Below are 60,948 nucleotides of genomic sequence, written 5' to 3'. Positions count from 1 at the left end.
GCAAGCAGGGACTTTCTATACTAAGTAAAGTAAAGTAAGTCACTGAGGGAATGTATTCAAAATTTGACACATTTATCATTAATATACTAAATAGTGAATGAAATAAAAATAAAACAACACAATTTATTTTAATTCAGATTTATCAGCATACACATATTTGTGTATCATATGTGACAATGAATGCATGCTGGCTTTCTTATCATACAAACAGATGTTGTTGGACCTGATCTACCACAGCGCCACCTGGAATTAAGTGGGGATAATCTTCACCAATGTCTCTCATTCGGTAGCAGCATCGGAAGTAACAGTTTTGTTTGCAAAAGGGAATTAAGCTTTTCTGTAAGCACCATCATACAGTCGCAGTTACAAAATATTAAACTCGCTTTTATGCTGACAAAGGGTAAACAAACTAGGGATAGAATGAGATAAGATACATGTAAATGATTTTATCAATAGAGTAAGTATATATGATACAGGGGAATTGGAATGGATTATTGAAGTTAACATGTAGGCCCGTAATTTCAAATTATTCTGGAAATAGTTGGTGGTATTTTAGTTCCAGAATCTATAAATTTAGGGGTTAGGGTGTCCGATTCCGAAACCCCGAATATAAAGAAACGAAATTCTGTAGTCCCGAATAAGTAAAGACAAAATTCTGTGTTAAAGGTTCTACCATTTCTCAATGATATCAATTGGAATGTGGGATATTTATTTAATTTTTAAGTTTAAAATAATATGGATGAAAATTAATCCATGCATGTTTCATATTATTTATATTTTATTGATCTGTAAAGAGAAGGATTAAAGTTCATGAAATTAATACGGCAGACAGAACTGCCCACATGCGATGCCCAGTACTTGATTTGTCAAAAGTTGGTGAAACAGAGAAATGAATACGCAGACAGGACTGCTATTTTCCGAAAATCAGTACTTGATTTGTCAGTCTACTTATCGTTTTGAATCGTTCCAGTGAAGTTATATGCAGTACTCAGAATCTGTTAAAAAAATAGTTTACTAGAATTATTCCTTCTTTACCTTCAATGTCGCTTTTCCTTTTTCTGCATGAGCCTGTTTTAAACTAGAGATCCATGATGATTATCGTTACTAGGCTAATGATATCGAGAAACATCACCCGTTGAGATGCCGAGTTACATCCAAGAAGAAGAGTTTAAAAGGAATGATGACAAGTTATAGAAAATCAAATAAATGTTGAGACAACAACAATTGATTATTATATTTATATATATTATGCATAAAAAAATTATCAGTGTCGAAATTTTAGTGAGGCAATTGCCTCACTTGCCTCAAGGGTAGTTACGGCCTTGCTTTATTCTAACAAGCATTTAATCGAGGCTAGACTTTGATATCACTCTGCTATCTAATAGCTAGGTCCATTTCAGACACACTCATACTAAACTATACGTTAAACTACTGTTACACAGGTTAAAAATATCAATTGGATTTTTTTTGTCTAGTAGCAGTGACTACTCTCCCTTGGGAAAGTGATCTGGCAGTGTTACCTAACTTCTTAAAAGCTTTATATTTTGGAAGGTAGAAGACCTAATTCCTTCATACTTTGTATAGATGCCTTATATTATTAAGTGTCCGACTGTTGTGTGAATATGGTCATTCACCTAATTTTCATGGTTCAGGGACTATTTGAAAAATTAGTATTCTTATTTTCTCACTTATTATGAGTAATAGGATAACTATATTTGGTATGTGTGTACCTTGCAAGGTCATCATGTCTGTCACAGTTTTCACTTGACCTCAACCTCATTTTGTGGATCGGTCAATAAGGTTAAGTTTTCGTGATAAAGTCTGTATCTCTGATACTATAAGCAATAGGTCTAATATATGTGGTATATGGAATGATTGTAAGGTGTACATGTACAACTTGCAGGAGCTATGTGACCTTGGCCTCATTTTCATGGTTCAGTGGTTTAAGTTAAGATTTGTATTTAGGTCTGTTTTTCTAATGCTGTGCAATAGGTCAACTGTATTTGGTGTATGAAAATATCTTATGATTTACATGTCAGTCTGGCATGTTTCATTTGACCTTAACCTCATTTTTACAGTTTTTGCTTATGTTAAGTTCTTTGGTGAACAACTATTAATAAAACATGATTTACATTTAAAAAAAAAAAGTTCTTTGGTCCGATTATCTTATATTATAAGCAATGAGTCCGGCAATTGTCATCTGACCATGACATAATTTTCATTGTTCATTGGTCAATCTTTAGATGTCCTGGTTAAGTTTGTTTCATAGAAACTATATGCGATAGGTCAACTATATTTAAAGCATGTAAGATTATAAGGTGTGCATATCTGTCTCACAGGATTCATCTGACCTTATCCTTACTTTCATGGTCTAATGATCAATGATAACATTTTTTGTGTAAGTTTGTTTCTTAGATATCTTATGCAGTAGGTCAACTATATTTACAGCATGTTTGGTGTATGGAATGATTTTAAGGTGTACATGTTTTCCCAGTTTGGTCTATCTGACTTTGGCCTCTTTCCTTGGATCATATTAAGTTTGTGTGGTAGCAAAGCTTCATACTTAGATTCATCAATCTAAAACCCATGGTAAGTATAGAAGGCAAGACATATCAGTGTGTGCACTCTTGTTTGTCTTTAGCTGAATTTAATTAAAATGGCATTTAAATAAATAATGGAAAGTTGTTATTATGTGTTACTTCAGTTGTCTTGAGAAACGAATCCTTTTTTAATATAAATTTGCAAAAAGGGATGTTGAGCCTACAAAAGTAAGGAGCATTAGGTTAACCAGCCTGTACATCTGGGTCTGTCTGTCTGTTAGTTAATCATCCTGCCCATATCAGGTTAGATTTATGGTCACAGAAGATGACCATCAAGTTGTGGTCACAACTTGAAACATATTCATTGGGTAAACTTTCAAAATTAAATGCAAAATAAGGATTTTAACGCTGATTTCATAGTTCTTGGAACACAGAAATATTGTGTGAGCAGAGGGCTTACATAATTTGAATGGATCAGTTAAATAAACTGATTCATGTTGAAATAAATGGAAATATAACAAATTTAAGAAACAATAAAATATTTTGACAGTTTTAATGAAAACAATGCTTCTATCAAAACAATAATTTAGTCAGCAATAACAAACAAGATCTAATAGCTTTCTAATACTGAAAAAATATCACAGAAACTGCTATAAATAACATGAAATGTTCACCATACAGTAAATTATGAGAGACACATACTAAAGCAGACACTGCTATAAATGACATGAATGGTTCACCATACATTAAATAATGAGAGACACATACTAAAGCAGACACTTCTATAAATGACCTGAATGGTTCACCATACATTAAATCATGAGAGACACATACTAAAGCAGACACTGCTATAAATGACATGAATTGTTCACCATACATTAAATAATGAGAGACACATACTAAAGCAGACACTGCTATAAATGACATGAATGGTTCACCATACATTAACTTATGAGAGTCGCATACTTAAGCAGACAGTTATATAAATAACACAAATGGTTCTCCACACAATAAATAGCAAAAGACTCATACTAAAGCAGACAGCACTTTTAATGACACTCTTGATCTCGAAAATGAATATATTAAATTAACAAATAGAAAAGGAAAGAAAATGTTATCAATAATGTAAGACAACTCTTCAACCTTTTAAAAGAGGAAAGTTTTATAAGAGTTATTTACCTTTGGGAACAGTATAAACATATCTTTCAAAAAGAAAATCTGAGTAGTTTACTTTTTCAAAATCTTAAACAACTACTTTAAAATCTAGAAATTATGCGAAAAATGCGATTGGGTTATTATCGCAATAATTTCAACTCGCATTTTTGAAACTTTTTATAGTAATTAAAAAGGATTTTCTCAAAGTCACCAAAATTTCAATTGCATTTTAGTCTCAAATGACAAAATTGCACTAATTTCTGTATTTACAGTACTACTATAAATTCAGAAATTATTACAATGCGAAAAATTAAATTATTGCGTTGTTTTATTATTACTAAAATGCAACAGGGATCTATCGCAATAATTTAAATTCGCATTTTGATTTTTTTTATATGAATTGAACAAGATTTTTCTCAATATCACAAAAATTAAAATTGCAATTTAGACTAAAATGACAAAATTGCAATAATAAATGCATGCAATAGTTTCTGAATATACAGTAACTTAAAATTGGTCCCAATTTTTTGGAGACTGCACAAAACTTCTTAATACCGTTTTATTCAGTTCACAAATAGCACTTTTTCCAGTAATTACACATGACATATATATGTATACCTGTAACAGTTTCTCATGTGATAACAATTATATATAGAATATAACACCAACTACTTCTCATATATATCAAATTTACAGGCATAAATATAACATCAAATGCCTTCTATATATAAATATCTATATACAAAATGTACATAACGAGAGAGTTTAATAAATATCAACAATATTTAAAATTTGTACAAAGTGTAAATATTGAACATTAAAAATGAACACAAGAGTTTTATGACAAATAATATTAACTAAATATTTACACACTTAACTTTCGAGTTTCAGACAGTCATTGCTTTGGTTACAGCACAAAGTGGCTTTTAAACTTTGAAGGATTATTCATAGTCAACATATTTTTTGGAATGTCAAAAATAAATATCTGCAAAATCGATTTCATTTTATCAAGCCAATTATAATTTTATTTGAACTTATTAGATATATTGGTATGCAAATTATATGCATGTATAAAAGATTACCATTCATGCAGCAGAGGAAAAATTAATGTGGAAATCACAGCCTAGAAATGCATTCAATACTGACGATGATATTTTTACATTGTCAATTGATAACGAAATTCCAAACAGCATCGAGTACAAAGCTTGACTTTTTTTCCCTGATTTTTATAAAGGTGCAAATGGTAAAAAAAAACGTAGTTATAAAGTAAAAGAACCATAAACCAGAAGCAATTAATTACTACTTTAGAAATGAACTTTTTGCACATTTCTACTTCTTGCTACTTTTCAATACAATGTATATTTTAATACATAATATCAATATTTATATTGCAAAACATTTTATATAACAGGGATTTAATTCTATACAACAATTTTAAATTAAAAGTTACAACCTAAGATGTTAAACTTTATACTTCAATGTATAAAATAAATTTATTTAAAACGATTTGTAAACTTTAATTGTTTGCTTTAGGTTACTATCTGGTTATCAGTATTGAAACAGAAAAAAAACTTGATTTTATCCCCCCATTTAAAATACAAGAAGTGAGATGATAAACCTTGGTCTAATTATGTTATGTAATCCTGAGTTCTTCCAAAAAATTTCTTTGGAAAAGAACTTTGAACCAGCTTTCACAGAATTAACCTTTTCCCCATTAAAAATGAATAAAATCTTTTGAATTTATTTGAAAGTTTTCAAGTACATATTTTTTTACAAATTTCAATGACAACAAAAAACTTACTTTATCAACAGGTGTGAATTTAAAGTTGGCAAAATATTTAAAGAGTCGTTTTAACATTGAGTCAAATTTAAAGCCTGTAAAGTATAACTAATATTAAAGGTACCAGACTTAATGGTTTTTGTTTAGGGGCCAGCTAAAGGACGCCTACGGGTGCAGGAATTTCTCGCTACATTGAAGACCTCTTGGTAACCTTCTGCTGTTGTCTGTTCTATGGTCGGGTTAATGTCTTTTTGACACATTCCCCATTTCCATTCTCCATTTTATTATCTTTTACTTCTTTAGTAACAGAAAATTTGTACTTCATTCAATATCCAAATAAATATTTCTCTAATTCTAGGAAATCTAGAAAAATTAAAATGGAACAAAAGTTTATAAATTCAAGGTATTATATTTTCTTTCGTAGGAGACAAAATTCACAAAATTTTATAACTTAAACAGTTTATTACATCTGTACAATTTGTACAGAGGTCAAAGACTTTTTCGTGGTGTACAAACAGTGCTAACATTTTAGAATTCTTCCTAGATTTATGCCATTTTTTACTACCATTAAGGAGTTTTTTAAGCTTCAATATGTATGAAATAGGTACAACTTTTCAAAAACAATCCAGTACTGTTCATTCATTATAAGAAACCCAGGGCTGGGTTTTGGCATTTACAGGATAGTATTGAAGATTTTTCAAATTTATCAAACTTACAAAATTAACATAAATTCACTGGACATTGGTCTTGTACTAATTTCGAGGACTAAATGTTTCTATAAAAATTGTAAATAAAAATAATTGTTGTTGAAAAAGATCAGGATTCCTTCACAGAGTATACCAAAGCCACATTCCTGAGGGTTCTTGTAAAGTAACTTAACCACTGCAACAGCAAGGATCATTATAAATATACTGCATGGTAATAAACTACAATACAATTAATTTCACAGAACATATAAAAAACTTAAATCCTTTTATATTTCTCTACATTCTGATATGTATGACAATCTATTTAGTGCATAAATCTCTGTAAAATAGGTATTTAATAAGATTCTCACACTGGAAAATGTGAGAAACATCTAATATATTTGATTCATTTAATTTAATTACCAGAAAAACACTTTTATTTTACAGTGATTTTTTACATCTTTTAAAAGTTTCATGGGAAAATTGGATCTTTACAGCCTAGTTGACAAGATTAACATTTCCCTATGTCTTTTTTAAAGCATTCATCTGTATTGCTTTGCACAGTATTCAACCCCACACTACTTACTCAAGTACATCAATTCTATAATCAGAATTTATCATATATATATATTAACCCCCATCTTATGGAAACTATTCTAATTTGATAATCGTCCCTAAGCTCTGAAGTAGATTTTCAAAAAGCTCAACAAATATACAACTAATATAATATCAAACCATCTTATACCAGAGAAATTAGATGGAAAAATAACCATTGATACAAATGAAGAAAATTTAAGGAAATATGTAACAGTTTTGTTTAACACTTTTATAAAAACTGAAATAATCAAGGTAGCACTTTCAAGATATAACTCTCTGTATAACAGTAAATACAAGCACAAATAAGAAAATAAAATTTAGATAACATTATGTACAAATATTGTATGTCACATTATAGGAAAAGTACATTCATATATTTCATAATATGAATAAAACAAAATTTATATCAATTATATTTTGAATACATTTCTCATTCAATTTTCATTAATTTTATAAAACTTTATATTTAAGAATATTCATCATTTCCAAATAACTTTTTTTTTAACCTGGTATTTTTTAACGCAAACCATCTTGATTAATTTGTAAGAGCAGAAATTCAATTATTCTAAAAGTCACTTAAAGAAACTTAATATTTCTATTTGTTCAGTTGAAAATTTCATGTAGAACAGCACCATAGAGATACTTTATTGAAATTAAGTATTTCAACAAATTTTCTTCTCCCTAAAACCTGTCTAAATGGATCTACCTCTTATGCCTCGTTCACACGCACGTTAAATTCGAATTGAATTCTAATTGAATGCGAATCGAATTCGCTAATCACGTTCACCCATTCTTCTTTTTTTTATCCAATTCGCAATGATGTAAGACGTTAAACATTTTGAATTCAAATTAGTTAATGCAAATCAAATTCCAATTACGTGTGAACTCAGCATTAAGGACTTGTATATAAAAAAGGAGATGTGGTATGATTGCCAATAAGACAACTATCCACAAAAGACCAAAATGACATAGACATTAACAACAATAGGTCACCATACGGCCTTCAACAATGAGCAAAGCCTATACCGCATAGTCAGCTATAAATTGCCCTGATAAGACAATGTAAAACACTTCAAACGAGTTAACTAACGGCCTTATTTATATAAAAAAATATTGGCATATTTCGTTTGGTTTTAGTAGATTTTCTGTATCATCATGTTCACAATGCATACAATTTGATACTGGGCTTCAGATCATGTTTTGTTTAAACAGGTTTTCAGTTATTTCAAGATTTGGTTAAGACAGGTTTCACTATACAATGTATATAAAAAATAGTAATAACTGATACCAGATAAGGAAACTGTACAATTTTGTTACATAAATGTCATTGATAAAGCTATAGTACATCATGGCCCTATTGCAATTAAAGCTACATAAATATATAAATAAACAATGTATATACATATGATGACTCTACATGTTTATAGCTGATATTATATGAAAGACAAGCTAGTTTTGATAATGAAAATGCAAACAGCAGTGACACACACATCAATAGAATTTGTTTTCTGTCCATTTCAATCATATCCAATGAAATTCATTGTTTTAAACAAAAAATCTTTTTGAGGATCCTATGTCATCCAAATTCAATTATTTACCTATGTCATATGAATATTTGAAAAAAATATCTACAAAAAACACCTGTTTAACACTTTTGTACCGAAATAATTATCCTTTTGGGACCCTCCACCTCGAGTCGAAATTATCCTTTTGGCACCCTAGACCTCTAACCGAAATTATCCTTTTGGCACTACAGAGCTGAGGGCGAAAATATCCTTTAGGATACATAGATTTCTATTTTTAGACAGAATTTATAATTTGATTTTCATTATCACGCTTACATAAAAATCGGCAATCCCGCGTCATGCTTAGAATCCAATGAGACCCACTTTGTACAATGAGTTACTATAAAATAGTTACTGTGCGTGTTGTTCTGGGATTTATCAATATAAAACTAATCAGACTATAATCCCTACTTAATCTCAATACTGAGGCTGATTTGGTATGGGGATTTGTTAATTATTAAACAGTAAAACTTTAAATCGTCAATAATTTTTTGTATGATATACATAAACCAGAAAACATTCACAAATTTATACATTTATTTAAGCAGCATGACACATGGTGATATTAGAATATACTAAAAAGAAAATATTTCTCTTTCTTGTGACAATTGGATGTACTTTAAAACATTTAAATGACAGAGTATACCTTTGAACACCTGTATTGATTTATACCTATACCAAACATGAAACACCAACCTCCATAAAAATCCTTTATGCTCCACTCTTAAACATTTTTATTTAGCTGGCATTGTCACAATTTGTCAATAAACTGCTGACACTTAGCCATTTATGGCCATTTTTAGTAAATTACTCAAACAGCACTTGAATATTTTTTACAGTTCATCAAACTTTTAAAAAAGATTTTAAGAGCTTTTAAGATAAAATATATGAGTTTTCTATAGAAAAAATGAAAAACCCAAGGCTTTTAAGTCATAATACTTTTGAGAGGTATTTTAAAAAGAAAACAATATGGACTTTTTCACATAGTAAGCAAAATGTATCATCAAAACTGTTCTAAAAGAATGTTAAAATTAAGAAGTCAGGGTACTGATGACCAAGCTTATCCTCTGTAGTTTCCACCAAATTCATCTGCTGTGGGTGTGGTTATGGTCAGTGATTGGCCAATCAGGACAATGCCAACAACTCATGACTTATAATAACACATCTTGCAGCTGACTGAAACAATATTGCTTTCTTCTGTCACTTTTAATGACATTGTCATGGGTCATGTGTACCTAAGAATTGTCTGAAAAGAGAAAATATTATATTTACATGGCAGATTCTATATATATATTATGGTACATATTAAATTCCAAGTATCAGTAAAAATATCTTATCCCCGGCTTAGTATATTTCTAGGATTTTGGTTGGTTAACGCACGTTGTTACAAAACCCATAGCCCCTGAGTGTTTCTAACTGATATACCTGGACGTTGCTACCCATTAATGCATCGGGGAAATTCACATGCGTTTTCCTTAGTTCCAAGGTTGTTCCTTATTAAATATTGAATTCTGTAGATTATCCATGATCTCTGTATAATTAGATACTTAATCAACTAACAATTAGAAGCAGTGACAACTACTAGCTAGCTTATATAATATATTACTGATATTATGTACCTCACTAAAAAATAAGTTGGTTTACAGTAACTTCAGTCAGAGAAGATTTTGTTTGAATCACTGTTTGCCTGGCCTTTGTGTACTGAGTTATCATAGGTGGAAGTACATTTTTAAATTTCAACTGTAATTTTTAGATATAAACATGATTCAGTTGATACGTGAAAAGACATGTGTCTAATTTATGGTAATTCATGTATATATATCAAACATTGTGTGAACTTGTGCACCACTTAATCTTCAAAGACCCTCATCAAATTCTATTTAATCATCAAAAAATCATTTGCAAATAATAACTAATTCTTCAAAGTGATTTTTTCCGTACATTCTCATGTCACCATACCTGAAGTTCTATTTGAGGGAATAAATTAATGACAGTCAAATTTTAGCCATGTCATTTTAATTTGGTATGTAAGATTTTAATATCATATTTCATTTAAATGTATACTATTGGGAATATAATTTCCAGAATAAATTGCATCTAATGAAATATATAAATACAAATTACAGTTGCAACACAAAACTATAACTTCATATATATTTGAAATAGTTGGAGTACAAATTTCAAACTGTGAGCCTGCCAGAAAAATCTACAAGGCTATTACAATTCAAGGACAAACAATCAAAGGCGGCAGTTCTTATCTATAACTAAAATGGTAAAAAGCAAATCAGAATCTAGGTTTTGTAGAGAGGAGTGCCCATATTTGCCAGGGACACGATTTAGCAGTTTCATGATTTTGAGGTGTAAAAACTTCAAAGGATGGCTGAAATGGAAGAAATATGCCGGTAACTTATATTTTTAAAACAAATATAATATTTTTTAAAACTTGGACAAAATTTCGGCACTAACTGCAAAGGAACAAAAATCAGACAACAATTTTCAGCCACTGTCCAGAATGAAAAACTCAATTTCAAAGAAGTAAATCTTAGTAATTATTTGACTGAATGCCCTGAATTTCAGTTCTTTACAAATTTAAAATGTCTGCTATTCATCTATAATGAAATTGATTTGATAAACATTGTTTTAAGCTGCAGTTATTTGGTTTTAAATAATCTCTATAGAAATGAGATGTGCCAAAGCTTACCACCCCAAACCCCATCAACACTCACCTAATGTTTAAAATTTTGAAAAGTTCAGACAAGGTCCATGTTATCCCTATATAAGAAATAAACTCTCCAAATCATTTGACAAAGGAATAAAATAGGAAGTTCAAAAGTACGGAAAATGGACAGATAGACACATGGCCATATCAATAATATTGCAAGCTTTAGAAAGCATGAGGTAATCGTATGATAAAGATGCTCCAAAAATTTATCACAAGCCACCCCAAAAAAACAGGCAAAATTTTACTTTATACATATATGTAGAAATAAGAAGAGGTGGTATGAGAGCCAATGAGACAACTCTCCATCCAAGTCACAATTTGTTAAAAGAAACCTATTATAGGTCAAAGTACAGTCTTCAACATAGAGTCTTGGCTTACACATAACAGCAAGCTACAAAAGGCTGAAAATGACTAGCGTAAAACAATTCAAACAGGAAAGCCAACAGTCAAATCAATATAAAAAAACAAGAAACACTTATGAACAACATCAACAAACAACAACCACTGAACAACAGGTTCCTGACTAAGAACTGGTGCAAACAAATGCAGCAGGTTTAAATGTTTAAACAAGCACCAACCTTCACCCTTACTTGGAATAGTTATACTTCATAATGATTTGAAAATGTGCTCCAGACAGAAAATTTAATTTGTTACTCAAAAACAACATTGAAACTGTTTCTGCTATTGACAATGCATTCTAGAACTCAAAGACAAAATAGATTAACCTGTCAGTTTAATATTTAGAACATGTGGATTTTCTAACATTTTACATAACAATATTTCATGAACATAGAGTAATGCATTTACCACTCTGAAGTGATGTATTTAATTTAAGCTGATTAAATTTTTTAATAAGATTCTACTTTTTAATATCATGCTACTTGAACATTCAGTATTAAAGTTCGATCGCCTGAACAAACAGGTGATTATTATACTTCTATTACTTGTCCTAAAACTAGGACAGTAATACAAAAAGTAAACTTTTTAATAACTGGAACACAACACTTATATGAACAATACAATCAGCCTTATTATATTTATGATTAGTGTAAAGCCTTTTGTTTCTTTTGACAGACGATATTATGATATATTTAAAGTAGCCTATATATTAATTTTGTTAATGAAATGCCTATCATTTAACTTAATTGTTCAGCGAGATACACAAAGAGATACATCAAATTACTGTCGATTCTTTTTAAAGTTGACAGGATTTTTTTTATAGTGTTGGCAGAGATAGTATTTTATTTAAGACTGAGTATTTTGATGGAAAAAAATAGAAAAATTATCTTCAAATCTTTTTTTTTATAGTTTTCAGATTTTAACCAAAAAGGAAAAAAATAGGGCAAACGTTATGAAAACGCCTCACATACTTTATAATCTGCTTGCAAAATAAAGCAGTTTAATTGTAATATTAAAAAACTTTGGATATATCTAAATTGTTGCATTATTCTTTGTATTTCTGATTATTTCAGGAGTGTTATCAAAATGTTCAATGCCAACTACAACCTATACCGGTAGCTAGCTAGATCAGTTTTTTTTTGCAATATAACTCAAAAGTAAATAGTCAAGTTTAGCTCAGATAATCATTACCTCTGCCAATCCTAAGATATATTGACCAATGGAGATTGTTCTTTTCATGGAAGATGAATCAAATAATCGAACTGTCCATGGCCAGTTTTAAATAATGACAACTTCAAAATCACTGTCCAAAACATACCCAAAGTCTTAGGTATAAAGATAAATATATATATATATAGGGGTCAAAGATACATGGTTTTAACATAAGTTTTACAGAGCTTTCAGAAACTTCAAGTACTCTCAGATCTGTTTTTGTGTCTTTAGTGTTCATGTCAGTTTTTTATGTGTTATGTATCAATCTGATGAGTCAAGCACATTTCAGCTGATATTTTAAGTTTGTTCTTAATTTGTGATGTTTCATCGCTGTCCTAGGTTAGGGGAGGTTTTGGCTCCCTGACTAGCTGCAGAAACATAGCTCTTTGGTCATTTATATTTTTTTGGCAATTCAGGATCCACAAAAATCCAAAATATAAAAACCATTAGAGTTATAGTTCTGCAGCAAGGTGCCCACAAATGTGTTAAAGCCAATAACATTCTGTAATGCCAGGCCTGAGATAGGGCTCAGTAGTCTGCAATTATGTGGTTTTTGTTTGTTGCTGTATATCCATTACATTTTGAATTGTTTCCCCATTTGTCATTCCACAGCCTTTTGAAGCTTGCTACATGTATGTCATATGGATTTTGCTCATTGTGAAGGCTGTACCATGACCATAGGATGGCAAGTTGTCTCATTGGCAATCATAACACAGATTTTTATTTTTTTTATTTTGTTATTTAAATACAGATAAAAGAACAGTATTCCAATATATGACAGCCATGCACATACTGTAAATTCAGAAATGATTGTGAAGTTTTTATCATTGCGAAAAATGCGACAGGGTTATAATCGCAATAATTAAACTAGCATTTTGAAATTTTTTATTTGAATTTAACAGGATTTTTCTCAATTTCGCAAAAATTAAAATTGCATTGTAATCTAAAATAACAAAATCGCAATAATAATATAAATGCACACAATAATTTCTGAATTTACAGTATTCTATCTGTCCAAGTGCAATACCTTTAATGTATTTTTCAAGGTTCTTTTAAATTGTTTCATAAATACCAAAAACAAAAAAAATATTGCTTACAATGCAATTTTCCATATAATCATTCTTTCCAAGGGGTACATCTCTTGTAAAAATAGTTGATCAATACTGTTTTTAAACTTATCTAAGACCTACCTGATATAGCTTTGATATAATTTTCATATAAAATGTGGGCTTACAATTATGCAATTTTGTTTAATATTTCAAAGGGACATAATTCCTGTAAAAATAGCCAACAGCACTGATCTACAATGTAAGAACCTTTCCAAGAGTTAGACACCATGGATAATACTGTTAAGTGTTTAATATTCTTAAAATCTAACAAGAAAAAAGTAAACTACAATTTAATGCAATCTTTTTCATAATATTAAAATATTTCTAAGGGCAATTACTCCAATAAAAATAATTAAACAGGGCTGTTTTAAACTTTGATATAAACTTCCTAAAAGTTAAAGAATGTATATCAGCTTGAGAGAACTTAAAATGCAATTTTCAATTTAAATCATCTATCAAGGGGTATAACTCCTGAAAAATAATTGCAAAACAGCAAAGCGCTGATTTTTGAACTTGTCTGAGACTTGGCGGATATCAATAGCTGTCATTTTTCCATTAGTTGGCTGATTACAGGATTAAGAAGTATTAATGCAACTTCAAAATAATGACAACTTTATATTTACTTAAAAGTCAATATAGACATAAAATATTATCATTCATAATTTCAAACTTCAAACACATATTATCTGGATGCCAAACACAAAATATTCAAAAACTTAGATGTATCAAAAAGACAATAGGAGACCACATGGCTACAAACATGGTCTATTTAAATTCGTCCAAGTATGACAATAACTGTCAGATAGTTAATGACATGGTAGATTTATAATCAATGACATACTGAATTAAAACCCATGATCAGGTGATCTGTGAACTGTCTTTGAAATTACAAAACCCTAGAGGGTGCACAGACGCATGAGTTTATTAGTATTACATAAATGAACTGCACCTGTCCTTAGTCAGGAATCTGATGTACAGTAGTTGTCGTTTGTTTATGTAATTTATACGTGTTTCTCGTTTCTCGTTTTGTTTATATAGATTAGACCGTTGGTTTTCCCGTTTGAATGGTTTTACACTAGTAATTTTGGGGCCCTTTATAGCTTGTTGTTCGGTGTGAGCCAAGGCTCCGTGTTGAAGGCCGTACTTTAACCTATAATGGTTTAATTTTTAAATTGTTATTTGGATAGAGAGTTGTCTTATTGGCACTCACACCACATCTTCCTATATCTATGAAAATGAACCATTAAATTTTTGAACGTATGGCAAGTCTCATATTCTTAACTTGTTCTCAATCAAAGACTTTCAAGCTTTTATAGTATCCTATATTTCATGGTGTCCAGAGGTTGGTACCCCCCTTTTTTATAACATGTATGTGAATAATGGTGTCCAGAGGTTGGTACCCCCTTTTTTATTACATGTATGTGAATCATGGTGTCCAGAGGTTGGTACCCCCTTTTTTATTACATGTATGTGAATCATGGTGTCCAGAGGTTGGTACCCCCTTTTTTATTACATGGATATGAATCATGGTGTCCAGAGGTTGGTACCCCCCTTTTTTATTACATGTATGTGAATAATGGTGTCCAGAGGTTGGTACCCCCCTTTTTTATTACATGGATATGAATTATGGTGTCCAGAGGTTGGTACCCCCCTTTTTTATTACATGTATGTGAATAATGGTGTCCAGAGGTTGGTATCCCCCTTTTTTATTACATGTATGTGAATAATGGTGTCCAGAGGTTGGTATCCCCCTTTTTTATTACATGTATGTGAATCATGGTGTCCAGAGGTTGGTACCCCCTTTTTTATTACATGTATGTGAATAATGGTGTCCAGAGGTTGGTATCCCCCTTTTTTATTACATGTATGTGAATAATGGTGTCCAGAGGTTGGTATTCCCCTTTTTTATTACATGTATGTGAATCATAGTGTCCAGAGGTTGGTATCCCCCTTTTTTATTACATGTATGTGAATCATGGTGTCCAGAGGTTGGTATCCCCCCTTTTTTTATTACATGTATGTGAATAATGGTGTCCAGAGGTTGGTATCCCCCTTTTTTATTACATGTATGTGAATCATGGTGTCCAGAGGTTGGTACCCCCCTTTTTTATTACATGGATGTGAATCATGGTGTCCAGAGGTTGGTATCCCCCTTTTTTATTACATGTATGTGAATCATGGTGTCCAGAGGTTGGTACCCCCCTTTTTTATTACATGTATGTGAATCATGGTGTCCAGAGGTTGGTATCCCCCTTTTTTATTTAGTTGTATGTGAATCATGGTGTCCAGAGGTTGGTATCCCCCTTTTGTGAATCATGGTGTCCAGAGGTTGGTACCCCCCTTTTTTATTACATGTATGTGAATAATGGTGTCCAGAGGTTGGTACCCCCCTTTTTTTATTATGTGAATATTTCATGGTGTCCAGAAGTTGGTATCACCCCTCCCCTTTTACTTTTTAATTATGGGAATATTTCATGGTGTCCAGAGGTTGGTATCTCCCCTTTTATTTTATTAAGTGAACATTCCATGGTGTCAAGAGGTTGGTACCCCCCCCCTTTGTTTTAATTACGTTAACATTTCAGTGTATCCAAAAGTTTGAATACCCTTTTCAAAATGTTTGATCTGTGCCTGTAATTATTACATGAAGATGAATAACATAAGCTGGTTGCATTAGCCTTAGTTAATATTATTACCAAAATTAGGACTTAACCTTTAACATATATTGCTTAAAACTTATATACTTACGGATAATCATAAATATGTTGGATTAAAATGGAATTGAAAATTTTAGGTCAGACACACAGTTGGTTCATTCTGATCTACAGCTATTAACTGTGTTGTGGTTGGGGGGGGGGGGGGGGTGAAATCAATGCATGTGTCTCTGTTGAATATCTTCAGATGAAAACACACCAGTCCCAACCCAAACCCCCTTTTTGGATTTTAAATAGTTGTGTTGTTGGGTTTCTATTTCAATGTTCAATAAATATACCCTTAATCTTATTTTATTCATGTGTACATGAATCAGTGAATCAGAGCTAATGAGGAGAAGATCTTATTAAGATTAAATCAATAGTTACATAATATTTCTCTTTTGAATTATTTTATTTAAATGACATTTTTGTGTTTATATGATCGTGATGATAAAGTGAAATTTTAGTGATTATATCATACAGTTTGTAAAGAATTAGTTTAGTTATATATTCAAATTGATCATGTTGATCTTTAAGTTTAAAATATAAATTAAAAAGAAAAAAATAGGGGTGTTTAAAAGAATTTCTTAAGTGAACCCATTACATTGCTATAAAATCTTTTCTAAACCTATTTTTTAATCAAGTGTAAATGTGTTGAAAATACAAACCATTCTTTGATATGTCTATCATAAAATCTTAGACACTAAAGCCATTTTTAGCCTTTATCGTGATTCTTCACAATCAATATTCTTTATACTTTTTTTAATGTTGAGATTGACATGAACTGCACTGACAATTACAATATAATTTGTTTGTTCAGATAAAATATTGATGATTTAATGGTACTGAACATGAAACATATTATTTCTCTAACAAAATTATCTGCTTTGTACTGACTACAACCTGTCATATTAAAATTATATCTGCCAATTAGACTGATTGATCTTTAACATGCAACAGATAAATAAATTGGTTTATGAAATTGTTTCAAGGTTAAAGCAATACCCCAACACAGAGGCGGATTGAACAGCCATTTTAAAAGGAGGGGTTCCAACTATATGTCCCTACTCAATAATTCAAATGCTTTAATCGTCCCAAAAAAAGGGGGGGTATAGTGGTTGGATACCCCTGGATCCGCCACTGCAACAAATAAGAACTCCAGTTCACTCTAACAACTACTGTTAAGCACTTTTGACAAATTTGTGAAGTTTTAGAGAAAAAACTACCAACTACCAAGTCAATCTGATACTAAAGTAATACAATCAATATTATTTAAAAATTGTACACTTCAATTTTAATCTTGTTTTTTTCATAATGTAAGCTTCTAGTTTAACATTTGTCTGTTCTGGCATAAGTTTCTATGGTAAAATCAATCCATCTATCAACCTACATGTAGCTAGCTGAATAAAAAGTTACATAACAAAATATCAGTACTACACATGTACTAAATAAATTTAAACTTGACAAAAAATTTATTCCTGGAATTCCCCCAATTTTTTTTAAAATATTTTCAATCTGAATATATAAAATATACCAATTTCAAGAGGAATGATTTAAACAGTCCTTTGGTCTTCAAGTGGAATTTAAGATGGAACATGTACACTAATTATAAGAAAACTCATATACTCCAAACTGTATGTCATGATCTTAAATTTTAAAATATGTATACGTATAACTTTGATATTTTCATGACCTATGTTTATAATTAGATATATGTACAGAATTATCTCATAATATTGAGAGAAAAAAATGTGCACAACTGAAAACATCTAATAAAGCTAGCTATGAATCAATTATTGCTATCTTAACTACATGTATATAGAATTGTATATTGGTATTTTAATAAAGAGACATGAAAAAAAATCCCCTAAAATAAAGTGTAAACTTACCCCTTCGTCAACTGTTCTCTTCTTGAGGTTTGACTGGTCCCCAAAGTCTCCTTTCCCATTCAGAGGCACCATAAGGGAGATGTCCACCCACTTTAATATCACCTGATATTTTATCTACTTTTACTAATGCTTCCTTCAGAAGTCTTTGAGTCTCTTTTACTACAACATGAGCATCTAGTGTTGTGTTTGCTGCTTTTAATGAAATTTCACTAAAAGGAAATCCTAGAAAGAAGTCCCCAACTATAGGTGCTGGGCCCTTCATTCTTGGCCTGACAGGATGCTTACTGTGGAGTGAATCTCTCCTTATACTCAAACGAGAATTGTTGGTATTCCGTTGACCCAAGTCTCGACTGTTACTTTGTAGTGATGACCTAATTGTCTGTGATTGCGTTGGAGAATTAGACACAAACAATTGTGATCGTGTAAGATTAATGTTAGCTTGTGAAGAATTTCTTCCATTATTATTACCATAGTATTTTGCTACAGGATTTCTAGGAATATTTCGTGGAATACTACCATGTCGTGGTGTTATGGTCACTTTTGGAACAGGTGTAGTGGTCTGTAATTTCTTATAACCCACATTTGGTAGATAATTAGATACAGAAGAATTACTAATATTTGTTTGCATTCTGCTGCGACTTCTGTTTGAATTCAGCTGAGACGGTGCATTACTTACACCAAGAGCGGATATTTTACGAAAAGTTGATGAGTTTCCATTAGGTCGTAGTGACTTGATTTTCATGGTTTGACTAGATTCTGTTACAGATGAACTACTATTTGATGCTGAAACTTCTACTGCTGGGACAACATTCTGTCTCTGAGATAAAAGTCTTGGTGTAGCTTTCATCGATTCTACTGGCAACGATATCAAGTCGGAGTTTTCACTTGATCCAGAAAAACTGGAAATTGCACTGTCTGAAGTGGCTGAACTTTTTATTGAGCCTTTCTCATGTCTATGTGATATTTCAGACTTAGCAAAAGATGATGATGTAGTCTGACGATCAATTCTTGGGTATCTTGAACTAGATTCACGAGTGACAGCACTACGAGGAACCCTGATATTATTTACAGATGTACTTTTTGACACATTGTTATTATCGTCTATTCTCTTCTGACCTATATAGAACTTGACTTTTTCTCGAGACCCAACAGTTTCATCATAACTAATTCTTGTATCAGCACTTTTTGAACGTTTTATAGAATTTTTTATTGGTTTATGAACTTCCTCATGAACTTGTCTCAGATCGCTATGGGAACTAGAAATACCAGAACTACCGGAGTTTGGACGACTATCCTCTTTAGTGTTAACTAATGGAAGTCCTAGACATTCGTCTCCCTTTACTTTAATTTTAATTTCATCAGAATCCTGTTCAATGTATGATGCCAATTCTCTCTCTACAGTTGACTGTTTGCTCAGACTACTTATGTTTTTGTGAAACGATGATCCCCTCTGTATTGAACTATGGTGGCTTAATCGACTGCTAGAAGCATACCTATCTATTGTTTCATTACCTTTTATCCTAGTACTTTGCCGTTTTAATTTCTCTCCCCCTCTCAAAACATCAGATTCTTTGAAATTCATCAACTGTATAATGTCATGTAGGAGTGGTTTTTTGACGACCATGTCAACCTGGCAATCAGCACTAAGTGAAGGACTAAAATTAACCTCAAGTAACCATGGTTTCAGGTTCTCATCAATAAGAACATCAAATCCATAAAGTTCAAAACAGTTTGTACATTTTGGCACTTGTGGAGCTTGAATCAGTATGGTTAATATTATAATATTTAATATTCGTATCCATAAGATATTGTCATTGATATTGTTTTGATGAAAATAATGACGCAATTGTGTAAGTGTCCATTTACAACCGGGGCCAATGTACTCCTTGTCAGTAGTATAGGACGGACTATGCTTATTTATTGATGTGTTTGTCAGATGAGCAAATACATTAGTTAATGTATTAAGATCATATTTTTCTGTGCTAAATCTCACTATACCTTCTTCATAGATGTAAACGGACAATGGGTGAAATGATGGCACAGCTACATAAATGCGGAGGTCAAATTTATATCCACCAATCAGCATTGGTTTTGCTATATATCGTTGTACAACTGCATTACAATCATATTGAAGCTCAGATATGTCTCGGAACAGAAATATTCCCCTTCCTCTGGACATGTCTGCAGGTTTACATATCCACAGTAAGGACTTCCCATCATTTTGTTGTTGTTTCAACCTCCCATACTCTGCAACATAACGTGTATAATCATTTGGCAAGTTGAAAGCAATAGGACTAAAATTATAAACCCCTGTTCCATGTACTCCTTTCATTCTTTTTAAATTCCTCGCCAAACAATCTTTCTTTGTTATGCCAACAGACTTTGGGTAATGATTTAATCTTTGCCATGACTGCAGGAAATCGTAATCACAGTTACGGAAACGTGATGTCCTCCACCATATATTCCAATCTTCATCTTCTTGTTGTACTTCATCAAACTCTATCCATCCTCTTTCAAGGAACATCTGACGAATAATTTCTGGTCCCTGTCCATGATCGTTGAGTCTGAACACCAAGGCCTTAGATTTATCAGTCATACCTTTTATCTGATAGTATGCTAAGTATGTCAGAGATGATGATTCATGTCATTCTCAATCCTCTACCACTAAAGCAGGAATGCTTTACCTGAAAAGTTATCAACTGATATATTATTAAAGTCATTACAGTATTTAACAAACATCTTAAATACACTATATCTCTATTTTATTGTTGAATTTTTCAAACACGATCTGAAGGTATCTTTGATAACCACCACTGCCAGATAATTCATACATATTTTGTTATATTATAATACAACTTAGGATGAACAATCATTCTTTCATTTTTCAATGCATGGACTTATCAAGCAATTGCACCATTATGTACATGATATGTTAGACAACAGATATTTTCTTTTTTTATTCATTCATAACTATATATAAATTTATATACATTTGGTACTTTATATTCATCAAAATAAAGAATTGTATGGATGATGACCATGTTTTTATTTTACTTTAGGTACATGTCAGTCTCCACTCTCAAATTGATTGATGCATGAGACTTTAATCACTAAATCAGTTATCATTTCATTATAAAAGTTGTCAACATTAATTATATTCTTGCCAATTTCTAATTTGTTATGATGATGAGAATAATATAATGTATAGTCAATGGAATGTGTCAAAGAGACAACAACTCGACCATAGAAAAAAACAACAGCAGGAGGTCACCAACAGGTCTTCAATGTAGCGAGAAATTCCTGCATCCAGAGGCCTCCTTCAGCTGGCCTCTAAACAAATATATACTAGTTCAGTGATAATGAATGCCATACTAATTTCCAAATTGTACACAAGAAACTAAAATTAAAATAATACAAAACTAACAAAGGCCAGAAAGCTATTTAAAAATGCACTTCAGTGTAAATGGCTTCGAACTAAAATTAAAGCAATTTGACTGGACCAGGAGTTATCAATGTGTACATGTACCTATTCCAAGGATGATTTAGGCATTGTTTAGTTTTCCCTTTGGGTCTTTGATAGTCTTCTACTTTATATTCCAATTTTCAAATTCCAGGTGAAAATTCTGAATAAACATTTTTGTACATACATATATAAAAATATATTTCTGGCCTTAAAAATGTTAATCTTTATAACTTTTTTATTTGAGATTACCTGCTACTTGTTCTTATTTCTTCATTTGAAATCAAATTGGCTGCCCATGTTACAGTAAAGAAAATTGTGACAGTGATTGATCCCCAAAGGCCAAAGCAATCCTTAAATTCACCTTTAATATACATCATGAATGTAAATAATATCTCCATGCTAAAATTCATTGCTCTCAACTTAGTGTGATGCTTTAAGATAATATTTCATGGAACTCAAGACACTTCAGTATCTGGCAAATCGGCACCTTAAGTCATAGTGGCACCAGGTCAAACTATAATGAAGTTATGTCAGCATTTTAAGCAAAAGTTAATGTCAGAATTAATTTATTGTTTATTTTAAATTTCCTAATTTGTTCCTGTGAGTTATCAGCATAAATCAGTTTTTCCCCTTCAACTTTGTGTACCTATTTAAGGTTTTAGATATTTGCTATGCATAATCATGTTTTAAACAGTTGAGCATTATGAATGTTTTTAGATTTCATGCTGTGTAAACCTTCCTTCATTCAAACACTGTAGTCACTTCATGAATACTGGTAAATGTGCAATTAAATCAGTACAGTAGATAAGATATAAATATTCTTTTTAATGAAATGTACTCAACAAAACCCCCAATTTTTTAATATTTAAAATGCAAAATAAGGGGATAAAATATTTTTTGTTGCCTTTTGAACAGAAGCTAATTTGACTATTTCTATAGGGGCAAAAAAAACAGGTCCCAATTTAATGTGTACATTAATTGTTTCATGACAATTTAAATTATCACCACTGTACATTAATTGTTTCATGACAATTTAAATTATCACCAATGTACATTAATTGTTTCATGACAATTTAAATTGTCACCACTGTACATTAATTATTTCATGACAATTTAAATTATCACCACTGAGTTAGACAAAAAAAATAAAAAATAAAGGTTTTTGAAGAAAAAAAAGAAAAAGAATATACGTTGACAATTTATGAATATTCCTTTTAGAAATTGTTACACATTATTGTGTGAAATGCATCAAAAACATATTCTCAGTATATTTTCTTTTTCTACATACATGTATATGTTTTTGATGCATTTGACACAATATGTAACAATATCTAAAAGGGATTTATAAATTGTCAACTGTAACATTCTTATATATATATTAGTCATTACAAAATTAACTTTTTGTATCATGCTAGGTGATAATTACTTTCGCTTCAACTCATATATTATAAAATATTTAAATGCCCTTTAATTATAACTTGATTTAAATCAACGTTGTCAAGATTTATGACTATTTAATTTTTCAAAAGGCATTTGTTCTTGTGCATATTTTGTCCGATATCAACAAAATATTAAAATGTTGACATTTATAAAACAAGGCTTTATAAATTATCTCTTTATTGTCTTACCTCTGCATCAATGACATTAGGGAAGAACAGTCCTGACACATCTTAGTCCATTCATTCTAACTTTCTTCTCTTTCATGTGCACCTTTCCCACAATGTTGACATCACGTGACATAGCGACAACCAATCAGAATGAGCCTTTCATTCCACTTTAGTTCAAGAAGATCATGAGGCCCATTTAGGAAAACTTAAAGTTTCATCAATTTAAATTCTCACTGAACATTGTAATTTATTGAGATAAAATTGATTAAAAATAAATGATTTGTTTCCTTACAAAAACTCATGTCCACTTTTTTTTTTTTTTTTACAAAAGATGAATAGTCTGCTTATGAATAGAATAGAATAGAATAGAATATCTTTTATTTCCATAAGAGGTACCCACAAGCTTATGTTACAAGACGTTAAACCAACCTTTCTAGTATGCATTATTCAGAGAGAGAAAAAAACATGAATAAAGAAACCTAGAAACAAAAATGCGCAAAGTTCACCTCAAGGCTATCATTGGATTCAACATATTAACCATTAATTGAGTTTCTGAATAAGGGAGCTACCATATGATTTTTATGGGGGGGGGGGGGGGGGGGGGGGGGGGGAATAGGCAGGACAGGAGTTTGGGGTAAAAAAAAAAAGGCAGGATGAGACACTTGCAAAAAAAAGTCAGGATGACAATTTATGTAAAAAAAGTCAGGATAAAAAAAAAGAGGACCGGATAGAGTGAAAAATAAAAAGGCAGGACAGAGATTATAACTAAAAAAAATTCAGGACAAAATTTTTGATCCTAGCCCCCCATAAAAATCAAATGGTAGCTCCCTAAATATTGTAGTCAAGACAACTTCCAAAAAAAGTAAAATGTCAAGCAGTTGGGCCTCACTTAGAATGTAAGCAATACCAGAAGAACAGATTCACAAAATGTAAATGGTCCAGTGCAGATAGAGTACTATAAAGCTTAAATTTTTTTTGGGAAAAGTTGAAATTACCACCATTTGAACAACAGTGAAAAGTCACAAAATAACTGTTGTTCCAAAAAGTCTTTCATAACAACATAGCGATATTGTTACTAATTTAAAGCTATGTTAACAAGGCACACCTGATTATCGTCCCAATATGTTTCACAAGACTTGTTTCCACAGGAAATCAATACAACCATTGCTCTTTCACCAGAACATTCAGGGAATTGAAGACAATACCAAAGACAGAATAAATATTGATGACCTTCAGGCCACTAAGACCAGAATCACAGTGCACCCAATATCTGCCATGCTTTGACCTGCATCTGTTAGTATGGTTTTAATATGCATCACAACAAAAGTATATAACTTGAGTTATGAGTAAAAGACATAGATATAACATTTATATCCCTCCCTCTAAATGGGACCTATAAGTAACACTTTTTTTTCGACCCTATCTTTTAAAAAAAAACCATACACAAACAAATATTATATGCACAGGTATACATGCAATCCAAATAAAGTAGTACCTTAAGTCTATGAACATTTTGGCTATTGTTTCTGCTGTTAATAGAGAAAGGAGAACAAAATAGGAACAGAGAATTAACAATAAATTTGAGATCAGAAGAACAGCTATAAAAGCACTGTTCCTTTGTTTTTTGTGTATTTACTGATATTTTTTCATTAATGGAGACCCCATATCCTTTGTTCAAATTAATAAGATGACCATCTGTAATTGTTTACATCTTGCTTTTAAAACAGCAGATAAGATCTGCTAGTGAGATATATGCGAGACCTTAATTTTCTACTTTATTAATCTATATACATGTAGCTTGTCTCATTGCCAATCATAACATCTTTTATTTTAGCATTGTGTAGGTCATCTAGTATCATTGATTAATGTTAAGGTTGGTCATTCTCAAACGTTTTTAAAAAACAGTAGTTCCAGATAACATGATAAATAAGTGAACAGATAGACGAAGATAGGCAGCAAGCAAGAGATACCAAGAGATTGAAAAAGCTTGTTACAAAGTCCATAATCATCATTGAGCCAGAAATAAAACAAAGGGGAACACATGTATTAAGATTGAAGTCAGTCCTTTTTAAATTACATGTTTTATAAAACAAATCTCACTTATGAAATTTTTGTTTTTCCTGTTCTATAGATGAAAAGAGAACACAACACACCAATATGACAGCATCTTAGAACTATAATTTGCAAATAATAACCATCTTTTCTTGCTCCTGTTTTCAATGTACAGTTGTGTTCTACTTTTACTTCATATGGTCTAGATAGGAAAGGGGAAGGTTTTAGTGCACATAATACTTGGTTAACTCAACCACATTTTGCATCTGTACCAAGTGAGGCTATATGGACCATGTGGTAGTGTCCATTAATGTTGGTACATGTAAATCTATTCTCTTAAGAGTTGGTTGGTGTAGCCTGTTGTACTGTCTGAAATAGGTAATTTCAATTATTCATTTTAGGTTTTATTCTAGTATAACATTAGACAAGTAACTGTACAGCAATTTCTTAATCATCCACATTTTGTTCCTAAAGGACAGTATTTGTTAGTTTTCTTTGCTCTTTATAGTCTCTGTTTTTGTTAATGCCATCCTCCAACTGTGTGCTTCATAACACTGATATAGCAATGTCAAGGTCAGCTAAGAATTCTCCTTAACCAGTGCTAGTGATACCAGTGCAGTAAGGTTTAGGCTGTTTTTCTATGTTTTCACCACTCAGCCTTAGATACAAATACTGCATTAAAGTGCTGGGATCTTTTGTCATGATTAAAATGCATGTCTTATCTTTTTAATACTAGCCATCGCATAACCTATGTGAGCAGCTATGAAGTTTAATTTCCACGATTTTTTCTTTTCAAGTTAATATTTTGGTAATATATAAATTGACAATAGTACTAATGTAACCTGTGTTATACGACACACTGGTGGACCAGAAAAAAACATCTGATTAATCAGGTTGTCAGAATACTAAGATTTTTATTTCTGCAAGGATAGGCAATAGGATGTTGGAATACCCAGGTGTTGGATTAGGCAGGTTACACTGTATAAATATATATTATGTATACAATGTCTCATGAACTCAAAATAATATGTATATAATTTTATTCTTTTTGTAAACATTTCATTGTTTCTTTCTTTTCTTTGATTTAAATTTATTAGCTTCAATTGGAGGTTTAATAAAGTCAAGGTCGGCTTTCCGTTTATTCTTTTGTTTCTTGAAGGTCTCTTCCTTATCTATAGGTGTTATGATAGTTCCAATTTTTGTAACGATCTTCGGTTTCACTAACTGTTTATAGGCTGTTTCTGGATTCCACGTCTTTCCTATAGGAGCTCTTATACTCTGTTCAAACTGCTTCACACTAACATACGGAAAAGGTAGATCACTGACCTGAAAAAAATCAAAAAATCATTGATTTTGATATGAAGAAACAGCACTCAGTGACCTACAATCAACAATTAAATATGATGTAAAATAAAATAGACTGACAAAAACAATAAATCATCACATATGAGAATCATCAATGAGAAAACACTAATAAACAACAGACATTTTAGATTAACAATAAACACACAATTGTCTATACATTTTGTAAAGCTCTATATTACCCTTGAGCCTAAAATACTGTTTTGATTAATTCAAAAATAAACTATTATAGCACTTAAATCAACACCAAATTATTAAAATTACATAAAAACATTAGTAACCCTTAACCAGTTTGATCCCCCTAAATCCCTATAACCTTTTAATAATATATTGAAATCTCATTTACAATCATGAATACATATTTAACAAATCTTAACTGTAGTACTAAATATGTAATAAAAATATTACCATCATATAACAACATCATATAAGGGCTATTCCAGAAAAAATTGTATGGGGGTGTTGGAAGGCACATTGTACTAATAATACATGGGTGATAGGTATCAGAGCAACTTTTCACACTAAAATGCAATATAATTCTCAATTAATATTGTCTGGGTGGTGGGTGTTGACAAAAACTGCCTTCCAACCCCCCCCTACATTTTTTTCTGGAATAGCCCTAACCTAAGTATGCACAGTTACAGTAGCAAACTAGAATAAATAATACCTCACAAGCATGGCAAAGAAATAATGTAAACAAAATTTAATTGGATAAAAAATATAATTTTGCATCATAATTTTTAGTTTGTTAACAATACCTTATTCTTATTCCAATAAAACATATGTTACATTCGCTTGACTTCACAATTGAGGTTGCCAGCCAACATTAGCTGTATTTTGATAGATGTAGTATCTCTCTATCTGTTTATAGTTTTCAATGTTAATAATTTTGAAAATCAAAATGTCGGTTTTTCAATCATATCTTACAGGTGTGGTTTGAATAAAAAGTTCAGAAATTTCAAATTAAAGTCTGGATAAATCTTGAATATATATGTTACAATAATAAGAAAGATAATAAAACAAGAATGTGTCCCAAGTACACTGCCCCACTTTATCATTTTCTATGTTCAGAAGACCGTGATATTTGGTATTAAAATTAGAAAGATCATTTCATTGGGAATATTTTTACTAAGTTTCAAGTCAAGCTTCAACTTCATCAAAAACTACCTCAACCAATAACTTTAACCTGAAACCGGATGAACTGACAGACAGACAAAAGGATGGAAGGACAGACGCACAGACCAGAAAACACAAGGCCCATAAATGGGGCATACTAAATGGGGCATAAAAACTACAAACCTGGTATTTAGCTATAGATTTGTCTTTCTGTTCACTAATGATAACATTTCCTAAATTTCTGTCTTTTCTAGGGAGTGCCGATGGAGCCTTTATAATCCACCTATAGAAAGATAGAGAGTTTATAAAATTATAACATATATATTTATACAGTAAAATGATTTTTTATAATGTATGTTTCATAAATATTTGTGTTTCACTTTTGCATTGGTTGGTTGACTGTTTCTTTATTCTACTTGTTCATATTATTCTTTGGGAACTGATGTCATGTTTAAGGAAACCAGAATTCTGAAGGAAATTTATATTGTAAAACAAATCAATTTTCATCTTTTTCTTACAAGTTAACTGCTTCATTATTTCTCAATTAACAATGAAACCAATATGAAATTTAATGAAAATAGAAAGGTAAAATTTGAAGTGATTATAAGCCATATTCAACAAATATATAGTATTATTCCATATTGATAAAATTTTAGTAGGTTTTTCTATATGAATGGGATTTTGAATAAATAAGCATATTCACCTGCGAAAAAGGATATTCACCGCGCAAAACGTCACGTGCTTTTACATGCATAATTTTGGTAAAGAAAATGTTTGATGTACAATTGGTTTAGGTAATTAATTGCCATTACATACATTTATCTAGGAACATGGAATAAAACAAATACTGTCTTTTGTTTCGGTAAATATGTGGTTTAATTGACTTTTGAAAAACTGATATTCACTTCGGCCGTTGACCTTAGTGAATATCAGTTTTTCAAAAGTCAATAAAACTAGATATTTACCTCATCAAAAGACAGTAGTTGTATACTATTACCTTAGTACATGTACAGTGACAGTGTAAACGTCAGTTAATGCTTTTTTTATTATGGTATTAGAAGATTACAAAAATGTGGGGCATTTCAAAGTTTGATTTTGTTCAAATAGTTTTACAGGAAACCCAACCTTTCCTTCTAATTGTATCAATGAAGGCATGAAAAGCATATTGGATCAGTCGTCCCAACTGAATTCAAATCCTGTATTTGTACCCTAGTTATTAATGGATACCTTTAAATTGTGAATGTATTTGATTTGTTTCCACATTTAATTATGTATATATAATATTTAAATAATTTTACCTTTTCTTTTTCTTTTTGGATACTTTGACCCCTGTTCCTCCCCATTCACCCCAGCCAGGAAGAGTCAAATCAATATCTTTCGGCTTATCTCTGTTTTCTACTTTCTTCTTTTCCTGACTAAATTCTTCAATGACATCATCATCAGCAAAGGCTTGTGCTATTGCCAGTTTTTGTTGTTCCTCATTATCAATGTCATTGTCGTCAACTATCATGTCTGGCATCTGTGACTTATCTATCTTTGATTCCAAGGTCATTAATTTTTTTGGATCAACATAGACATCTTCTATCTTCTTTCCATCATTTTCATCTTCACTATCATCTTTCTTTTTTTTTCCTTTCCTGTTGTCTTTTCCCATTTCATCATCAGACATATCACCTTCGGAGTCACCTTCAAAGTCATCAAATTGTGTTTTTCTATCTAATTTTTCAGAAATAAAACTTTCTTCCTCAGATTCATCCTTTTCATCTTCTTTTTGTAACTTTGATTTTACTATATCTATCTTTTTTTGTTTTTCTATTTCTCTCTCATTTTGTTTTTCCTTTCTTCTTCTTTTTCTTTTGTCTTTCTTACTTACAGGTACATCTGTGGAATTTAAATCTGAAGTTTCTCTTTGACTTTTCATTATTTTTTCATGAATACTTTTTTTAGTGGTATTTCCTTTTTGGGCTTCTTTGCTTGATTCAAAATCTTTAAATAAGTCATCAATGTTATCAATTGCATCAATATTTTTACTAGTAATTTTCTCTTTCTTTCTTTTCTTTCCTTTCTTATCTTCAGTTTCTTGTACCTTTTCAACTTGTTTTACATTTTTTTTCTTTCCTTTTTTATTTTTAGTTTCTTGTACCTTTTCATCTGCCGTTTCAGTTTTTGAATCATCATCCTTTTTATCACCTTTTATTTCTATGAAGTTCACATCTACATTTTGACTGTTTTCCTCCAAATTATTTGTGTCCTCAATAATGACCTTTTGAACAACATTTGATAACATGATCTTATTTTCACTTTCATCTTCACTTTCAACTGGAAGCAATATTTTGTCCTCATTTTTTACTTCTTCAATCTTTTCATATCCAGATGGTTTAGAAGGTTTTGAGGCTTTCATCCATGGATTCTCAGATGCTGACACAGCACTTTCTATCATATTCATTTCATCTTCAGAATCCATACTAACAGCATCAGATTCGCTATCACTAACAACCTCAGCTTTCTGTGTCAATTCTTTGTTTTTCTGAATCATGTCTTGAACTGTTTGACGAGCCTAAAAGAACAAACGAACTGATAAAAAAACAAAAAGAATGTTTCATTTGTATGACAAAAAAGTAAAATGAAAGGCTACAATAAAATTTCAGTTAATTTAAAAGTTAGTTTTGTAAGATTTATTGATTGTTATTTAGTTAATGTTTAGTGAAAAAAATGGCATGCTGATAAAGTGATTCATGGGTTAAATTGTTTAAAATATGCCTAAGATTATCTCCCCTTTTGCATGTTTCACAAAATGTATTCAACTGTGAGTAATCTCAACATCTTTGTTGAGTTTCATCATCAAGCAATTTAAGAAGAGTTGCTAGTTCAATAAAAGATTGCCACATATAGCAATATTTTAATAAGTTGGAATTTTTCTCCCCTTTGACGCGTAGGACAGGAATAACAAATTTTCATGTACATCTTCAGATAGTGTTTTATATCTATCCAGCATTTTAGGATTTGCACATGGACAGATTGACAAATTATTGTGAAATTTATAAAAGAAATAATGTGACGGGATAAATATTGCAATAATAATAACTTGCATTCTGAATAAAATATAAACATGTTTTTATTAAGATTTTCATGAAATCAAACACAATAATTACCAGCACTAAACTTGCTAACATTTTTGCATAAAGTGCAATGTTTTCAGTTTAATGCTGTTAAAATCTTTAGGAAACCTATTAAAGAAAGTTCATAAATTTAAATACCCTCCACATTTAAATGAAAAAAATGTAGAAAACTGTCACACAATAAACAAGTGAAACTGCGAGCTACTGCTCACTGATGATACCCCGCCGCAAGTGGATAACATTAATAGTGTAAAAATATGCAAGTGTTTGGTAAACAGGAAGTTGTCGAGTGATGAATCTGAAAACGCATCACACGGTATAGCTGACTTATATAAATCCTGAAACCAAATTTCAGAAATCCTTGTATTGTAGTTCCTGAGAAAAATGTGACGAAAAATTTTCACATTGGCTATCATGTGTAAAATCATACAAGTGTTCCGTTAATAGGAAGTCGATGAATGATGAATCTGAAAACGCATCACACGGTATGGCTGACATATATAAATGTTGATACCAAATTACAGAAAGGGTGGATGTGTAGTTCCGTGAGAAAAATGTGATGAAAGTTTCATGGGACGGACTGACTGACAGACGGACAGAGGTAAAACAGTACCCCCCTTTTTTTCAAAGCGGGGGTATAAATATCAAATAATTCAGAACAATGTCAACATCCAACTTATCATACTGATGCATACTATTTTAGTCTACTGTTGAAAATCCTTGTTTTATAAAAGACATTATTTGTTTTGGGAATATAACGTTTTACTATTATTTTAATATTAATACAGCACTTTTATCAAGTTTCAGATATGCATTTTTTGTCAACATTACTGATTACTAGAATGTAATAACGATGACCTAGAAATTATCAATTGGTTATTTTTAAGGTATATATAACAACTAAAACTGCGTCTGTTAGACAATCTGTGGGTTTTTTTTGGTTGTTAATGACAATTGATAATAACATGTACATGTAATTTACATTTCTATGCTTAATTTGTTTTAATTTCTACAGACGATTATATAGAAAATAAGGGGAGATAATTGTACTCATAATGTCAATTTACAAAATTAAAGGGAGATAATTTTTCTTTTTTCCAAGAAATTAGCTCTCTTTTCTATTATTCATGTGAAAAGTAAATAATAAACTATAATTTAAACAATAGATAGAACAGTCATGGGGAGATAACTGTTCTGGGGAGATAACTGTTCTGGAGAGACAACTGTCATGGGGAGATAACTCACCTGGTCATCATACTTTCCATAAATCATTTTTTTCTTCATATATTTACTTCCTCCTCTGTGTTTTAAACTCATCCTTTCCTGAAAATGGAACAAAATAATATCATATAAGTTAAATATGTCAACTATAAATTAATATGGAAGGTACAGTTTACTTACAATGTGGTCATAGAATAATTTAACTTCCCAAAATCGAATAGTGTCGGAGCATGCATTCAGTTTGACAGGATATAGTCTGTTATTTTTGTTTCACATGACATGTTTCAAATATAAATTTCTTTTCAAAAGTCAGATTAGATGTACAGTAATAGTTCAAATGTTATTTTCTTCACTTTTCAATATTTTACCATAATATTTGAAATTGAAAGAATAATGTGTCCACAGAAAAAGATATTTTTTTCCATCACATGACAGGAATATGCAAATTAGGTCACAAGTTAAATGGAAAATTTAACTATGTATGGTATGTATGTGATGTGACTTATATGTGTTTCTCATTATTTTATATAGATTAGACCATTGGTTTTCCCATTTGAATGGTTTTACACCTGTACTTTTTATGGGCTCTATATAGCTTGCTGCTTGGTGTGAGCCAAAGCTACTTGTTGAAGATCTTACTTTGACCTAAAATGGTTTACTTTTATAAAATGTGACTTGGATTGAGAGTTGTCTCTCTTGGCATTCATACCACATCTTATATCTATGTAATATATGTGGTAAGAAGTTTTAAAAAGTGACTGAAACTATGCAAGGACTTGATTCAACAGTAATTTAGATACTGAAAAGAAACTTCCTTTTTAACTCTGTCCACATAATGAAATATTACAACTGCAAAACACAAAGTAAAATTTGACTCACAATTAGTAATTTCTCACAATAATTTTTGAATTTTACTTCCAATTTCTATTATAATGTTCAAATTCTACTCAAATTATTTGAACAAAAAAGGCAACTATGCCCCTGACTCTGTTTAGGAGATAACTGTATTATATTTTAAGCTCTGAAAGCATCAATTGGAGACTAGATGGTAGCATATTAAGTTCACTGGTGACGTGTTAGTGTTTTGCATATACATTTTCAATTGTGAATTGATGCCATGAAAATAAGTGATGTTATCCAATCAAAACAAACGTTACAAACGATGTTGGATTAGAATTCTTCTCACCTCTACCCGTTGTTTGTCTGCAGTTGTCACTTTGTCCATGTAAGCATCTGGATCTGTCTTTGCCAATTCATCCAATGATTTCTTCTCATTTTTCATTTTTTCTTTCCTTAATACTCTATGATATCTGTAATGATGTGCATGAAAAATAAATTTTTATTGAAATTCTGAAGCGATCTTGAAATTAAATGTCACACCTGAGTATGATAAAAGAAACTTCTTTAAATAGGCGACTCATATTTCTGCATATTAGCTCAATCCCTATTTTTCCAGATTCCAATTTTTAAATACATAATTTTGTAGTTATTTAGTGATTAAATGGATGGAAAACTTAAGTTCTAGTTGCTAACAAGTTTTAGTCCCCTGAAACATGATGTGCCTTGACCTTTGACATACTAGACCCTTTTAGTTTTACTCAAAGATGTTGATTTCTGATAAAGATTGGAGTGAAAATGAATCAATATGTTGTCTTCAGGGTTCAATCTCCATATCAATGTATATATGGAATTGGATCTGTTTTTTGTTAAAAGGTTTTAGTAATCTAAAGTCAACATCTATAAAATATTGGATGAGACTGAACTTCTCCAACCCCTACATGACGTTAGAAACAGATGGATAGTGTGTAACTATAAAACTAGTGCATAGTTATATTTATGGGTAATAGAAGATTAATGTTTAGTTTGGGCCACCCTTAAAAAATTCTTAGTTGATGTTTCTACCCTTAAATGCCTTGTAGCGATGGGTAGGTAGGTAGGGATTTTTTTTCTGCCAACAACACAAGTTACATGTTTAAGCAAAAAAAAATAACATTAGTGCAGAAAAAAAAAAGATTTATTTGAGTCATTTAACTTACAAATACAGGTTTCAGAAATTCAACCTCAAAGGCTTCAAATACTTACTTTTTACTTTTAATTTTATTACGCCATCTTGCTTTTGTTTCTCTATATGATAACAAAGCCCTGTGCTTTCTTAATTCAGCAAGTCTTTCTCTTGCCTGAAATATTACAGAAATTACATTATAAACAACTAACATTTTACAAAATGCAACCTAAAATACGCAGATCATCTTAATTATAGAATATTAAGAAGAAAGTTTTTAAAGCAATATATTCCTTAATTCCTCTGAAATGTTATTATTCGAAGCTTAAAGGGTCTTTTCTTATCTATTTCATTTAATGTGTACCCTTAATGTGTTAAAACCTTACCTCTTCAAGACTCATAGCTTGCAGTGCCTTTTCTTCAGCTTGTGTAAGTTCATGTGAGTTTGATACAACATTTTCACTCCCCTTCAGTAAAGATGCCACTTCTACCTCTAAGGAAGTTCTTGGCTGTAAAATATATCATATATCAAATTAATTTAATCAGTGGTCATAAATGTTGTAAGTCTTAGTAACTTTCTTAAGTCTTCATCACTATATTAAGTCTAATTATTGTCTAGCGAGGGTCATCACAGAGGTCTTAACCGCAGGCTTTAAAATTGGTATATGCTCAACCCGCTTAGCATGGGGAATTAAGGATTAAGAGTAGAGACTGGTGGACTGGTGTCAGGAAAATGTATCCAGGTAGGGTGACACCACTTCATGCAGACTGCTATCTTAAAACAAAATCTTGCTGATCATGTCAATTTAGTTTAAAGAAGGGTATCACATTTCTATGTTCTCATTCTGAATCTACTTTTAATTTGCTAATTGACAATAAACAGCCATCCATTATAAGTTATGGTACATGATTGAAATACAGAAATGCAAGATTATGGCAGAGACATAAAAATAGTACCAAAAAAAACCTAAAATAGAAGTAGATGTTTTACAATGACCCTCATCTTGTTGAACTTTAACAGCTAATAATACAGATTATATAAGGTTACCTTAATGACTCTGGCTTGCTCTTCTGTTGTGTGAAGTTTTAGTACAGGTCTTTCTAATGGAAACTTTAACTGTTCTGCCTGTAAATATACATCATAAGTTAGGTTGCTTACACAATTTCATTTGAATGAAAGGAAATGACAGGTATATGCATTAAACAGCAACTCAGTAAGACAAAAAAAAACTTAAAGGAAGTAGACATAAAGTTTGCAACAATAAACATGAAACATTTGAGGCAATGTGATAAATATATTTAAACATATATTTTTTTAGTTTGTGTTACATTGACTTCTACTAGAACCAGATGCTCTGCAGGGCGCAGCTTTATACGACACAACATTCAAGCTAGATTCAAGTCTAAATTTGGATTGTGATTAAATAGTTGACACAGCATAGGTTTCTGACACAGAATGAATGTGGTCTAATGAACTTAAATTTTTTTCAAAAAAATGTTTGAAGAAATTTTCTATCTTTTTATTTATGAAATTTCAAATGAGAAAAATTGAACCCCCTCCCCCCTCAATTTCTTTTCACATCCCCCTTTCCTTTCTTCCAAAACCGATCTCAATTCAAATTTCCAATGGAGTTTGCAACACTAATTACTCATTTAAATACATCATAAAATATTTAAATGTAAAAAAAGTGCTTGTTATCACTAAATGGTAAAGATTGTTTTAATTTATCAGTTGGCAGTAAAAGTGAATATACATTGTATATTGTATAAAACAATGATTTAAGTTGATTCAACTACTATTATGGACAAAGAAAGATAACTCCAATTGATTTCCCACATTGTATATTGTATAAAACAATGATTTAAGTTGATTCAACTACTATTCTGGACAAAGAAAGAAAACTCCAATTGATTTCTTGCTATTGCACAATATTGTGCAATCAGATTATTTCTTGCTATTGCGCAATACTGTGCAATGGAAAATACTGGCTATTGCACAATACTGTGCAATTGAGATTTCTTGCTATTGCGCAATACTGTGCAATTGAAAATTTCTTGCTATTGCACAATACTGTGCAATTGAAGATTTCTTGTTATTGCTGAGTACTGTGCAATTGAAAATTTCTTGCTATTGCACAATACTTAATATATTATTTTGGATCCTGATTTGGACCAACTTAAAAACTGGGCCCATAATCAAAAATCTAAGTGCATGTTTGGATTCAGCATATCAAAGAACCCCAAGAATTCAATTTTTGTAAAAATCAAACTAAGTTTAATTGTGGAACCTTTGGACCTTAAAGTAGACCAATTTGAAACGGGACCAAAAATTAAGAATCTACATACACAGTTTGCTTCAGCATATCAAAGAACCCCATTTGTTTAATTTTCAATGAAATCAAACAAAGTTTAATTTTGGCCCCTTTGGGCCCCTTATTCCTAAACTGTTGGGAACTCAACTCCAAAATCTTTAACAACCTTCCTTTTGTGGTCATAAACCTAGTGTTTAAATTTCATTTTTTTCTATTAACTTAAACTAAAGTTATTGTGCAAAAACCAAGAATAATGCTTATTTGGCCCTTTTTTGGTCCCAAATTCCTAAACTGTTAGAACCAAAACTCCCAAAATCAATCTCAACCGTCCTTTTGTGGTCATAAACCTTGTGTTAAAATTTCATAGATTTTTATTAACTTAAAACTAAAGTTATTGTGTGAAAACCAAAAAAATGCTTATTTTGGCCCTTAATTCCTAAAATGTTGGGATCAAAACTCCCAAAATCAATCCCAACCTTCCATTAGTGGTCATAAACCTTGTGCTTAAATTTCATAGATTTCTATTCACTTTTACTAAAGTTACAGTGTGAAAACTAAAAGTATTCGGACGACGACGACGCCAACGTGATAGCAATATACAACGAAATTTTATTCAAATTTTGCAGTCATATAAAAAGGGTTATGCTCAAACTTAAATGGAAAGTATAAATATACATAAAAAATATTCAACCTGCAGAAATAGAGTGGCTTGCAGCCAAAGATACTGGAAGCTTACCATATAAATTTAAATCTAATCGCATAGCAAAAAAAATGGATCTTTAATTTAGTGATTGTTGTTTGTTTATGTGTTACATATTTGTTTATTTTCTTGTACATAAATAAGGCCTTAAGTTTTCTTTTTTGAATTGTTTTGCATTGTCATTTGGGGACCTTTTATAGCTGACTATGCGATATGGGCTTTGCTCATTGTTGAAGGTCATACAGTGACCTATATTTGTTAATTTCTGTATCATTTTGGTCACTTTTAGAGAATTGTCACATTGTCAATCATACCACATCTTCTTTTTTTATATTCATCAACTGTACTTTTTTCCTGAAGTTTAAGTATCATTTCACAGAAGTGAAGAAACATAAAGGGAGAACTGATTTCTATTGTTAATGTTTTCTAACGTTTATTTATGCATTTTTAAGTAAAGGGTATGTGAGAAAGCATTGCCTATTAAATATTATCAGTGGTAGATATATATTTTCATATTTGTCTAAAAAAAGTATACAGACATATTAAATAAACTTTAATGCATAGCGACATTCAATAGAAAGTTCTCTGGAACCTCCTTTACTATGACGAGTTTATACAAGACAACCAACAATAAACATGTATACAAACTTTTCTATTCTTCTGTACAATTGAGTCCCATTTATCTACAACTTCTTTCGTTTGACCATATGCTACACTTCTCTCTAGCTGTAAGTATTCAAATAACATAGTTACTAAACATATAAAATACCTATTTTAACAACTACTGAATAATACTCATCTTAAGTCAACCACATCACTACATTTCAAAATTTGGAATAATTTTTATTAACCATACATTGTAGATGTAGGTTTGACAAGATTTTTTTTAACGATATATCATTTTAAGAGAATCATTAGTCTTACTTACATTATGTTTTTCATAATTTGTTATTTATTAGCTTTCAACTAACTGTCAGTAGCTGTGAGAACTCTCAGATGTGTACTTTGTGTTTTTTTTTTTTTTAAAAGGATGTATAAATACCCTGCAAAGTCTGGTAACTGGTCTGTGTTTTTGTAAGATTAAGATTAAAGTAATGTCAAGCTGCTAACCTTTTCTTTTTGGTATCTAGGTAATGGAACAGACACTATTTGTTTGCTGCCTTCTACTGATTTTAACTGTTTCTTTATCCTGGATGATGACAGAGTTCCCATCAACTCAGAGATGTCAATTTTACTAGCCACTGAAGAAAAGAATCACAATCATCAATTAAATATATAAATAAAAAAATTCATGCAAAGTTAATTAAGGACAATATAAAAAAGAAAAAAAAACCACGAGATGACCTATTACATTCTGTCAATTGATATAGTAGATTTGTTGACATATTCAATAAACTACAAAAACATGTGATATCATTTCTCGTGTTTCATCAAAGATAAGATATAATAATACTTTATTCCAAAAGCAAGTACAGCTTATAGGATATACATTCATTTTTTGACAAATAAATTATACATGCACCATATTAAAAAAACAGACATATAGTAATAAAATGTTTACTTCATTGAGATACATTAAATTACTTGTATACAACACAATTTTAAGTATAACGCAGAGTATGAAATTTATAAAATTAATAAAAGTTAGCAGCGTAGTTTTTCTGCTAATTTAAAGTATTTACCAAGATTGTTATAATAAAAAGAAATTGACAAAGCCTGAATATTACAAAAGAAAACAACCAACTATTAATCTTTAATATTAATAAACTAGATAAAATTTTGCCATTCTAAATAAAAAATGTTACCTGAAAGGCAAATTAGGAGTCAGTATTCACCAATGAAAGGTACTTGCTGTTAATTTAAATATTTCTGTTCATATCAAATTCTGTAATTTAAATTAGGAGAAAACTATTCTATTTCAAGAAAGTTACTAAAGTTTAAGGTATTTCCTGTACCATGAAATCCATGAATCTTGTTATCCCATTCCAATGGCTATAGTACTTGTAATATTGTAACTTATATAAACTTACAAGTCTGAGCCTTAAAATTGAACTCAGATATCTGTGAAGCATGAACTGTTCTCTCATGTAACTTTGTCCTAAAATAAGTGTAAATGAAAATGTATGTGGTGTTGTGCTAAGACATATTCCCTCTCGTATTGAATAATATTCAGTAGGTATCAGAGATCTGAAAAGTGCCACATTGCTTCAACAAGTCCATTGGTCTACTACACTACCAACAATTTGACTAGCGTTTACATGTACTTTAAATGCCGCTATAAAAACAGTACTTTTAGGAAACATTACTAATCAATATATTAAATGCCGCTATATAAACAGTACTTTTAAGAAACATTACTAAACAGTACATTAAATGCCGCTATATAAACAGTACTTTTAGGAAACATCACTATTCAGTACATTAACTTTTATATCATTTTCAGTAATGTTGGGAAAAAATTGATTACAGTACTGAAAATTACAGTCATTTTTCAGTACTGAAAATTTCAGCCATTTTTCAGTACTGAAAATTTCAGCCATTTTTCAGTACTGAAAATTTCAGTCAATTTTCAGTACTGAAAATTTAAGTCAATTTTCAGTACTGAAAATTTCAGTCATTTTTCAGTACTGAAAATTTCAGTCATTTTTTCAGTACTGAGAATTTAATTATTTTACAGTACTGAAAATTCAATCATTTTTAAGTACAGAAAATTGTAGTCAAATTCAAGACCTAATAAAAAACTCGGTTATGCTATCACAAGGGGCCCTATCACAAATATCATAAGCCCCAAGGGTGAGTTGGGAATAGAAATATGCTCATTTGGTCCTGTTCCGATCGGCAGTAAAAAGCTTGTTAAAGTGGGGCGTCCGTCTGGCTGTGAAAGATGTATCAAGTTTGCAGCTACGTCCTGTCAGAATGCATATATCGAGGTTTAATCCAATGCCTCGAGTAAAGACAGTGACAAGATCTCTGCATGTTGAGAACCCTTGCAACAACTCTTCTTGTTGCATGGAAAAAATGTTGTCCCTTACTTATTTACCTTTATTTTCCAGTGGAAGTCGAAATTCCCCCTGATTATCATCGGGATGGGCCTCTATTATTAAAAGACCTACTAGTACCTGTTGTATTTATTGTTAACTTGTTCTCGTCCAGAACCATCGTGAAATATTTGCCACTGGACATAAAGCAATCAACAATCAATAAAAATGAATCATCAACAAATATCATAAGTTGGTTTGGGATAAAAACAAGAATTTTATTTTAAAACTCCATGGCTATATTTATTCTTTCATTTCAACACATTAATACATTAAAGAGGATTCTTTTGATGAACTTTATGACCACATTCGTTTTGTGCCTGTTTCAAGCCACGACTTCTCATTTTTGATTGTTGTTATTTGTTGTATGTCATAACTGGTGTTATTCAATGTTTTTGGCGTAAACCAGTCGGGTTTTTTTTCCTGACGATTAGTTTCGCTAGTTATCAAGATGACTTTTACAGCTTTCCATGCGCAATGATGTTTTCATTGATGATTTATGTGAAAGGCGGAAAAGGAGCTGTCATAAAAACAGTCAAATTCAATCACATTAGCAACAAATACAAAACTATCAGACAGGGGTCACCAATACAGTTTTTCAATATTAAGCAGTCAGCACCATACAAGAAGTTCTGAATAGGTCCGAGAGAAAAAAATAGATGTCATCTAGATGTAAAGCACAATGTCAGAATATCGTTCATCAAACTAAATGTATAACTACACAAAGACATATCCACAACATGACTTTGTCCGACTTGGGACAGAGGTGCATATAAATATGGCGGGTTAAACCGATTTTGTCGACGTCTGACGTTGAACATTATGGTTAATTATATAGTATCCTTGTTCTGTTGCTGTTAGTTGGGAGGCATACCACATCTCCTTGTTTTATTAATAGAACTAAATATGTAGATTATATATATGCAGTCGTCTATATTAAAACTGTTGCTCTTTCATACTTTCTTGTAGCACTTGAAATGCAATGACGTCTTTAATTTAGTTCACGTTTCTCTTATAGATAGAAAAGATTCTTTTGATACCATGACGGTTTGTTATCAGTAATAATTTAAAAGTAATTTAAAAGAATAAGCACACGTTTCAAGATATTTTCATAACATTAACCTTGGATCAAGTCAGGAACCTGTAGTCTAGTGGTTGTGGTTGGTTCATTTCGGTAATATTTGTTGTTTGTAAATTGTTTTGTTATACATGTACATTAGGCAGTTAATATTCTGATATGAATTGTTTCATATTCATATTTCACATGTTTAAAACTTTTATAGCGACTTTTACTCACTCTATGTAGGTCGTACAGTCAACTACAATTGCGTATATCTACCTAAAACTTTGGTGAATTATTATAGTTGTATCATTGAAAATTATAAAAACATTCCTTATTTTAACCAACACTGATATTTTCTGTTCAACGGCAAGAAAATAGAACTTTGCTTCGTATTGTTCTTTGTGTGGTTTTAATATAGCATAAGAATTTTGACAGCAGTTGATTTTGAATGATAAGCTGGACTAATTTTTAGGGTAGTAAGGCAGAATCCAATTAAAATACATAATTCTAAATATGAAAAGAAATGTTAGTTAAATCTCCACAAAACAGTAACACTTCTACAAAAGATATTTCGGTCTATTACTAATTGGAGTCTTATTCGGTTTTCTTCATCTTTTACGTTACAAGTAAAAGAGTGTTCAATTGCAAAAAAATGATTTTTTTTGTCCTTGACCTAAAGCACTTTCAAAATCACGGTTAGTGTAAAAGATCTAAACTACAGACAAATGTTCTACCTATGAACCCAAAGTGAATCGAGCTATCACATGATTTTTTTTAATTGGAAATGAACACGAATCGAGTCTTCACAAGAATTTAACAGTAACTGAACATATTGTAGATAATATTATAGAAAGTAAATATGACTTTTTTTTGGTCGTGAGCATGTTTTATACAATCTATCTTTATTTCTTTTTGTTGTTCAAATTTCTTGGTCCTCAACAAATAAAGTGAGTCCTGTAAGCTCTAACCAATAATGTCTCAGACAAATACAACTTATAAGATGCAACGAGAATACTCAAGCTGGAACGTTTCGCCTGTTTTTATATTCACGAATTATTTTTTGCTGATAGACCAAGGTTAGAGTTTTAGTACAGGTGTCACATACATCACACATTGTCAAAGATCCATGAAAATGAAGTCAATGTGAGATAAACCAATTTAAGTCAGAAAGACATGTATAGCTGACAATCATTATACACGCGTTATATAGTTTTTCTATTGCTTATCTCATACAAGAAACAGCCAAAACAATGAAAATTACATATTGACCAATGAACCATGAAAAAATAAAGTCAAGGTGACTCGTCAGATGACCCCTGCTAGACAAGACATTTAAATCATAAAATCATTTCATACACTATATCTAGTTTTATATACTAGTATAACTAAAAGAAATAGACAAAAAAACTAAATTTAACAATTGACTAATGACCTGTGCAAAGTAGACAAATAATAGTTCACAAGACACATAGAAAACTAATGACTAAGCAACACGAATCCCACCATGGGTTTGATCTCGGGTGCTCCTGAAGGGTATGTTGATCCTGTTCCACATATAAATGTAGCACCCATCCTGTTGCTCATGTTATTACAAACCCGTTAAATAGTCCAATTCGGTAGTTCATTAATAGGTAAGTGAGAAAATTACATAATAAAAATAGAAATTTGTTTTCAAGCAGTTGCTTGACAATGAAAATGAGGTCAAGGCCAACAGACATAATACAGACTTTCGTTATACATGTTTAAGCCACAAGGTATGAAGCCTCCAGTTAAAGTCAATAACCATATAAAATATCAAGCTCAATACAAATAGCTAACGTCGTAGATTGTTATCTGTATCTTTCGCATGTAACAGGCACGACAATAAAGCAAGAAGACAAGCAAAGTCATGTACATCGATGACTCGCATCCTGGATTTTCGTTGTATTTGTTGATCAACTTTGAAACAAATTACTTAGAAATTTTTAATTGATGTTTATATTAATGTTTCATGTTCTGTCCGACTCGGCTTCTGTTAAAATCATTATTTATTTAGGTGGACGATAAACATTTTATTACTAGATTTATTATGTCTGTGGTAGAGACGGCAATGTTTTCTTAACCGTCTCATGACTTGGTGCACGTGTTAAATTTTCAATCTTTGTCAGGTTTATTCAGTCAGTTGCATTGATAAGATAGTAACAGTATAGAAGTGCAAACAATTCAAATCAATATTACTAGTATTTGGTTATTTCATAACTTTTAACTACTTCTTAAAAATGCCGCCAGTTCGTAAAAAGCGTGTTTCCAGTAAGAAAAGTAAGAAAAGTGACACACCAGTTATACAGAATTCTAATACAGAATTGACACTTGACGAAGTTAAAGGAAAACTAAGAAAGCAAGGCATCAGGGCTCCATCAACTTTCACAAAAGAGCAGTTATTGGAACTATTAAATGAGAATTCAGGACAGGATAATACAGTTATGCCCGAAATTCCAGCATTAACTCAACTTACCACCAGTTTAAACAACATGGAGCAAACTGTTCAAAATCAAGGAACTTTAATTCAGTCGCTATTAGTTAGAGAATCAAATATCATTAGTCAACCTGCATTCGTGAGTTATATAAATAATGGAGTACATCATGATACAGGATCTTATCACACTACCAAGGTTTCCTCAGGCATGTTTCCGCATGTTCAAGCAGTGGCACTGAACGTTCGGAAGCAGATTTTAGAAGGCAAGTACATTAATCTGGCTACCCTTCTTAACAATCAAGAAAACGTACAAGATTACAAAACCGTTGATGAATCTGACGGGTCCGTATTGTTAATCAAACATCGCGATCCCCGCCTTCAAAGAAACTTGTCTATACAAGAGTTTCTAGAAGCTTTTAATATTTACAAAAATATTATCTGTGAAAAGCAAGACCGACGAATCGAATTCGATATGTATATTCAAGATATCATTGATATCTCTGCAAGATATAAAGGTCCCGTTTTCTACGAGTATCACAAGGCTTTCGCAAATAAGGTAGCTGCTATCAAACTGACCCATGGTAAAGTTGTAGATTGGTCCATCAGAGACGAAAAACTCTATTCATCCATCACAAGTGGACAAATAATTAAAGAATGTGAAACATGCGGTAGTCTTGGGCATCTCACAGCTGTTTGTCAAACGTTACCAAGCTTTGGTCAATCGAATAATCGACCGAAACCAACTTATAATCAAACTCATTTTCAGAAATCACAAGTTGGGAGTAACGATCTTGTTGATTCCAATACAGATATACGAGGACGCCCTGTTCTTTTCTTTCGTGGTCGGGAAGTGTGTAACAATTTCTTATCAGGAAAATGTTTCAAGGGGACAAAATGTTCATTCGCCCATGTTAATACTAGATCATCTACTGGTGCTACTCCGAACAATGGGCCGTCACAAGAACAAGCGCAGGCCAAGAATTGACTAGTGTCTACGCCTATTGATATCGATCAACTTGAATTTGAACTTACACATTATCCAGATCAAAATTTTGTTTTTAATTTAATTAATGGACTTCGATATGGTTTTGACACAGGCATAAACGTACTACCAAGTAAATCTTTGGAATGTAAGAATTTATTGTCTACCAAGAAATTTCCCGATGATGTTACGAAACTGGTAGATGACGAACTTCGTAAAGGATACCTTATTGGACCATTTACAAAACCTCCGTTTGATACTTATAGAATTAGTCCGATAGGTATTGTTGAAGGAAAATATTCAAAAAAGAAAAGATTAATTCTAGACCTCTCGGCTCCTCACAACAATGATGAGCATCACAGCATCAACGATTTGATAAATAAGGAAGACTATTCATTAACCTATGTAAGAATTGACGACGCTATAAATATAATTAAGTCATTAGGAATTAAAAGTCAATTATGTAAGTGTGACGTAACCGATGCATTCAAATTAATACCTGTACATAATTCTTTATGGCGATTTTATGGATTAAAATGGAATGACATGTACTATTTTTATACTCGTTTAGCATTTGGTTGCCGTTCAAGTCCCAAGATATTCGATACATTATCAGTGGCAATATGTTGGATCTTACAAAATAATTACGGTTTGCGGCACGTGTTACATTTGTTAGACGATTTTCTCCTGATTAACAATCCTTACGTAGATGCTACAAGGAATATGAACACAATATTATATGTATTTAATAGTTTAAAGATTCCTCTCAGCGCTCATAAAACAGTTGGTCCATCTACTTCATTAGAATATCTCGGCATAATTCTCGATTCAATGCATATGATTGCTAAATTACCTGATGAGAAGCTTGTTAGAATTAAGGATATTTTATACAGCTATCTTAATAGACGTTCATGTACTAAGCGCGAAATGTTAAGTTTATTGGGTCATCTCAATTATGCATGTAAAGTAATTATACCAGGGAGATCGTTTGTGTCGTATTTATTGACATTAGCACACTCCGTTAAAGAACTTTATCATCACGTTACAATTACAAAGGGATGTAGAGATGACATGGCAATGTGGTTTAAATTCCTAAGTCAGTGGAATGGTATATCATTTTTTATCAGCGATAACGTTATTAATGCGTCCGATTTTCATTTATTTACGGATGCTTCATCAACAATCGGATACGGAGGTTATTTTAGGAAAAGGTGGTTTCAAGGCAGTTGGCCCGACGATTTTATTCGGCCCGATGAGGAGTCTTTCTCAATGGCTTACTTAGAATTGTATCCGATTGTTATATCTGCTATTTTATGGGGGCATGAATGGTCTACTAAACGCATTCTTTTTCATTGTGATAATATGTCTAGTGTGTACATTATTAATAAGGGTCGTTCAAAGTGTAACGTAATTATGAATCTTGTTCGCCGTTTAACTTGGTGTGCGGCTAAATTTAACTTTGTTGTACATGCTGTACATGTACCAGGGAAAGAAAATAACATAGCAGATGCTCTTTCTCGTTACCAGATGAAGCGGTTTCGACAATTGGCTCCAGAAGCTTCGCCAAATCCATGCACCTGCCCTCCTCATTCCGAAATTGTGTGGAGTTAGACCAAGCAGTCGACAGCTTATGGAATAAAAGTATCAACGTGAATACCCGCAATGTTTATTCAACAGGATATAAATGTTTTATTCAATTTTGTGGCAATCATATCACTGGATTCAACTCAAGGACTTTCAATATGTCTAAAGTTTCGGAAGATTTATTGATCTATTTCGTGGCCCATTGCCAATCAGTGTTAAAACTGAAATATTCAACAATCAAATTATATCTCGCTGGAGTTCGTTTTCATGGAGTTAATTTTGATAATGTGAACCCACTTTGTGATAAATTTGGTCATACATACCAACGCTTGCAAAATGTGTTAAATGGAGTTAAAAAATCTGAGAGTAAGCCATTACGACAAAAGTTACCAATAACGTTTAAAATTTTACAGGAAATAGTAACTTGTTTGCAATGTGGATTTTTCAATCATGATTATATGGATTTAACATTTCAAACAGCGTGTGTTTTTGCATTTTATGGTTTTCTGAGATGCAATGAGTTTACATGTAGAACTGTGTTTGATCCAGATTCAAATTTATGCGTTTCTGACATAAATTTCGTTTCAGAATGCGAAGTAACTGTTAATTTAAAAGCTACAAAGACAGATATATTCCGACAAGGTATTATAATTTCCTTGTTCAAGATAGAGGGCGTCGTTTGTCCGTATAAATTGCTATCCCAGCTGATGAGTGTAAGATTAAACCTAAACGCAAAGCAGAATGATTCGTTTCTCGTTGAAGAAACCGGAAAACCACTTTCCCGGAACTATTTTATAAGCAAGCTGAAAACAATACTCATAGCATTAGGATATAGTGACAAGGATTATAGCGGACATTCTTTTCGATCAGGTGCGGCCACAAGTGCTAGTTCTCAAGGTATTGAGGACAGCATGATACAAACACTGGGACGTTGGAAATCAGATTGTTTTAAACGTTACATTAGAACTTCCAAATTGGATATTAAATCCGCGCTGGAAAAGATTAAATGACAAGATACAATGCCGAAAACGTTTTTTACCATCGGTTATAACTTTGTAATTTGTCCTCCATCCTAGCCTTGTGTCTTTTCTTCTCACGTTGATCTCAATATTGTGGTTAAGGATTTTTATATTGACATTTAATTTTTCTCTAGATCAACTTTAATTTTAACAAGACACAAGGCTTCATCAGGCACAACATCTTCAATCTTTTGGGGTTACTCAATATGCAACTTGGGCAGGCAACATAACGTTACATATTTCGTTTTGGGCTATGATATTTTATTTTGGCCAAATATAATATCGTTTCCCCAAAACATTTCTGAGTAGTTAGGGTGCCTACGTGCCTTAACGAGGAATAGTCTCATCTTGATTGCTCAACAGCTCTATTTCACGTCGGTCTATGCCCACAAAGATTTACTCTTATGCGGTACCACGTGGAAAATCAAGTAAGGCTATACCGCTCGGGAACGGCTTGCTAAAGTACTCTGAGACAAGTAGACTGGTAGTCGTACACACACGTGTATGCAAATACCCCTATGGTGACGCATTTCTGTCAAAGATATGTGGCTAGCTCAGGCACAGTATTTTAGCGGCAAATTATCCTTAATTATCTGAGAACACACTATCATTTTATGTACATACTGTGTGTTTTGTGTCAACTGCAGGTAGCATGTAATTTGTTTTGTTCTTGATTTACAATATGACAGAACTGAGTGAATTACATGATACTAGAGAAAAAATATCCTCAAGCATTCACACAGTGTGCCGCGCACACTGCTCGGATAGTTAAGTATAATGTTGGCGTCAGTTAGTTTACATTCATCGCTTTTTATTCACTGACGCCAAGGAAGTTTTCTGTAACATAACGTGTTGCCCTTAAGCCCAAATATTTGTATAATAAAAATAATTATTTTATTATGTTTTATATTCTTTCAGTACTCAAACAATCAGACTGGATATCTTGAAATACTTCCTGCTGGACGTTTACAGGCTTTATATCAACAATAACTACTTTCGTAATTATGGTATATTGTCTGTGATCGTTCTTATAGACGGTCATTAAAAGCTATCAATTATCTGCGGTCAAGGTTAATTTATATGTATTTGTACATATCTCTAATCATTGTTCACGCCTGTAATTCTCTTATCAAAGGTCTATTAAGGTCAACGCATTGAGGTTTTATTAGTTAATTGGCTTTGGTCTGCTGTGTCGGTATTAACTTTGGATCATACGCTTGATGTGTATTTATTATGTTTGAAACATGTTGTATAAATTAGAAATTTTTAATTGATGTTTATATTAATGTTTCATGTTCTGTCCGACTCGGCTTCTGTTAAAATCATTATTTATTTAGGTGGACGATAAACATTTTATTACTAGATTTATTATGTCTGTGGTAGAGACGGCAATGTTTTCTTAACCGTCTCATGACTTGGTGCACGTGTTAAATTTTCAATCTTTGTCAGGTTTATTCAGTCAGTTGCATTGATAAGATAGTAACAGTATAGAAGTGCAAACAATTCAAATCAACCCTCCAGCCGCCCCAACACCGCCGATTATTATGAAGATGTTGTGCCTTTATGGTTCACGTTATGTTACTATAATAAATGATCAGGCCAGACATTTATGAACATTTTCTGAGTAGTTAGGGTGCCTACGTGCCTTAACGAGGAATAGTCTCATCTTGATTGCTCAACAGCTCTATTTCACGTCGGTCTATGCCCACAAAGATTTACTCTTATGCGGTACCACGTGGAAAATCAAGTAAGGCTATACCGCTCGGGAACGGCTTGCTAAAGTACTCTGAGACAAGTAGACTGGTAGTCGTACACACACGTGTATGCAAATACCCCTATGGTGACGCATTTCTGTCAAAGATATGTGGCTAGCTCAGGCACAGTATTTTAGCGGCAAATTATCCTTAATTATCTGAGAACACACTATCATTTTATGTACATACTGTGTGTTTTGTGTCAACTGCAGGTAGCATGTAATTTGTTTTGTTCTTGATTTACAATATGACAGAACTGAGTGAATTACATGATACTAGAGAAAAAATATCCTCAAGCATTCACACAGTGTGCCGCGCACACTGCTCGGATAGTTAAGTATAATGTTGGCGTCAGTTAGTTTACATTCATCGCTTTTTATTCACTGACGCCAAGGAAGTTTTCTGTAACATAACGTGTTGCCCTTAAGCCCAAATATTTGTATAATAAAAATAATTATTTTATTATGTTTTATATTCTTTCAGTACTCAAACAATCAGACTGGGTATCTTGAAATACTTCCTGCTGGACGTTTACAGGCTTTATATCAACAATAACTACTTTCGTAATTATGGTATATTGTCTGTGATCGTTCTTATAGACGGTCATTAAAAGCTATCAATTATCTGCGGTCAAGGTTAATTTATATGTATTTGTACATATCTCTAATCATTGTTCACGCCTGTAATTCTCTTATCAAAGGTCTATTAAGGTCAACGCATTGAGGTTTTATTAGTTAATTGGCTTTGGTCTGCTGTGTCGGTATTAACTTTGGATCATACGCTTGATGTGTATTTATTATGTTTGAAACATGTTGTATAAATCAGGGAAAAGGGTCTTACTTGCATAAGACAGAACGAAAGATTTTTTTCTAATCCATTTATCAACTTAATATTCTAAAAATAATTTATTCAAACGCCTGTACCAAGGTAGGAACCTTCTCATTGCTTGTCTCATGTCAAAAAAACATAAAAAAATCTTTGTTGATTTAGTTTTCATTCACAATGCAGAGCACGCTACATGAATCAAGTGTCGATGGTATGTTTCCCTTTGATTTTTGTTTGGTGTTTTTTTTTATCGATTGATTGCTGTCGGATACGAATGCGGTTTTTTTGGGGGGGAGGGGGACAGGGACCCATTCCTCTATATGGAGCTACATGAATAGTGAAAGCATAAAATTTCTACATGTCACACAACATGGAAAGGACTATTTAAATTTTTTGTACTTAAATGTTTCATTTAAAACTAATTTTATCTTTTGAGACTTTATCTGTAATGTTCATACAATAATTTTAATTTAAATTGTATATTATTATGAACGAGCTTCTGGTTTGGAAAATATACACTCATGGCAAGTTATTATAGGTTCTTTCGGTCTCTTTAAAAATACACCACCACTGTATGTCTCTTACAGTTTTGTTTAAATGTTATTCCCTGCACATAATTACTTATTTGTATGTTATATTCTTGTAGGATGTTGATTCAATGATAAAATCTTGTTTAATAAACCGTATTAGACTCTTGGAATTCTGTTGCTGAAATCTAAAAATAAAATTCAGGTTACAATTTTCTTAAATTAATTATAAAATACTACGGTAACCTTACCAATCAGGGTTATTATTAAGGAATTTTAAGATGAGTCCATATATTTAGCATTTCTGACACGTGCAATGGTGAGATTAAGTATTTTTTGTGATTTATAATTTATCATTGCAGTCTCCATGATAAACTAGAACAAGATAAACAAGAGTGCACACGCTGAAATGTCTCGCCTTCTTTACTTATCATTGATATTATGTTGATAGTCCTAAGTATAAAGCTTTATTAAAGACTGTCCGCAGAATCAAACTTTATTGGTTGAATAGAGCCACATGAGCTTAACAAAAAAATATTACTTCCCTTAGCCCCATATGTTTACCATTTCCTGGTAACAGGACTCAATTTGGCAAAAAAAAGGGAAAGTGCAGAGTTTATAAATTAGCCAAATTATGTTTAATAAAAAGAAATAATATAGATATTCAGACATTTAAAACTTTTTTCAGTTAAAAAAAACCAAATAAAAATAGTGTTCAAAAGTAAACTTTTGTTAAAAAAAATATGGATTATTTGAAGAAAAAAAAAACAACAAATTGCACACATTTAAAGAACATCTTATATATAAAACAGAATTTACAAATAATTTAACATAAAACAGATAGTGTTTATCTGTTTATCTTTTAATACAAAAAAGTTATAAATTCCTGTCGACAGGAAAAATATGTCCACAAATCCAAATTTTGAGCGTCCGTCGTCGTTAACTTATAAACAAATTTTCTCCTCTGAAACTACTTGGCCAAATTTTACCAAACTTAGCCACAACCATCATTGGGGTATCTAGTTTAAAAATTGTGTCCGGTGACCCGCCAAACTAACCAAACTAACCAAGATGGCCTCCATGGCTAAAAATAGAACATAGGGGTTAAATGTATATTTTGGCTTATCACTCTGAAACCAAAGCATTGAGCAAATTTGACAAGGGGTAAAATTGTTAACTAGGTCAAGATCTATCTGCCCTGAAATTTTCAGATGAATCGCACAATGGGTTGTTGGGTTACTGTCCTGAATTGGTAATTTTAAGGAAATTTTGTCCGTTTTCTGTTATTATCTTGAAAATTATTATAGATAGAGATCAACTGTAAACAGCCATTATGTTCACCAAAGTAAGATCTACAAAAAAATCACATGATTGAAATGGTAAGTTGAACCCTTAAGGAGTTATTGCACTTAATAGTCATTTTTTTACCAATTTTTCGTAAATTTTTTACAAAAATCTTCTCCTCTGAAACTTCTGGACCAAATTCAACCAAACTGAGCCAAAATCATTATTGAAGAATAATTTTTATATATCTGCTCTAAAAAAAATCATATGAATTGTACAACTGTTTTGTTGGTTGCTGTCCCCCAATTGGTAATTTTTAAAGAAATTTAACCGTTTTTGGTTATTTTCTTGAATGCTATCATATATAGAGATAAACTGCAAATAGCATTAATGTTCAGCAAATTAAGATCTACATATAAGTCAACATGACCGAAATGGTCAATTGACCCCTTTAGGATTTATTGCCCTTTATAGTCAATTTTTAACAATTTTCATTAATTTGGTAAATTTGGGTAAGTTTTTACAAAATGTGTTCCTCTGTAACTAAAGGGCCAAGTTCCTTACAGATAGAGAAAATTGTATGTAGCAAGAATGATGGGTAAAGTATGATCTACGAACAGATCACAATCACCAAAAACAATTTTGTCATGAATCCATCGTTTCCCTTGTTTAATACACTCATAAACCAAGGTGCGCAAAACAGGCTCTTAAGAGCCTCTAGTTATCCTTCATTGAACTTTTGATGTCGTCCCTTAGGCCGTTAGTATATATTACGTCTTAATTGTTTCACATTTTTTTGGTCGTGGCCTTTTATAACTGATACAGTATGGGTATCTGTCATTTTTTGTCAAAGGCCGCACGGTTGGTTATAATTGATAATACTACTTCATTGATCTCCAGTTGATAGTTGCCAAATTGGCAGTCACACCACATCTCCTTACTTGTTATGATATTGTATACATTTTTCGTACATGACTTTAAATTTCGCGTCCTGTCTAAACTATATATGAAATATTAGTCGCTTGACATTAAAAGCAAACAACTAACAATCAATCAATTTAAACTCGTGTTTAATAAGTAGAAAATCAATTAATTTTTGGGGTTAAAAGGGGGAGGTGGCAGGAGGTCTTTGAATGTAAATATGGTGGCCTGATAAGAGCTGGAATCAATAGGCATGCTTAGCGACAAGTTAAGACTTTAAAAATAATTTTAAAAATCCGCAAAAAATCGTGCTGCTCCATTCCCATCCTTAGAATAACAAATGGTCCTTACTGTTATTGTCCGTGTGTTTTATTATTTATCCAGCTAGTTGTCCATATAGTGTCCTTCTAAGGAGGCAACTGTTTAATATCCGGGGGGGGGGGGCTTGATAATCACAAAAATAAATGGTTTGTTCTGTGGTAGTTTCAAAATACATAACCTGACTTACAATGCATTGAAAATAAACTCTGCAGGTCTATTCAAAAGTATTAGATGGCAACAGATTCTTCATAAAATTCATTTTTTCCCAAAAGAAAGTCGTGAAACACTTCCGAAAAGTTCATATAATAAAATTATTAATATTATTTAAAATATACTTGAAATGTCTGAAAAAGGGTTTCATTTAACCTGAGCTATATTGTGTCAGATACACATACCTCACTTTTATTACAGGGCAGTAACTACATTGAGGCAAATTTTATGCTTACGTTATAATTTAATATATACTCAAAATTGGAATAAAAAAGAAGTATCAATTTAGATATTTCTCATCAGACTCGTTATTTTTCCTTAAATTTTTTATTTATTTATTTATTTCAAAGTCTAATTTTCTGTCAACCAATGTATTCGCTGATACTGTTTTTCTCTTTAGCCCTTTCTAGCCTATTTTGCTGCAATATACTTGATACATAATTTTCTAAAGTTGTTATTTTACAATTTTTTATGCCTCAATTATGGGCATTATGTTTTCTGGTCTGTGCGTGCACTCCTCCATCTGTCTGTCCCACTTCAGGTAAACGTTTGTGGTCGAGGTAGTTTTTAATGAAGTTGAAGTCCAATCAACTTGAAACTTAGTAAACATGTTCCTTTTGTCTTTGTCTGAGTTGTCATTATAGATGGTCCTAGCTGTCTTTTTTAAACGGTCCGAGTTGTCCCAGGACGGACATGTTCTGCAACTAACTAAAATGCCCCAAGTTTGAACACGTTATTTGATTTCGTGATCACCATACTAACCAAATGAAATGTGAACTACATTGATATATTTCGTAACTTTTTACCTTAAAAAATGCTGGTCCTATGTAGATTTGGAAGTTGTCGTCAGCAAAAGATTAAAACACCGTTCATTGCGGGCTTCCGTTGTCGTTGATTTCTATATTTTATGCAATGTCAATTTCATCATGCAATACTTTCTCCGCAATAAGGGGTTCATTAAGGGATACACACAGTTTGATATTCATGCTAATTATATATAACAGTTACGATTTAAAAAATCAATTTTTATTTAGGTTGCAGTAAGAAAAAACAATATTAGGTCAATGTCATAAAGATATAAACTTTTTAGTATTCTGAATAAAATTGGGGAAAGGAAGGGCGCATTTAAATCTTGCCCTATCCCAGTTTCGCAGTCTCATACATATTTTTTGTATGAGGCTAAGAAACTGGGGAAGGACGAGGTTCTACCGAGCCCTTCCCCAGTTTTGCGCCAAGCACGAAAAAAGTTATTATTTTTCTGACATTGACCTAATATTGCTTTTATACTGCAACATAAATTAATAAATTGATAGCTATTCAAATCGTAACACAAACGAAAGACTTATTTTCATCCCTTCATGGACCCCTGATTGTGGAGAAAGTGTGCCATGATGAAATTGACATCGTACAAAATAGAGCTTTGTTACAATATTTTATATAAAAAAAAACACAACTAGTTTCAGTATAAAAACATTTTATATTTTTCTGACATTGACCTTATATTGTATGTATAGAAGTACTTAAAGATGACAAAAAAATTCAGTACTGAAAAATGACTGAAATTTTCAGTACTGAAAAATGGCTGAAATTTTCAGTACTGATAAATGACTGAAATTTTCAGTACTGTAAACAACTTTTTCTCAACATTACTGAAAATGATATAAAAATTTATGTACTGAATAGTGATGTTTCCTAAAAGTACTGTTTGTATAGCGGCATTTGATGTACTATTTAGTAATGTTTCCTAAAAGTACTGTTCATATAGCGGCATTTAATGTACTGTTTAGTAATGTTTCCTAAAAGTACTGTTCATATAGCGGCATTTAATGTACTGATTAGTAATGTTTCCTAAAAGTACTGTTTTTATAGCGGCATTTAATGTACATGTAAACGCTAGTCAAATTGTTGGTAGTGTAACCATATTTTAATTTAAGATCATTCTCTTAAGCAGTACTAGAGAAATGCGACAAACTTTTTAAAAATTATATGAAAAATTGCATTATTTCAGAAAACAGAAATGATGTCCCTAATTTTAACAATAAAATGTCTGTCTTACATAACAACTGGCCATTGTCAACTGCTGAACAAAATGAAGTCATCCTGTTAATTAGTTCTTTGAAAAGTTATGACGAAAATATTGAAAAGGGCAAATAAACAGATAGGATAAACAGACAGACAAAATGAATGCAATATTATCTTTAAATAAATGTATTTACATGACAACAATTGATCTTTTAATATATGAATGCTAGTTTTCTTTACAAAATTCACAATGTACGGGTTTGAGGATTGAATTGTATTATTAATCATGTAAAACTTGAAAAAAAATCTAAGAAAATTAGGATTTTTTGTTGGGACCCCTAGAAACTTTCTTTCTAAAAACTTTTAGATATGAATCTGTAAGAGGCCACAAATCATGCAAAACATTTTATAAAGAATAACACAATTGAAATTTAAAGAATCCATCTATGACTTCATGTCACTTATTGTGCTCCCTTTTACATGTAAACAAGTCTCTTTTTTTTTTTTTTAATTGGTGTACAAAAAAAGAATCATATACTATAACCCCCCTCCCCTCCTAGGTACATGACGTAGGATTCCTTTGAAAGTTACCAGTCATAAAGAACAGTCAAGTTAAAATAACTAGTTCCTAGTAATTCAGTGTAATGATTCTCTCATTAACCAGTGAGGATTACAAATGAAATAATTGCTGGTCAGATATTTCAATAAATTAGATATGCTCTCAACGATATATAGATGTAGAATTGCTGTTCCTTTTATTAAGGTTTTGACAAATGTGATTTTGTGTCATTGATCGTGATTGTTTTACTAAACATTAGCCCTTCAAGTTTTGAGCATGCAACTACATTTTTGTATAATTCTAATCAACCTTAAAAATAAGGAGATAATTCTTGATTATAATAATAAACTCCATACTTTTTCTTTCCATCCAAAGAGGAAATGGCATCCAACAACTTCAGGTGATTTCTGTCATCTCCATCCTGTCAATTAGAAAAAAACTAATAAACAAGTGTACATAAATACAGATTGATAACAAATTGAGTCAATATAGGATTTAAATTTCTAAGTATAATTCATATCATGACATATAATTCCATTTTGTATAAAAATGTACATTTTGTACAGAAGACAATCTTATCCGGATTCCATAAGTAATACTGGTTCTCATTTTTAACAAGCTGGAGATATCTTTTTTTTCAAAATGTTGTATGGCCAACGTTTTGTAATGCATTTCATTTCATAATGTATTGCCATTAGTTAATAACTATGATTTTGTTGTATCATCTTTGTTTTACAATGTATTCTTTTTCTAATGGACTCCTCTTACTTTAAAGAATAACTGGAGGATAGGGATGGAGAGACACTCAGACACAGATAAGGAAATTGTTATTCAATTTTAAAAGTTATCAGGGTTATTCCATGAAAACAAAGCTTATATATATGGAAAGCAGAAAATTAAGTGCTGCATCAATAATTCATTCCCAAACTGAAGTTACAGAAATTTAAAAACTCTAAATGATATTTGTATATATGTGAGTAAGTTGAACTTAGTACTACTATATGTTTTTGACAAGATTTTCAATTTAATTTTTTCATCTTTGTTTGTTACACATCTCAGCATCTAGTAATTTTTTATTAGATTAGAAGTGAAAAGTTTTATTATGTTACTAAATAAAATTGAGAAAGGAAATGGTGAATATGTCAAAGCGACAACCACCCGACCATAGAGCAAACAACAGCCGAAGGCAACCAATGGGTCTTCAATGTAGCGAGAATTCCCGCACCCGTAGGTGTCCTTCAGCTGGCCCCTAAAATATGCATAATAGTACAGTGATAATGGACGTCATACATAACTCCGAATTATACACAAGAAACTAAAATTTAAAATCATACAAGACTAACAAAGTCTGTTTTATTGCCATGGTGTCACAATGTAAATAATGTGTATATTGGTTATTTTATGAAATTATCCTTTGATCCTACTGACTGATAATTTCCATTCTCAGCACAGTAGACTGATATGAAAAATTATCACTAGAAACTAAGGGCACACATGCAGTTGTAAATAAAACAATCAACGTCGCTATAGGTTAAATAGCCATAAACAGATTATCAGGGGTCATCTCAACTGGTTTCGCTGTGTTAGCTCAAGCAAGAAAACCAATCTCCATGAGATGACACACGATAATCTATAATTATATACTACTTATCAAAATGCTTACAATTTTTGTATTACTAGTGTTGATATTGCTAAACAATCTTAATACGTTATAAATTTTGTTTTATTGTCCTTGCTGTAAAACGTTATGATTTTTTGTAATTGAAGGGCTGCCCGTTATACTCACCTCATCTTCACTAGCACTAATGTCAGCTTGCTCTTGTTGCTCTTCAAACAATTCCATTTCTACAAAAAAAAACACATATGATTCAGTAATTTACACAATATGTAAATGTGATATGTCAGTATCACTCTGTATTACTCAACATGATCAACACTTACAAAGAGCACATTTAACTGAGTCCCATCTTATATACCGTAAATACTTTAGTTGAGATATTTGTTTATAACATCTGATGAGGCACTCTGCATATATAAGGAGCTCGGAGTCTAGCAAAACAGCCGTTGGAAGTCAGAGTAATAACTAATCACAGACATTCTACTCAGTGTGAATTCTGTGTTGTTTACACAATTAATCTAGAAGTTTCAATTTTGAAAGATAAAGGTTCATGCTTTAAGAATTGCATAGTCCTGAGCAGTTTTATTACTTTTTACTCATTTGTGGAATAGTCCCATTTGGGGGGTTGTGCCCAACCTGTTTACTTTATATTTGTTTATGTTTTTCAATAATTTACCTCCTAATTTTCATACGAATATGCTGGGCAGTTATTGGGTCGTTTTTAAATTGTGAAAACAAGTTTTAAATACCCTTTGTGTTGCTTTAAGCAGGTGGAAATATATTGCTGTTCAAATCAAACAAAAATAATTTCCATGTGGCGGAAGTAGTACCCGGTGTCTAAATTGTGAACCAATATCGGGCGTCTAATCCGGATCTGTACGTTGAATATCATTGGAATATCAAACAAACATTATGTCATAATAATAGATGAAACATAAACTGACTTTGGATCTTCATTCACTCTACTGTCGTAGTGATTGAATTACATAACAAAGTTGGTTTGTTCATGTAAGAATACAGTGATACAGTGGCTAATCCAACCATTAAAAAGGGGGGGGGGGGGGGGGGGGGCAAATCCAGGACAAAAGAGGGGGTCAACTATATGTCCTCATTCAAATGCATTAATCGTCTAAAAAAAGGGGGTTCCAACCCCCGGTACCCTCCCCCTGGACCCGCCACTGGAATGAGAATAACTTATCTATTGAGATAATGAGACTTGTCAACGTATATTTGTTCAATTGGAAACTTTATTATAAACAATGTCATAATACCTGTACCTGATGGAACAAATATTCTATACTATTTATTCCGTTAGGAACATCTTCTGTAACATTTATTCCTGTGGAAGTAATATTCCAGAATATTTTTTTTTTCCATTTGGAACTTACATTATCACTGGGGTAAAGCTGATGACCGTAACTGCATTCACGGTCATCCCAAGATGTCGGATGAAAAATTAGGTCAGTATTTGTATTGTCTGTTAAGGTGTTTCTACGTCATTTTCTTTACAAAGCATTCTTTGATACGATGTAAATTTATAAAAGATTCACACGGAGGTCACAAATCTCTACCGAGGAACGTGTATAAAACGGGAATTTGGATTTGAAAAATTCGCTAGAATGACCGTAAATCGTAATCGAGATGACCGTAACAGGATTAGCGATTCATAACAAGGCTGACCGTAATTGGTTAAAAGATGACCGTAAATTGTTAAGGATGACCGTAACTTTTAAAGGATGACCGTCAATTCTAAAAAATATTCATATTTGTATTCATAACTGTTTGTCGAGTTTGTCTCAATAGAGGTTCGTTTAGCGGTTAAAAATATGTTTTATCAATTTCTTTTCAACTATTTGCCGTATTTAGACGGTTTATGACAATGATAGTAAATTGCATATTTCTCGTAAATAATTAAATATTTAAGGAATGACTGTAATATTTTTCCTGTCTATGAAGAAATAACATAAAAATTTTTGGTGCACACTGAATAACGCCCGTAACGGGTTATTTAACAGTGTGCATCACATTTTTTTTTTATGTTATTTCGAATAGACAGAAAAAATATTACAGTCATTTCTTATAATTTAATTCTAAATTCCATTTTAAACCATAGCAAACCACGAAAAAACGTTAATGACGTCACGGTCACATTACTAAATTATGTATATGGGCTCATAACAAAATAACGTCAGCCAATCAGAAGACACGTTACATCCAAAATTAAATTATTTATTGATAACAACGTTAAAATTTGAATACAAAGCAAATATTTTATTTTTCCAATCAGGGTCCCAAAGCAGGCATTTATACAATTACCAATAATGAAAGTATATGCAACAAACATTGAAAATTATATAACGTGACAGATATTATAATAGACAAATGACAATAAATTTGTTCATCTGTATAGGAGACACCAATTCAAGGGACGGTGCTGTAGGATATACTGTTGATTGCGATAGGCAGTACCAGCAATCCTCCTCGTGTCAGAAGCAGATTAACAAAAATAAATAGAGAAACTGAATCCTGTTACTAAAAAAATGTTGTTTTTTTATAACAACAATAACTAATTTTGCGAAACATGGAATATATATCTGCTATTTGCAGTGTTTAACCAGGAATATACACAACTCTTTTCATACTGTTGAGTTCTCACAAGACAGCAGCCGTAGCAATTTCTCTTGGGAGTTTAAGTTAATGAAATTGGAACATGATTCAGATGTGATATAAATAGTGTCTGTCTTCGTTATGTTTTGTGCAATAAAAGAGAAAATGAACTTCATTTTCAATATTACCAGAATTACATTGCTGACATACGGTCTAAGGTTTAGAGGAGTACCCTGGTATCGTTTTATTTTAATCTGCAAATGGTGAGATGACACCCTCAATTTTGTTAATGATCTCCTACGCTAAAATTTTGTTATGATATTTATATAGATACTTTTCGAAACCATAATTATCCTTAACTGTCACATAAGTGCAGAGCTCGAGCTCCTTCTGATTTCTTGGTCAGTGGATCCTTCCAAAATTTGTATGCACCTCTCTTCAATATTTTCCTGATGGTATTATTTGAAATATTTTTCCCACCATTTAGATTTGCAAAGCCAGGAAGAGTTTTTAAAATGTGTTGGAGAAAGCTATACCATGACAATTTATACTGAAAATATAGAGATTTGAATGCTGGTATGCATCTTGTAATAAAGGAAATTATTCTTATTTTTTAGTCTAAGCCAATAATTCAAAACAGACCTCACTAATTAAAAGTACAGTGGAAACCGACAAAGTTAAAATAAGGCTGCACAATTTGTGTTTTTATTTGTGCCGACCAGAATGAATTTACAAAATTTACTGTGTAGCTTTTCACAAGTTTAATTTGAATACATTTTATCCATGCAAATTAGTTGGTTTCCATATCTAAATTTTGCTTTCAATGGATTGAATGAGCTCCAAATTTCACTTCCATATAGA

General features: G+C 31.6%; 2 protein-coding genes across 3 annotated transcripts; both read right to left on the bottom strand.

Annotated features, from left to right (window-relative positions):
• Positions 1 to 9,305: 9,305 nt before the first annotated feature.
• On the bottom strand, positions 9,306 to 23,536 carry LOC134688265 (tubulin polyglutamylase TTLL7-like). The gene is made up of 3 exons (XM_063548800.1): positions 23,436 to 23,536; positions 18,345 to 21,028; positions 9,306 to 9,569 (listed from the first exon to the last, which is right to left on the bottom strand). The coding sequence occupies exon 2, from the start codon at positions 20,938 to 20,940 to the stop codon at positions 18,352 to 18,354; it is 2,589 nt and encodes an 862-aa protein (XP_063404870.1). The 5' UTR covers positions 20,941 to 21,028; positions 23,436 to 23,536; the 3' UTR covers positions 9,306 to 9,569; positions 18,345 to 18,351.
• A 2,953-nt stretch (positions 23,537 to 26,489) lies between these two features.
• Positions 26,490 to 58,341, bottom strand: LOC134688266 (U3 small nucleolar RNA-associated protein 14 homolog A-like). Of its 2 annotated transcripts, none has more exons than XM_063548802.1 (14): positions 58,230 to 58,341; positions 57,649 to 57,707; positions 56,219 to 56,283; positions 39,329 to 39,396; positions 38,409 to 38,539; positions 37,947 to 38,024; positions 35,335 to 35,412; positions 34,673 to 34,795; positions 34,367 to 34,461; positions 33,471 to 33,594; positions 32,309 to 32,386; positions 29,243 to 30,501; positions 28,128 to 28,227; positions 26,490 to 26,792 (listed from the first exon to the last, which is right to left on the bottom strand). In XM_063548802.1, exons 2-14 carry the CDS (start codon positions 57,703 to 57,705, stop codon positions 26,526 to 26,528), a joined length of 2,523 nt encoding a protein of 840 aa, XP_063404872.1. In that variant the 5' UTR covers positions 57,706 to 57,707; positions 58,230 to 58,341; the 3' UTR covers positions 26,490 to 26,525. The 2 variants fall into 2 exon arrangements, with proteins under 2 accessions (XP_063404872.1, XP_063404873.1); XM_063548803.1 differs by having other exon boundaries at positions 58,157 to 58,280.
• Positions 58,342 to 60,948: the final 2,607 nt, after the last annotated feature.

The sequence above is a fragment of the Mytilus trossulus genome, chromosome 10 (genome assembly GCF_036588685.1).
Source record: "Mytilus trossulus isolate FHL-02 chromosome 10, PNRI_Mtr1.1.1.hap1, whole genome shotgun sequence".
Lineage (NCBI taxonomy): Eukaryota > Metazoa > Mollusca > Bivalvia > Mytilida > Mytilidae > Mytilus > Mytilus trossulus.
The sequence above is the reverse complement of the archived record's forward strand: the minus strand, read 5'-3'. Positions and strand labels throughout refer to the sequence as shown.

What these genes read in the sequence shown, in the direction of transcription:
- LOC134688265 (XM_063548800.1), bottom strand. Translation starts at nt 20,940, where the DNA reads ATGACTGATAAATCTAAGGCCTTGGTGTTCAGACTCAACGATCATGGA.
- LOC134688266 (XM_063548802.1), bottom strand. Translation starts at nt 57,705, where the DNA reads ATGGAATTGTTTGAAGAGCAACAAGAGCAAGCTGACATTAGTGCTAGT. An exon ending in TCTTTGGATGGAAAGAAAAA is followed by an intron (nt 39,397 to 56,218) that starts GTATGGAGTTTA and finishes CACTTATTTTAG; the next exon opens with GACAAAGTTACATGAGAGAA. An exon ending in AATAAAATTAAAAGTAAAAA is followed by an intron (nt 33,595 to 34,366) that starts GTAAGTATTTGA and finishes ACATCATTACAG; the next exon opens with ATATCATAGAGTATTAAGGA.